Raw genomic sequence first — 72,089 nt, forward strand, 5'->3', positions numbered from 1 at the left:
TGTTCCGATAGACCTGTTTATTGCCATGTGGAGGAATCAGGGTTACAAGGGTACCACCTATGGACCCCTCTACTTGTGGGATGTGTGCCAAACCATTGAATTCTGCCTTCACATTGGCAAAATCCTCACGTTTAGGAAAACTGACGAAGCTGTCCAGGTATTTAAACAATGCAGATACTACATGCTTCAAGGCAAGACTGAACATAGGCGGGGACATCCCAGCAGTTAGTGCCACTGTATGTTGGAAACAACCTGTAGCCAGGAAATGCAGCACAGACATGACCTGCACAATGGGTAGTATGGTATTTGGATGTCTGATGGCAGGCATTAGATCTGGATCAAACTGACGACAGAAATCCTTTATTGCCTATCCAGGCGGTAAGTTTGTATCACACGACGATTCATCATCGTCTGCAGATTAGCCAGTGGACGGTACAAAGGAGGTTGTCTGACTCTTCTTATTCCAAGAAAACTATGTGAGAGAAAATAAGAAGATATTTCTATCAATCATTGTGTAATTTGTGCGTGACAATACATGTCACATAAAAATGTTGAAAGGACAATTGAAACAGTGAAAACATGTCACATATGACATACTAATGACATCATACCACAACAGCAATATTTGAAACTTACATCAGACATTTGCTGTGGTCAATTTCCCAAAACATGTCTACCCATGACCGTGAGGGTGGTGACAGTAGCCGCCTCGATTTCTTTGAGATGAGTATGCCAACATAACAACATGACCTAGCTATCCATAAATACAAGGCCAACATAAATGTGAAGGATGTAGAACTGTCTAACACAATGTGACGCATCAAATATTCAATTTTCTTACCATGTGAAGGCATGAAAAATGGCAATAGCCTGACCTACTCCACTCAACAGTGGGAAACAACCACGACCACTGGCGGAAGTCGTCATGGTGGTAAGCAGCTGCTACCAAGGCAGACATAGCCACTGGATAACATTGCTGCCAATGGCGGTCCTGGGCCAATGAAAGTGCCTGCTGGTGGTGACAGTCATGTACGTGGCGGACGTGACCACCATCTCCCACTGAATCTCTCACTAAACTCCTGACACTGCTGCCAGCAAGACATCCATGACATGAGGTGCTGTGTATTGCCTCTGGGAGCAATCATGCCACATCCTACAGGTGAAAGGGCAGCTGCCTTCTCACAAAAAGAGCTGGAGGAGCTTTTGGAGAAGGTCCTTCCCCTGAATGGACAGCTCTATGGTGCAGCAGAGGAGCAGGTAAGAGCACCATGGGCAGATCTGTTTCTGTTCCTCACCTCCAACATGAATTAGTCCTGCCCCGGCATATGGGTTAAAAGTTAGATTGTGTCCTTTAGGCCCATATTTATACTTTTTTGTGCCACATTTGCATCATTTTTTTACGCAAAAGTGGCACAAACTTACAAAATACAATTATATTTTGTAAATTTGTGCCGCTTTTACATCAAAAAATTACGCAATGTGGAGCAAAAAAAAGTATAAATATGGACCTTAGTCTTTGTAGGTGCTATCTGTGTGCATACATTGCAGAGTGACTGTGCATGTAATTACATGATGTGACAGGTTGAGAGTCCAGAGACAGAATGTAGTGCTCAATGAGTGTTCTCTGACCCACCATGGAAATGATACACATGTGTAGCTAAGGTGTGTGATGGGCATCCTTATGGTGAGTGTGTGCAGTGATTTCCCACTCTCCAATGACTACTATGTGCCACAGGTGGACAGGATTTTCTGGACAGGTTCTCATTGACTTGTTGCCATTAGTTGAATATGGCACTGGCTGTTCTCGTGTGGGACTTGTGAACATGATTTCCTTTCTTACCTTCTGGATCCCTGCAGGTCAATGCCCATCAGAAGAAGTGGATTTAGCATGCCATCACCAGAAAGGTGCAGACCCTGGGTGTCCAAAGCCAGCAGAGCGCCCACTATCGGAACTAGTGGGAGGGCCCGAGACACTGGGCCCGGAGGATCGCAGAGGCCCAGCTGGGGCTGTCCTCCCTATGAGGATGGGGTGCCTGTTAGACCATGACCTGCCTAATGGCCTGCATTTTGGCAGTGGCCTACCCTCAGTTGGATGGATGGTTGAAGGAAGCACAGAAGCCACAAGGTGGTAAGTGCAGTCTTAACTCATGTTTGACCACTTACCAGGTAATTGAATGAGGGACTGAATGCTACATCTGAGTATGTGGAAAGTGTCAGGTGTCACAGTTGTTCTGTGCCCACATCGGTGCACTTGGGTCACTTATTGCCAAAATGTGACCACATCCATTTGGGATCTGGACCTGGTACATATCATGAATTCCCCTCAGTTCTATACTACAGGGTGGTTAACATTTGACATTGTATTGTCTTAATATGATCAGCTGTAACTCAACAGGTGAGTGGAGTGGAACGTCATACAAACAGGTAGATTGTCCCTAACATTACAGTAGGGAGGTGGGTAGGTTCTAGCACACAGTCCACTACTATGTATCATAGGATATGTCTATGTGAGTGTGTGATGCCTATGTACTTGAGCTGCTTTTCAACTGTGGCACTGTATTGTGTATGAGATGTAAGCATGTGACAGCCATGATGATGTCCTCATGCATCAGACTTCTGTCAATGGTGTGCTTCTGACACAATTAGTAGGAATGGTACCTAGGCAATGGATGTCCAATCACAGCATTGGACAAGACAGTCATGTGTCAACATCATGTGTCAACATCATGCATATACTGCCTTCAATGATCACACCTCACACCTCACTGATTGTATTTTGTAATAAGTCCCTGATATATCTATGAATGAACTAACACATGAGGAAGGGCTTTTTGGCCATGTTATGCTTGAATTTGGCATCATTGGGGCAGTTGTGCTGGTTCCAATACACCTGTGTATAGTTTGGGATGTGTCCACAGAGTGTGGCTTCCCTTCATGGATTGGGTTCCAACCATATTCATCTTACTGATGTAGCGAGTCTGTGTTAACCTGCCTGAAGGATGCCGTGCTTACTACGTCTGATTTGTGTGTACTAATGTTTTTCAATCTGCTGACATTATGGGGCTCATTCTGAGCCCGGCGGGCCGCCCGCCTGGAGGGAGCCGCCAAATGACCGCACCGCGATCAAAAGACCGCAGCGGCCATTCAGACATTTCCTCTGCTCCAAAAGAGCGCCCGCCGGCCCAGAGGAAATGCCCCTGCAACGAGGACGCCGGCTCAGAATTGAGCCGGCGTAGTTGCAGGGGTGCGACGGGTGCAGTTTGCACCCGTCGCGTATTTCAGTGTCTGCATTGCAGACACTGAAATACACAGTGGGGCCCTCTTACCGGGGCCCCTGCAGTGCCCATGCCATGGGCATGGGCACTGCAGGGGCCCCCAGGGGCCCCGCGGCACCCCCTACCGCCATCCTGTCCCGCCAGGAACAGGATGGCGGTAGGGGGTGTTAGAATCCCCATGGCGGCGGAGCGCGCTCCGCCGCCATGGAGGATTCCCCCGAGCAGCGGGAAGTCGGCGGGAGACCGCCGACTTTCCGCTTCTGACCGTGGCTGAACCGCCGCGGTCAGAATGCTCGTGGGAGCACCGCCAGCCTGTTGGCGGTGCTCCCGTGGTCGGTGGCCCTGGCGGCCACCGGCCGCCAGGGTCAGAATGACCCCCTAATTGTATTTCATCTAATGATAGCAGTCTCTGTCTGCCTCCTCCTGCACAATGCTGTTGACAATGTGATACAAAGACCAAGGATACTTTTCTCTTATTGCATTGGGTAGGTGTTACATGTTGATATGTCATTACATGGTATGTGTCGTCCATGGTGATTTTGATTATCCAAAGTCACTTGATGTAGGTATTGCTTGTTTATACCAAAGTTGCTTGCCTTTACATTGAAATCTACGTAATGGTTTGATTAATTATTTCAGGACAAGGTCTTAGTGAGGATGGCATTGGGTATGTGTCAATCTTCAGCTACCTTGGCAATAGCAATCCATTGCATGTCTATTGTTTCTTTTTTATTGCACTATATGACACACAATTATTAGTGGATAGGTCACCTTGGTATGGTTCATTTAGTGTGGTTGTTCTAGATAATTTGTGCTAATGTGATTTTCAAATAGATAGCTCTGATGCTCTGTTTCCCTAATGAATGTGATAAACACGCATTGTTCTGTGTTGTTACATGGTGTTGGCATTTTATGGGCACTTCCTATGGGGGGGGTCAGTTGTTCTTAGGATATGTTTTTTACATCTGCATTATGATGGAAGTGTTCTTGTGTGTATGTCCAGACCCTACTTTGTTGTCTGTTTTCAGCATCAGCATCGGCAGGAAAAGGAGATGGGGCACTGCTGAGTGGGGAACCTGAGTGGGTACAGGACCTCTGGTCAAGACACCACAGACAGCGAGGGACCCAGTGGCCCGGAGGGTGAGGGGAGTGCCACAGGGGAGACTGATCTTCTACTTCAACTTCGAAATCTTTCTCCGGTGGCCACTCTCTAGTGATGGCAGACCCCCCAGTATCTTCTCTGTCTGCCACTATCCGTTCTATCAGTACCCTCACTATAGGTCTCCACCCTCACCCAAGAGGATGGGGGTCTCCTTTGCCTCAGGCACTTCTGCCCCAGACCCTGTTAGCCCGCCAACCTCCTGAGGTCAATCTCTGTGGGTCAGTCCACCCACAGAATGCCATCCAGGGACTGGCAAGCCAGATCCAACAGAGCAATGCATTCCTGGAGGGCATTCACAGGGCAAGGGCTGGCCTACACAGATAATGTCAGGATCTGGCCTCCACAATGATGCCAGCTAGTCACCCCATGTCTCCCGTCCCTCCTCCACCTTCCTCATCCCAGACCAAATATCCCCTTCCCTGACCCAGCAAAAGCACACAGACAGATTTGAAATTGCCCCCATCAACAGTCAAGGGAAGAGCACACAAACATAATCACCACAACATCCACCTGCAGACACATCAATAGTCATAACCTTCTCTGACACTCCCTCTACCCCAAGCATCACAGACTCAACACCAGGCATACCTACAGACACCACACCACTGGTTACTGATCCAGCCACCATACCCATCCCACCCGCAGACACCACCCTAGCATACCCTCAGACATACAGCCAGTCACCACACCTGCAGACACCACAGACACTCCTACATGCAGCACATTCATCATACCTGCACTCACCAACCCAACAGACAGCTACCTACCCACCACAGCACCTCCCAGCACCTCTACCCCCCTCAGACCTAGACACATAAATACCCTTACTCACCCAACAGACCCACCACACACAAGCCCACCTCCCGCAAACATCCACGCCTTCACATCATACAACCAATCCTTCACCCTCCATACCCAAACTCCCTTCTAATGACCATCCAAGTGTGTCTAAGAAAGTCTTCCTATGTCATCTTGACTTTTTCCCTCATCCACCCTGTGACACCTACAAAAGATTGGGTACCCTCCCAAAGACCATTCTTTCTAACTCTAATGCCTCACCTACCCACCCTACCAGCACCCATGCCACTCCTCCCACTAAGAAGTCTACCATTCCCAAGAAGGTTCCCCCCTCCCAAACTCAAACCGAAAACACACTCCTCACAAGCCCAAGCACAAACCTCCTCTCCTACCACCCCAATGTCCTCTGAGGTACCTGGCTACCCCATTGATGCCCCTACCCGTGTGGAGTTTGCATGGCATTCAGGTGTCAAGTTGGGGCAACTCTTTATGCCTTTGGTGCTTATGGCACTATTGTGGACTGGCCAATGGCCATGGTATAATGCATTTATCATATCTATGACATTAAAGCCAACCAGTTCTTGGTTTGTTGGATACATCTTTGTCCTGCATTTGATTCCATAGGTGCATGTTGTACCTGGCTGACATCAGTTGAGTATAAGTATTTGTGTGTGTGTGCTGCTTGCAGATCCATGTGTGGTGGTTTGATGTATGTGGGTTTTTGTGCAGTGCGGTGGTCCCCCAAGTGAAGGGTGTGTGTAGTGTGTTAGGTTTGTATGTGTATCATAAATGTTGTTGTCATGGTATTTTCTTGTGTTTGTAGTGGTATGTGTTTGATGTGATTATGTGCAATGTGGACATGTATGATATATGCCTTGTACCCTGATGTGGCTATTGTGTTCTTGTAGTTTGCGCTGTAGAGTTTTGTTAGTGCAGACATGGAGTGTGTTGATGTGTGCTTTATTGCTTTGCTGTGCATGTGACTGTTTAGGTGTGTGTCCCTCAGGACTCTCTGGGCTGTCGAGAAGTTTGTATGGCATCTGAAGTGGTGTATGCATAGTATACTTCCCCTTCACCCATATGTATCCCTGTGCAGTACCTTTGTTATTGGTAATGCTGGTCTCTGACCTGTGAATGTGGCCAGTTCATGTAGATATGTTTCATGGGCCTTGTTGCAAATGACATGTGTCCTAGTACGGACTCCTTCCATGTGTGGTCTTACTTCTGTCATCGCTGCCATACCGGTCTTTTTGTGGTGTTCTGCTTTGTGTGCTTGGTATGATTATATGTGTGTGCATTGTGCATGGCCTAGTTGATCCTATGTGCTGTGTGTGTGTGTGATGTGTGTGTCAATTGCTGTGTGGTTTGATGGAGGTGTTTTGTGCCAATGATGGCACATCGATGTATATATGTGTGTTGTATGCGTGTCCTGTCCATGGCCAGTGTTGTGTGTGAGTGCATGAATTGTATTTGTATGTGTGGACTATTTGTGTTGTTGTTGTGACTTGGTAGGGGTTGTGGGGTTGTGTGATCCTGGGCCTGTGTTGTGTTGACATGCGTATATGTGTGGTATTGACATCTAACGTATGAGTGTTTGTGTCGGCTGACGGGTGCGTGTGGTGTATGTGTGGTATTCCTTGATGCTGTAGGTGAGTGTGTGTCAATGTTTTGTGGAATGTGCATACAGCCCCTCATAACCCCTCCCTATGTTATGGTTTGTTACATTACAATTTTTAACATTTCACACTTGACACATGTGAGTGTGTGTTTACTTATGGTTGTTGTCATCCTTGTGGGTGTGGATTCCTTTGTCTTTCTGCGAGCAGGAGCAGTGAGATGATGCCTAGGTGTAGATCCATGGCGGCTCAGGACATGTATGGTTTCCTGGAGGTGAGTGTTTCCCTTTGTACTATTGGTTTTCACCTCTTGATATGTGATGGTTGGACCGCAGCAGTCACATTGGCTGTGTGCTACCTTGTAATGGGTTTGGCAGAAACATGGTCTCTGCTTTCCTGTTCGTGGCTCTGACAGACCATGGCAGTCTGAGCTGGCTGGCCATGCTGGCTGGCTGCTGGCGGTCTTCTGGGTGCACCACTGCCAAACTCATAATATGGCGGTTCACTCTTCCAGCCTGTTTGTGGTTGGACCACCAAAATGGCAGTCATAGGGCCACCAAACTCTTAATGAGGCCCTATAACTAAACTATAGAACACCCACCAAGACCTCTGACTTGCAAAACCCTTACAAACGTGCTAAAAAAGAACATACCTGTTTTGAGTAATTGTAGTGCCTTACTGTGACCTGGGTCTGAGAAAAAAAAGACTAAAACTAATACAAATAGGTTACAAAATAGAAGGTAAGGGTAAAGAAAATGATAAATGAAACTGAAAAAAGACTATCTCTCCATGTAAGTGAAAGGGAAACATTGTAAAAATATTGAATAAATATATAAAAAATGTAAAAAAACATTAACCACTTAAAATGTCAAATAAATGCTGTGATAAAATGTAAAGACATTTGTAAAATGTAAATGAAATATTAGTATAAAATACATAAGATTATTCACCATATACTGAGAAAAATATGTTTAAAAAAAGGTGGAAAAATGTATATATGTACAACCTTGCTCTTCTCTTCCCCTGAATACTCTATAGGGCACATGAGTTGCTGCTCACTGGTCACGTGATGCCCTGCCACCGGAATCTGACCCCTACTCTACTGTCATTGACCCCAAGCTGTCCCTCTAGGCCAACTGCTGACGTTATCCATGACTCCTTGGCCATGCCCTCATTACACAATGTTGGCATTGACACCATGGCCTTAAGGCCAGACTGGCATTGGGCATTTCTCTGTGGTGAGGCTGGAAGGTTGGGGGCTGGTTTTGCAGTGGGGGGGGGTGGTTTGGTAAGTGGGGACTGGTTTTGCACCAGTGCTGCAATATCGGCCCAAGTAACAAAATCAGTAGAGCTTTGCACTTGCACCCCCCCAGTGGATCCAGGGGAAGGTTGACTAAATTGCCAATGCTGCTTTGGGTTCCCAATCCAGCCCTGGCCTCCCCCTTCACTCTCCAAGATCCTATTTGTAGTCATGAAATCCTCTCACAGACTGCAATTACCGCCACAAAGGGCAGGTTCTGAAATCTTGTGAGAATAAAAAAACAGAGATATTTGGTGGCCATCTTGGAAGTGGATCTATAAATACCACACCCATTTCTCTCAGCCTTGCTTGGCTTCCAGTTACTTCCTTGGATGGACCGAATCCACTGCTCCACTTACTTGGTTTAGGTTCCAGCTTCCTGATGCCCTCAGCATTGACCTCTTTCAGGTCCTTGTTGACCATAGCATTAGGCACATCTCCTCTTCTAGTCCTGTAAAGAAACAACAAAGAACAAATACATTAAGGTCAGTGTACTGACCCCCTTATTCCATAGTTCTTAGATACTCTGAGGTTTTTGTTTATGGATCTGTGCAACCAAGGAAAGAACTTGAATACTAGTGACTTGGTACATATCAAGAGTAAATGGAGTAATTATTGAACGCCTATTGCGCATAGCACTTTTTTATTACCAACATCTTCTGGACAACTTCCAAGTTGCCTATATTATTTTAACCACAGTGAATATTCTATGTGACTTAATAGAGGTGTTGCAGGTGTGTAATGGTGAGTTCCCTTAATATTGGAGTTCTTAGTCACAAGCCAAATTGTATTGTTTATATAAATAAGCATTTCATTGTACACATCAGACACAGAAAACCCACAAGCAGGACAGGTTGAGGCTCCAAATCACAGATCCATTTCTTGACCAAATCATGAGAGTTAATTGTTCCGGTGCTAAACACCAAGCTGAGAAAAGTCTTCTCCTATCCTTGACCACCTCCAACACCTTTTAACCCTTGGATTAGTTACAAACGCCTGTGGTTCTCCATGAACCTAAGGGGTTAGGTGGAATATCTTCACTCCCACAGATCCCTGGACTTCAGGTGAGTGGAGACGTGTAAGAAAGCCAAGACAATTACATTGTTCTCTGCCTGAGCAAAGATGGAGCAGGGAGACCAATTAAATCCTCACGATTTAATCCATGCATTGCCTGACATCCCTCCTGCTCCTTCATTGGAAACGTTAGCTATTTCTTTGACAACTATCCTGCTGAACTACTGGTCATAAAATATAGAATCAGAGTTTGAGGACTGAATTAGTGAGATTTAAACCCAGAACAGATCCCTGGGGACCTGCTTCTGATGCATTCCCAAAAAGACAAACACCACTTTTACACCCTGCAAAATTAACGTCCTCATTCAATAAGGGGGAAGCAACAGAACCACCACTAACCCACTTGTGAACATATCTGTTTTGACACCATGACCCATGCCCTTGGCAGCCCCAGAATGTTTTACTTGGGATATCGCTAAGTTCAGTGTTTTTATGGACCAATGGCGTCTCCATTTTATCTGTAGACCTATTGCATTAGCCAGACGATGCAGCTAAAGTTGTGTTGTGGCCCCCACTGAAGTCTTCTTCCCTCAGTGGATTCAGAAACCACAAGCACGCTGGTGAGACAACATCGCTATTCTCACCTTTAGGGGTTGACTAATCCTTTGGACTTGGTGACGGAGGTAGTAGTCAGAATTATACAATCACAAATCAATTACATGAAACAATTAACAATAATAAACCACAAACAACTTAGCACTAAATCAAAACTCCAAGTTGAATAAAGTTTCAAAATGTTGCTACAATCCCCAAATCAATGTCACATAAATGGTGCACAAAACTCACTTATAAACATACATGAAAACCATAGGCTGACCAAAGCGTCTGAATAGATGCTACCTTCTAACCATTTATACTGTTATTCACTCCAAAAGAATTATATAGATCAGCAATAATACAATGTGCACATTCTTACCAGAGTTTAAAGCAGATGATAGTGACATCAGTTCAGTAAATTATTAAAATACAATTTTAGCAATTAATGTCAGAGCTGGGCCATTCCCAACACTAACATGAATTTGGACTTGCATTAGTGGGAACAGGCTAACACGTGCGGGCAAAAGCCAAATAAAAGGAATACAAAAATAAATTTGGAAAAATCAACCTAGTAGTGTAACTAGCTCTAAAAATACGCTGCTGTAAGAAAATAAGCTAAAAAGGAAACAAGTAACCACATTAAGTTATACATCTCCTCATGGGACAGTATACAAGAGTAGTTTGTCAGGCAGGATGATCATCCTCTACTGGCATCATTTGATCACAGCATCAGGATGGTGCAGAACACAGGCTGCACATAGGACAAATCAGTAGTTCAGTATAAGTTGGGCATTTTAGTACTGAAACCGCATAGCAATTGGGGCAATTGAGACTATGATGAGAAAAACTCACCAGGGGACTTAAAGATTAGGAGGGTTACAGTTTTGAGGCAGGAGGGAATCAACTAACTCAAGACTCTGCAAAGAAGAACTTCTCAAGAGAAGGGAACTGAACTCGGTTTCCAAGTTCTTCATTAATAAGAATATGCACAGTTCATTCATTGGTCATTCAGGGGGGTGCATTTCAGACGTCATATTCAGCATCCAGTGGCAAGAGGTGGTGCTAACAGGTTTGGAACTTTTCAGAATCTTCTCAGCAAAAGTGCATTGTCATCTTTCTGACTTCATACATTTCTGTCAAATATTACATTTTCTAATCTTCTGCAACATTATGATTCCCTCTCACAGCACACAATAAACTACTAATATTCTTTCACATGATGACTACAAGATTCCTGTTTTGTTGGACAGCTAGAACAAATACTGCAACATTGTTAAACCTAAAATATGTTTCTTTCTTTCAGTATAATAGCACATTCAACATCACATTAACAACCTAGGGAACAAATTCAGGTCAGGGGGATAGCTTGCAAAATGAATCCTTCAGGACTAGTCAAGCTCAGAAAGTCAAAATACACATTAATACAATTAATTAATTAATTAACCCTATTGCACACCTTACAATTTATATATACAAACCAAATTATTTAATTGCAGACATTATTTATGTCTCGGTAAATCACATCAAATATGCATTCATTTCTCTGCAAATATGTAGCTTGTATTAATACAATTCATTTAATTCAACATAAATTTGGTTAATTCTTATTCATTTAATTCTCATAATATATTTTATTTCTGCTGTTTCTACTTAAAAATGATACTTTCATTTTAATATTTCCTTCATGTTAAACGTTGTGACAAAATACGAGTAACAGCCATAGGGCCAGATGTAGGAAGGTCCGAATTTGCGATTGGGAAATTGCGAGTCAGTGTGATTCGCAATTTCCGAATTGCAAATTCGGATGCAGAACGGTGTCTCAGACACCGTCTGCGACTCGCTATGGGGTCGCAAAGACCAACCTCATCAATATTAATGAGGTGGGTCGCATTTTGCGACTCCATAGCGAGTCCCTGCACTCACAGGGATGGTGGCCTGCTGAAGTCAGCAGACCTCCATGTCTGTGTCTACTTTTTCAATAAAGCAGTTTTTATTTTCATTTTGAAGCCCGTTTTCCTTAAAGGAAAACGAGTTGCAAAATGAAAAAAATTACGAGACCATTTGGTTTCATTTTTTCCAGTGTAGGCAGTGGTCAATTGGACCACTGCCTGCTCTGAAAAAACCTTTATGCCCACATTCACAAAGGGGAAGGGGTCCCCTGGGGACCCCTTCCCTTTTGCGAATGAGTTACCACCTGTGTGACACTGGTGGTAACTGCGAGTTGCTTTGCGACCGCACTTGCGGTCACAAAGCAATTCTGAATTGCGATGCGAGTCGCAAATAGGAAGGGAACCGCCCTTCCTATTTGCAAGTCGCATTCACAAATTGCGAGTCGGTACCGACTCGCAATTTGTGAATGAGCATCGCGTTAGGCTGTTTGCATGGCTCAAACTGCGATTTTCGCAGTTTGCACCATGCAAACGGCTTCCTACATCTGGCCCATATTGTCCACCATGTGCACATTTTCTTTTCCATGTTAGTTTCTCTGTTAGGCCTGTAAATGTAGATTAATTCATCACCATATGCTAACTTTTATGCTACTCATTTATTACTAAAACTTGATCTCGCTCACTTGTTTTCATGATCTCTTACCTCACTGGAAATGGAGCGACAGGGGCAGTTCTTTTGGTAGAGGCTGACGACCCAGTTTTTAAAATTTTTACTGCTGTTTAAGAGAAGATGCTTACTTTGTTTGCTAAGCATCCATTTATGCAGGCTTCCAACAGCAAGCTGCTGAATCGGCTTCAGGGGAACAATGACTTATTTATATAATGAATTTTAATTGTTTAGTCACTGAAACAAATTGGTCTGAGAATAAGAGAATGTTTTTATTCTATTGCGCTGAAGGACATTCTCTCTCAGATTGCAGCTCCTCTCAATGGATGCTCGGAATTCATGAATCATGTTGTCAAATTTGATTATTACCTAGGTGAATGAAAAGGTGAATAGATGTAAGGTGATGCAGCAGGAGTCTGGTTTATCTGAGGGGATAAAAGAGTCTCAACCAAAAAGAAAACAGTAGAAGGAGCTGATCCCATGCAAATGGGAGGGAACAAGAACCCCTCGACCAATGAGGAAAAGAAAAAAAATGCAATCTGAATTTTCTATGGTAAGGACAGATACTTCACTAGGAAGTGCCCAGTGAATAATTGTAGCTACAACCAAAGTTCTGGAATCTCGGTCAGAAAACTAAAACTCGAAAAGAGTGTTGAGATGAACTCTTCTAGTGTAATGATATGCAAGATCTCACAGTATTTGGGTAATACAGTGGAATGTCTTCATATGCATTTCACAATCTTAGTGAACTTAGTGATCTCTAATCAGGTCTGAAAGTGTCTTCCTGTTCTATTAGACCCTGGGCTACAGGTCATTTATTAGACTTGGCCAAGGCAAAAACAGTCCCCTGTACAGCTATTTGGTGTCTTACTGCTGTGGAATGCACCTTCCCCTGTAGGTCATTCCACCTCTTCCTGATGTCATCCCTTGTTCTGGTGTTCTGTCCCATGGCATTGACCCTGTCCAGGATCCTCCGCCATATCTCCATCTTCCTTGCAATGGACATCTGCGATCTGAATAGCTGTGGCTCTTCCTGGATGATTTCCTCCACCATGACCCTTAGCTCCTCCTCTGAGAACCTGGGGTGTCGTTGTGGTACCATGGGTGTAATGAGAGTGGCGTAGGTGAGAGTGTGTTGGGTGATGTGTTGGGGTGTGTGATGTAAGGTGCGTGGATGGTATGTAGGTGAATGTGGTGTGTGGCTGTGGTCTTGTCTGTGGTCTTGTTATCTCTCTTGTGGCAATTGTTTTTAGTTGTAAAGGTTTGTGGGTAATGTGTGTGTGTTTGATAGTGGTGTGGGTGTGGTGTGTGAATGTGTCTCAGGTGTGTGTAGTTTGAATTATCCAATGTGGTATTGTTTTGTTAGTGTGTGTGTATTTTGAGTGCAACGGTATGTGCCACCAATGGTTTAGTGCCATTGAATGTCCGCCGCAGTAATTTGTGGGTCATAATGTTGTAGGCGTAGTTCTGTTGGCATAACGGTGTGGGTTTGGATACCGCCAGTTTATCACCCACCTCTGGGCTAGAGGACTTGTGTGTGTGGCTGTATAGTGACGGATTGAAATGTGTGTGTCATAATATGCTTGGCGGTTATCTGCCGCCCCCGTAAGATGTTGGCAGCAGTCGGCATGGCAAGCAGTACTTACTGTCAATGTCATAATGAGGGCCTTAATGTATGAATTCTAAATTAATAACCTGAATATCTTTAAAATTATTAGCTTATTCATTTTAAAATAAACATTTTAAAAAAATCCCTTTATCCTTATCCCTTAAAACCCAATATCCTGCTACAAAAAAATTTGCTCAATAATTTACATACCTTAATACAACTAAAAAGAACAATTTTAACAAGTTTATAACTTCAATAATAATTTACTAAAACCACAAATAAATAAAAATAATAAACAAACAAATCAAACATGCTACAATAAATTATATACTAGTTAACAATTACAAATGTTAGTACATGCAACCTTGTTTTCTACATTGGTTATTTATCACAACAATATGAAAAGCAAAACTAAAAACAACATTTTTGCCTTTCATATTTCTGTTGACAATATTTTTTACACCCCAAATTCTTTTTTGTATCACTGTATTTGTTTCCTATATTTTGTCCAAATGCTCATAGACACTAGGAAATGTATAAACAAAAATGAAGTGGAGTAGCTCACTCTGAAATCTGTCCGTGCTCCAGTGACTCCCTTCTAGGGGTTCCAGAAAGGCAAACGTTTTTGGAAGAGGAAGCACCTGCTCATGCCTTGGGGCATCCACTCTCCCTTGTGTCATAAGAGTAGATCTCTGCTTGGGAATCACCCTCCTTAAGTGACCCCCAAACAGGGATCCATTAAGGATAAATGTCCATTTTCCAACTGTACCCCTTATTATTTTATTGGTGATCAGGGACTGAGAAATTCATTAAATTGAATCCAGCTGCCGCCCAATCAGGAGTACTGTTTTCACTTTCAGTCTTTGTGATGCCTGTATGCTGTGTGTTGATGTTTCACAGAATGAAAAATCATTACTTTTCAAATGCAATGAAAGCACCTTGAAATTATTTTTTAAGAGCAAAATCCTTCTTGTGCAAGTGAAAGAAATATTTTGGATCCCTATGTAGAGGATGCGATATTCACATTTACTGTCCCTAGGAAAGTACTACACAGGATGTGAACATCTCATACTCCACAGTAGAAAGGTTAATTACTTTGCCATCTGGCAATTCAAGACTCTCCTTGGTACAATGGGCTGTCTTAGGGGATTGGCCTTCTCCTGGCAAAGGAAGAAACAAGGTAAAAGTCTCCCTACAATAAATAAATGCCTTTCCCTGGCAGGAACTGGCATGCTATTCCTACAGGGGACAAAGGGAGGGCAGGAGGACTTCTTGCCCCATTCAGCACCAACAAGATTTTTTTAAGTGTTCGGGGTGCAGACCTGAGTGGGGGTAAACTGGCTAAGAAGAGTAGTGTGCTGTAAACTCTTAAAGAGACATCTTTAGTTTTTGTTGTGCAGTAGTGTAGGAGTGCAAAAATGTGTTCCACATAGACCTGCCAGTTAGCATAAAGAGGTGATATGCATTTTTGAACTATTAGGAATTCTATGTTCTAGAACACTTGACCTCCACATTTAAACACCTGAACATGGAAGTATATTTGAAAAGAGGAACAACAAAAGGAGGAACCCAGACAGTGATGAATCTGTTCCTAGAGTAAATGTTTGGAGTTGTAATTCATAAATGTTGATTTGACTCTATCTCTAAAGCTATAGCATTAGCCAACCACTTTTCTCTTGGGGCCAGTAGAGATTGGGCTTGCTTAGGAACCTGAAGGAAGGAGTCATGTTGGGCATATGTAGACTAGACACAATTTTAGATGCTTCAGAAGTGCATTTTACAGGCTCCTGCTGGGAACACAAAAGCACGCTTCAAATGGCTGGAGGTCTTGGGTGCTTGGGAAATGCATATAGGAAGAGTGGTATGTCTTGCGGATGGTGGTGCAAGAAGTCCTCAGCACAGGAGACAACCAAGGGCTGGAGAGTAGGGCAGATCTATTCTCTTCAAATAGATACTTAGTTAAATGCAGGAAGCAGCAGTGTCTGAAGCTGTGAAATAGTTAAGAAATTGCTACTGATATGTTAGGGACAGAAGACCCATAAGAACACTCCTGGATTCTGAAGTTCATTACCAGGAGCAAAACACACCAAATCTATCTTATTTGGCCCATTGTGGACTAGTATATTCACAAATGGGACATCCACTCCTGTAGCATGTCTGAATCCTACTGGATTCTGCAGCAGATGCCCAGAGGGTCATTGAGTGCTCTAAAGTTCAGTCATAAAATTCATTCCTAGGCAGCTCGTGTGTGTTGGGTCCTTGTGGGGATCGGGGCATCAGAGTATGTGAACAGTAATACCCCTGTAAAACAAGAGAGCTAGTGAATGTTCGGGAGGAGAGAGAGTACAAGCCCATGCAGATTGCCCAAAATGTGATCATCCCATTAGAGTTAGAGGCACAACAGAAGTAACCCTCTTCCTGGGATAGCCCCTACGAATGTTAGCAGTGGCACCAAAATGTGAGACACCTTGTGGGTGAAACACCATCACTCGCTTTCACCCTCGCCCTGGATCCACAATGAGAGAGTGCTTGACAGTCTGCTTCCTTGCCCATCAGTTCAGCATAGTGCTGGTCCAGTGGAATAAGTGATGAGACTGCTCCATCAGTTGGCTTTGAAGTGCATTTCAGAGTGGTTCGATGAGGGGTGAAATCAATGCCTCTGTAAATGGGGCTGAGAGACCTGAAGAGAGATGCTAGCCAAGCCGAGCAATAGGAAAAATGAGGCTGCATCAAAACTTTACTCACGGGGACAGAGCCCTCAAGGCAAAGCAGTGTCCCATAAGGCCTTACGGCAGTCTCAGAATTTGCATGTATGTTGTTATGGTTCCCATCCAGAGGGGCATGAGCACCACAAAGTGTTTTAATGGTTTGGGAGAAGTGCTAAGAGCAATACAGATCTCCCCACACGATTTTCACAAATTTGGCACACAAGGGCCCTCATTATGAGTTTGGTGGTTCGTGCACTGCCATGGCGGCATTGGCTGTCTGACCCCCATCGGCTTGGTGGTCGGACCACTGTATTACGAGTCATGCAGGCCTATGGAGCAAAGACCATCGTGGTCCCGCCATCACTGCCAGGTAGCACAGACTGCTGTGATCACGAGACAGCATAAATAGGCTGGCGTAGCTGCTCAAATAGGCTGCTGCTGTTTGTCATTGAAGGAGCACAAAATCAACACCACCGAGGACGCAACCAACCTTAAGTACACACACCTACTTGTGTGTGTCATTACATTGAACAACAGATGGTTGCGTCATCATCCTCATGATATGGGGTCACGCTATGGGCACAAAGTACACATGTCATTGTGCATACAGCCTGAGTCAATCACAAACAAGGACACATTTACAGCCACAAAATGACCCCTTTGGGCAGGTCACTCACACTTCACCCTAACACTACACAAAACCACATGTCTTACCATCTCAGGCACAGGGACAGTGCAGTATGAACAACATTTTGAGACTCAACACCAACAACACAGCAACATCACATCTACAAATACAACTGACACCTTCACATTCCTCACATACCATGGACTGCTGTCACATTCAACACACATATGCATGGATGTGTCATGGAACAAAACACCACTCCCATTAAACAGACATACAAAGGACACACATATCACCCACATTTCAACACAAAGGAGGACAATGGGATGTACAATTGACAGAGAGACAAATATACAAAGCTCACAATGCAAACAATACCTGCAAAAGTGTGATGGGGTATCAGGAGCACTCAGGGAAGGATGCTGCACTGGAACACATTACACTGTGCACATGCCCCTAAAACAACATTTGCACAGGCCCTGGCCCTTCAGATATCTCAGGGTCAAACAACACTAGAGCCAAGTGACATTCACACGATGTGTATGTGCAAACCAAGAAAACACATACACCTGCAAAAGCATTGGTCAGACATCTAGATGATGTATCTGCAAGGTACAAACATCAAAATGGACACATGCACACTCAAATGCTAAGGAAGATAGCACAATTGAACACCCTCCATGTCTGCACAAACAAAACTTGAGCTCCCACACAAGACAAATGTACAATCTGTATCAGGGGGACAAAGCCTACATACATGCTGAGATTGGACAAAACACGATAAAAAACTTACCATACCAAACAGAACACACTGCAATGACACCACAATTGCATTTACAGCCACATACCCATACAATGAGCAGCTACCTTTCTCGTGTGGTGAAATCAGCACTGCCCACAAAGTCAGATTTTGAAAACAACATCAAATGGATCAGCAAATCTGCTGAAACACATACAACTGTAGGCAGACAACACAAGTTACTCAGGAACAACAAGAAGGTAGAAAGGTTATGGCAGGACAAATGTGTATCCAAAATAAAAACTGCTTGTGTTTATTAGAAAGCAATGGCAAAATGTCCAAGGCCATTGGCCAGTCCAGTAGTCTTTTATTTCACAATACTGTGCCAGCACTTGACTCCTATTACTGTCAGGGAACCTCCACAGAAAGGGGCAAAAGTAGAAATCCAGGCATCTCAGGGATCATCATTGGGGGGTAGGTAGGCTTGAATGTGGTATGAGTGGGTGTTAGAAATGGGGTCTTTTGTTGGCAGAGGTATACACCCTTGTCCAAGTTGGGACCACAATCCTAGTCAGGGTAAGTCACACACAATCCAAATTATCCTGTTCCCACCCTCTGGTAGCTTGCCACTGAGCAAGTCAGGCTTAACTTAGAAGGCAATGTGTAAAGTATTTGTGCAATACATCATCCAATAACACAGTGAAAACACCACAAAACTACACCACACAGGTTTAGAAAAATATAAGATATTTATCTGAATGAATTAAGGTCAAAACCATCAAGATTTGGTAAGTGCAAGTTAGAATATCGCTTTTGCAATGATAAATAGAGTCTTATTTCTTTAAAAAGCAACAATTGTCTCTTGTGTGCACAAAGTACCTAGTATGCATCAAAATTATGTGCATCAAGACCGCAGAGGAGGAGATGCATGGAAAATGAAGGGTGTGTGTTGGATTTCCAGACGCAGACAGGCGATGATCAATTCTTTTCCACGTGGCACAACTTTGCATCGAATTCCGGCGTGCAGACTTGAATCCTATTTGCAATGCGGGGTCTTTTGACACCCATGGACAATGCTTGGAAATCCTGGGCGTGCTGGACAAATTCACAGGTGCTGCTTTGATCCAGTGGGAGATGCAGAGGAGTTTCTGTCGCACAGCAGGCGCTGCACTAATTCCTGATGCAGGAAGTCGGGCTGCGTTGTTCCTGCTCGGTGATGCGTCAATCCAGTGGGCTGTGCATCACAGTTACGATCACAACGCTGTCGCTGTGTCGATCTCCAGCCGGGCTGCTTCGTTCCGGAGCAGTGATGCAGTGAATCGCTAGGCAGGCTGTGCATTGATTCTGGCAGATTGTGCGTCAATTTTCACCGCACAAGGAGTTCCTAGGAAGAGAAGAAGTCTTTTTGGCCCTGAGACTTCGGGAAACAGGTGGCAAGCTCAATCCAAGACCTTGGAGAGCACTTCTCAGCAGAGCCAGAGGCCAGCAAGGCAGCAGGGCAAGAGAAAGGCAGCAGTCCTTCACAGCAGAACATTCCAGGTCAGTCCTTTGGGCAGCCAGGCAGCTCCTCTCAGATGGTTGCAGGTCTGGTTCAGAGTATCTGTCCCAGTAATTGTCTGAGTTGGAGGGGTCAGGGACTCAGTTTATTTACCCAAAAGTGCCTTTAAAGTAGGAGAGACTTCAAAGAGTGGATTTAAAGTGGCCAAGGTCCCCTTTCAGTACAGGTCTGTCTGCCAGGGTCCCAGTAGGGGGTCTGACAGTCCTTTGTGTGGGGGGGCAGGTCACTAGCCTTTAAAATGTAAGTATCAAGCCCCTCCACCCTTCCAGCCCAGGAAGACCCATTCAGTATGCAGATGTGTGCAAGGGTGACTAAGCATCCTGTGTTTGTGGTTGTCTGGGTGAAATGCACAAGGAAGCTGTTAAACAGCCCAGCCCAGACATGGATTCAAAACAGGCTGTAATGCACAGAAAGATTTTAAGTGCAGAGAAATGCTCACTTTCTAAAAGTGACATTTCTAAAATAGTAATATAAAATACAACCTCACCAGTCAATAGGATGTTGTATTGCCATTCTGACGATACAAAATATGACCTCTCTACTCCTTTCTGATCAGAATCTACAACTGAAACAGTTTATGAGGGTAGCCCTAATGTTAGCCTATGAAAGGAGCAGGCCCCACAGCAGTAGAAAACAAATTCCCCCTATGCAAAGCTCCACTTTTGGAGGGAGCAAAGGAGGGAACCCACACAAAGTTTAGTAGGAGTGGCCTCACCGAGCATGCACCACCCCTAGGGGATTGCAAGCAAAGTGGACCCTTCATTTCATTTTCCTCCAAGTTAGATGGCAGGAAAATAGCCAATATGGTTTAGGGAAGTAACCCTTCCCACAGGAAGTGGTCACTGTAGTGGGTGAAGCCAACCAAGGCTAAGTGTCCCATTGCACACCACCAGGTTCCCCCTAAAATGCCCACTAAATTCAGTATTTAGTGGGCTCCCTTAGACCAAGAAATCAGACTGGAAAAGATAAAGAAGGTCGGCATTAAAAAGAAGACCACAGCAAAAGAACTGAGGACCTGCTGCATAAGAAAAGGTGCTTAACCCTGTCTGCTGCACCCAGGACCTGAGAATCGCCGCTGCAGAGGAGGTGGACACTGGACCGACCCGAAGAAACCGATGAGACCTCCAGGCTTCAAGAATCACCCCAGATCTCCCTTCTGAGTGGAGGCACCACTCAAAAACCAAGCAAGAATCAACAAACTGGTGAGGTTCACTTCACTGAATGGCCGATATCTCCATGATTGGAAGACATAGCCAGACTTGATGTCACACCAACAACTGCCCAGACATGACCTACAAGTGTGCCAAGTTGGGTGGTACTGCGCCCTCCAGTGGCTGAGTTGCACTAATACCTTGGATACTGGTCAGCTGACATCGGACAACCAGAAAACCAGCTCCCCCAGAGCTGAAAAAGGATCAGGTGGAAGCCCCTGCATAGAGACTTCAGGAACACCCTGGACCTTTGTAAGTAGCCCTCAAAGAGATTCACTTCCAGCTCCAAAGGACTCTGTTGCACTCAGCTCCTGGATCTCCAACTCGCCTTGCACCAAGCCGCCTTGGGCCTTGCATCGTGGGATCTTCTGTGTGCCCCAGGTCCCCAACCCCTTGTGACCTCAACAGCACAAGGACACCTCTAGGCACCATTTTTAAACCTGCAGACCAGCTCCTTTTTTAAGTGGCCCCTCCAGGTGGCCTTGTGCCTGTGCCAAGAAGTTTTCCAACGTTGCCCCCGCCGGAACTAGGAGTCACCCAAGACTCTCCAGCTGTCATAAGGTGCCCACTGTCTCCTGCGACCATCCTGCAAAAGAAGAGACTGGTAACTCAACTGTACAATTTTTAATGAATTTTTAAAGTGACTGTGCATTGATTCCAATGGTGCGTAATTACGCACAGAAAGACTAACTTTAGCAACAGTTTTAAAAGCTCCAACTTGAAAAGTACTTAACATATTCTAAAGATCTTGGTCTTAAAATTTATATAAAAGTCTGAAGTATTTTTTTTTATAAAATCTGGTCTTGAGGTATTCATTGAGTGTGTTTGGTGCATGATTCGATTTGTGAATACTAAAAATACTTAGCACATCTCCTGTATTAGCCTAACTGCTCAACTAGATACCTTAAGAATTGGAGAATTAGGTGGTTTAATTTTTACCTCTGGAAACCAATGTGTGCTTCCCCAGATCCTCTGCATAGTGTATGTGATTTTGTACACTACATAGAGGGTCAGCCTCCAACAGTGTGGACACATGGTGTACCAAATGCAGACCCATGCCACTTCAGGAGGTGGGTTCTCGGATTTGTACCTGTACCACAGAGCACTCCTTTGGACATATGTGACTATCCCACTGAAATGGCTTCCAGCATACAAAGGTATGCATTGTACAGTTTCTGCAATGTGACCAGCCTCCTGAGTCACATTTCATGGCCTCCTATGTATCAACACACTGTCTGCATTGTGGGACTGTCATAACTGCATTAAACCTGTAATGAGTCAAGGGCATACATTGACTCTGATGCAAAATGTACATATGGACTAGTTCATGGATTTACCTCAGTACCCATTCCTAATATAATCAATGGACTGAGGCATTCAGGGCAAGAGTTGCCACTAGTGTATGATATTTCCCACATAACAGGATCTATTAGTGTACAGGGAGTGGGCACAGTGCTACATTTGCATTGTAACAATGACTCTGCCATAGCCTATAATATGTCACATACTGAGAAACACATTTGACAGGGCCCGTCTCTGCAGGCCATGTATACACAACCTACATTTCACTTCATTTGCATCACTTCCATGCATGACAGTACATCATGTGGAAATCAGCAATTTGGCATCTGGCGTGGCAACCTGAAGGGCAGAGTAAGTCATGATATGCCTTCCAGACTACAGTTTTTCAAGGGCAGATGTGGGGTGAAAGATTTGTGGAACTATACACATTGCTTACAAGATCCTCAAATGACTCGCCCAAAATGCATGCTCAGCTCATGCTGCAAAGCACATATATGTTGTCTAACATTTACAAATATTGTAACTTAAAAAATGGCAGTGGATGCCAATAAAGTCTCCTTACCTAATTATGTACATCCCACACAAGGAGGATCTATGACTACAAAACCCTCACACAACACAATGGGACTGAACTTAACATTTTTTTACTGCCCACCAATACCAGGGAAAGGATGGTGTTGAACAGTAACAATTGTGCCTATGAGATCCTTACCTGCTCCTCTGGTGAGCAATAGACCTGTCCAGAAAGGGGTAGGATCTCATCAATTCGCCTCTGCAGCTCCTCTGGTGGATGTGGCATGATTGTTCCCAGAGGCGGCACACAGCAGCTCAGGTCATGGAGGTGTTGCTGGCAGGAGTGTCAGGAGTCCAGTTAATGAATCTGCACAACATGGTGGTCACTTCTGCCACAATCGCAGCCACTGGACACAGCTATTGGCCCACGACCACCACAGGCAACAACTTTAGCCTATGGCTGTGTCCGCTGCAATAGCAACTGCCTACCACCATGACGACTTCCAACGGCAGTCGCAGGTGTTTCCTAATGTCCATGAATAGGACAGGCATCCACCATTTTGGTGGGCTGAAATGCCATATGTGCATTTATAAACTTTGTCAAATATAATATATGTTTAATTTCAGCACATACATTATTATTCTGTCTTGTCATGTAGGTCCTTCTACTCAATCACTACTGTAGTTTGTTGCTGGGCACAGATAACATTTAAACACCTCTGACGGTCTTTTTGGCAGTCAGAATATACAGTCACGTTTTGAGGGACAATTGTGTAGCACATCTTTGAGTTTCATCCAAATCCATGCCGTGGACACATTGTTGGAAAACCATGGGCGTCACATTTATCCCTTGTGTAGTTGCCAGCTGGGATGTGTACTAGGTGTCATGTTTATCCAGTCAGAAATGCTTTGTCACATGATATTTTTGCTGGTATGTCTCAACCTATGATTAGACTGGTACTGAAGGATCACCTTGTAGCAGTGGTGAAATACATTGTTAGCTACATCAGGCTCCCCCGACGTGAGGGTTTAGCCAATCTGAAGTCTGGCTTCTATGGATTTGCCCATCTCCTTCATGTGGTGGGTGCCATTGATGGCACACATGTTGGCTTAGTGCCACCGCAGGCTACAAAACAAGTCTATCGCAACAGAAAGAACTTTCATTCCATTAACATGCAAGTTGTCTGTTTGGTGGATCTTTAAATATCACATGTCTGTGCTCCTTATCCAGGTCCATGATTCCTTCATAATGCAGAACACCACCATACCCCAACTGATGTTACATTGCACTCTGAGAGGGCCTGGCTGGTTGGTAAGTCACATCTGTCCTGATTATTTGTGTATGTGTGTGCAATGTTAGATGCTATAATCATGAAGTGAGGGACTTATTGTTGCACTTATGTCCCATTCCTTGACAGGAGAGTCAGCATATCCAAACCATCCTTGGTTGTTGACGCCACTGATGAATCCAACTACGCCAGGGGAAGTCCACTTCAATGAGGCCCATGGAAGAACACAGCGGGCAGTGGAGCAGGCTTTAGGGTTCCTGAAGGCCAGAATCCGCTGTCAGGTACGGACTGGTGAGACCTCTTCTACTCACCCGGGAAAACATGTCACATCACTGTGGCATGTTGCATGCTCCAGTACATTGCCCTGCAGAGGAATATCCCATAAATCCCAGAGGAGGGGAGCCTGCAGTGCCACCAGACGAGACTCCTAAAATGCCAATGAGGATGACACTGGTGAACAGGAAGCAGCTGACTTGCGGAAGATCTCGCCAACAGCTATTTTTGTTGAGTGTAAGTATGCCATGTGATGTGATGACTGTGACTGTACGATGAACTGTAGTTGTGAGAATGTGTGGAGTTGAGTGTTTTAGAAACAGCTACGGAGCTGATGTTCTGCAATATTCAGCCAAAGGCTGCTTGATAAGATAGCTCTTCATACATCTCCACCATGATGATGTTGCTTTGTTTGTGTCAGTTTCCTTGCAATGTGCTCTATTTTCCATTTGCTTGCAATGTGACTTGTGTCATAGGTATGTTTTCATGCCTGTGCTCCTTCTTATGTTCTTTGTACCGGCACCTTTACCATGGCATTACCATGTGGGCATTTCAGAGTTGTGACATTGACAGGTATCTGATGTTGTTGTGACATACAAAGTGGGAATGGATTGTTCCAGGTAATGTAGGTTGCAGCCTTTGGAAGTATGAGACCAGTACCCAGAGAGCTGGGACAGTGTTTGGGTGGAGGTACTGAACTGGCCATTGCACTTGTTTTATGTCATGTGGTGGGCCTGTTGCATCATTTGTGTCATCATACGATCTGAAAATAAGTAGTCCTAGCTTTTGATCAAGTCATTTTTCCTTCACATTGGCTAAACACTCTTTTTGTGTGACCTGTATCTAGCTGTAGATGTGTTTCACCATTGCAGGCCACAGTGCTTAAGTCACAACACTGACATATATATGTGTCATACCACCAGATGCATGAAAATTGGATTATGATGGTCCTGTGATCAGGGACTGTTGTACTGCTATCCGTTATCTCTTGGATTATGTGATGTTGGATTACTGTGGTGTGCTATGTGCTACCACTCAAGCTGGTGACATCAACCACTTTAACGTTTGTCTATTCTGCAGGACAATGTCTGACAAATCCCTTCCTACCGTGGTCTGGGGCTCTATACCATGAAATATGTATTTTGACTTAGTGTGAGTCACACATTCTTGTTCCTAAGCGTCCAGACATATTGACAGATTATGTGCTAAAGACGGGAATATTATTTTTAATCTGAGCAGACACTTGTACTAATGTGTTGGTGTGTATTTTATGTAATTGTGAGCCGGACACTGTGTACCTATAACATATTCCTGCTAGCACAAGTAGCTTGTGTCTTCATCACATGATTCTCATTGTCTTACATCTCTACATAGTGAAATGTCAAAATTAAGCTAGCAGACAATGAGTTTGTGATGGGTGAATGTATTAGAAAGCAAGTTCTGAAAATTAAATTTTGACAGAAAGAAACAAAAGATATAAAAGGAAGGGGTCAGTCATGGTAAATTAAATAATTGGAGTAGATGTCACACCATTGGTAGTCCAAAATCCAGATTACTCCTCTCATTGAAATGGATAGGTGGTTGAAAATCAGTCAACACAGTGAACGTGTAGTACACAAAGGAGGTCCTTTAGGAAGAGGTCACTTGCTGGCAGTGGTGGATGTCTTGCAGTCTGCAGCTTCTGGAATCTTTACTGGACATCCCTGCTTGCGTGGAGGGGGGTGGATCTGATGCTACAAAAGCAGGGGTGTCTGGCTACTCCTCTAGAAGGGCCTCCCTTCTAGTGGCTGGCACCAATGTTGATATGCTTGGTGTTGATGAGCCAAAGGAAGGGGTAGACTGTTGTTGAAAAGCCCTGCTCAGGGTGGTGTGAATGTCCCCCAGCACCGCTGTTGGGGGATATGTTGGTATTTTGGGCCTCCAACTGTTCCACCATGTCTCTGTGCATGTCGCTCTATAGCTGCTTGATTTCCTGGAGTTCAGGCAGGGCCAGGTCAATCATACTTTGGGACTCCTGACAGACCCCCCCAGGACATGGGTAATTGTGTACTGGCAAAAATCAGTCCAAGTGGCCTCACCCTGCTAGCCCACAGCAATACTCCCAGACTACACCCACCCCCAGCCCCATGGGCCTGTGCCTTTGCCACAGGCTGCTCTCTCCAACTTGGTCCTGGACCCTCATTGTTGGAAGTGTTGTGTTGCAACTAAGGATCCAGAACTGGGGGGTACTAGATAGTAGGCACTGTGCACTGGACACGGGTTAGAGGTGAATGGCTGCCTGTGATGTTGAGGCAACCAGACTGAGAGGTGATATAGTGGCCACAGTGAGACTCATTGTTGACATCAAACCAAGTTGCCCAGATTGCCCATAACCGTCCTCCATGTCCAGACATCCAGGATTGTCATTGTCACTGGGGGCTTTGTCATGTGAGGTATTGGCAGTCTTTTCTGTGGCCTCTGTGTACCCAGAAGCAGCTTCATCTGTTGACGTAACATGTACAATGTTACTGGTTGTATTGTGGCATGTACCTACAGTGGTTTAGCATTACAGGAAACAGAGACCTTGTGTAAGTTGCAGTTAACCCTTGTAGTAAGTAACCATGGCATTGTGTGTATTGACATGCCATGTGTGAATCATGCCAATTAATTTTGACTACAGCTGCTGCTGAAATGTACAGAACATTACCACTAGGGAGGATGGCCTGAAAATTCCCTCTTGCCACCAGTGCAGGAAAAACATTGGTTAGGCAAGAGATGGATTTGCCCATTAGGAGGCCTAGATGAGTGTGATGCAGGCAGACCCAGGACTTTGTTGTATATGTGACTTGAGTCATCATGTGCCTAGTGCAATGTTAATGTGTCTGCTGCCAATACCAATCTGGTGATACATCTTGAGGCCTTATGAATATTTGTCGTACACCGTATTTAAGGTGTCATTCCTGTCCTCCAATATTTCATCTTCGGTTAGCAGTTCAAGATGGAGCTATGTTGACAGTTACGTGTGTGATTTGGGCATGATCTGTGCTGGATCAGTCTCAGGCGAGTATACTTTCTTCAAGAGTTCACAAACAAGGGTATTTGTACAAGTGGCCGCTGTGCTAGTGTTTAGAATTAGGGTTAGAAGGCCTATTGGGCCATGTCACTTCCTCTACTTCACAAATGGTATGCTCCCAGGTGAGTACACTTAAATTGAGACTTGCCAAACAGGGGTATGTGGACAAGTGAACATTGGACTGGTGTTTGGAGTCAAAAAACAGAACCTCCCAGGAGCTGCAGTCATGTTATTCCCTGGTATCCTCCCAGGTGAGTACACTTCATTTCTGGGTTACAAAACAATGGCATTTGGACAGGAGAACACTGGGCTGATGAGCAGAGTAACAGAGCCTCCTGGCCTCAGCAGTCATGTAACACCATGTACTACACACACTATACAAATGTTATCTCCCCAGGTGAGTACAATTCATTTGTGGTTTACCAAACAATGGTATTTGGACAAGAGAACACTGGGCTGGTGAGTGGAGTAGCAGTAACAGAGCCTCCTGGTCTCAGCAGTCTTATCACTCCCTCTACTTCCCACACTTAACAAATGTTATCCTCACAGGTGAGTGAAGTTATTTTGTGATTTGCCAAACAGGGGTATGTGGACAAGTGACCACTGGGCTGGTGTTTGGAGTTACAGAAACTGTGCCTTCTGAGAGTTACAGTCAGGTCACTCTCTATACTACACATCCTATACAAATGGTATCCCCCCCAGGTGAGGGAACGTCAATTGAGAGTTAAGAAACAAGGGTAACTGGGCAAGTGCACACTGTGCTGGTGGTTGCAGTTACAGAAACAGTGCCTCCTGAGAGTTGCAGTCTGACCGCTCTCTCTAGTACACACACCATATAAATGTTGTGTGTTTCATATCTGTATACAAACTGCATTTCGGTTTTGGCATACATTTATCTGTTGAGACATGCCATGAGTCCTGGGATTATTTTTGTATTTTGAAAGACTTGTAGGCCCCATTTGGACCAAAGGCAAATGATGGACTTTAGTAGCTGTGCTGTTGGGTCCAACAATACAGACTGATAGTGTTTACATTCAGATACTTTGGTATTGAATGTTGGTTGGGTACATATACAAGACAGAGGATAAAGGTGAGCTGTGAGCATGCCTGGCATGACATTTTGGTGACATATTTTTGAGTTGTAACTTACCAGACTCCACTCCCCCAGATATTCCTGTCAAACCCTCAGGACGGAGGATAGCCAATACCTTCACCTCCCAGGGAAAGAAATGTAATGGTGCACTGGGAGGGCCACCACCAGTCGTCTTGGCCTGCAGCTGGTGCCTGGAGACCAAGGAATGGACTTTGCCTTGTTGTTCAACCTCTTTCTGATGTCCTACTTTGTGCACAGGGTGGGGCCTTCAACATTGACTCTGTTGACTATTCTGGTCCACATTTCCATTTTCCTACTGCGAGTGCTGGACTTGTGCTCCAATTGTGGCTCTGCTCTTATGATTTCATCCACCATGTCTCTTAACTCAGCTTCAGAAAAATGGGACTTACTATACAGGGGGAGCACAAAATGGAGTGAATGGGCAAAAGTGTGTGCAGGGTGTTCTATAGGATGGTGAAATACAGGAGCGCCTAATCTATGTAGTGTTTTGGAAATAAGGTGATCGGGCTTGTGTGTTTTACTTTGGAAATGCACAGGATTGTGGTCTGTGAATGAGGTGTGTTTTATAGTGTCCTTTCCAGGTGTGTCCACTGTGACAATGTGTGTCAGCTGCGTTGTTTGCAAATTAATCCAATGTGCAGTTACCTATTACTTTGTAGACCGTGAACCGCTCCTGTCCGGTCCGACATTTTCTGATCACAATGAGGGTCCACCACAGTGAATATGTGCTTGTAATGTGCTCAATAGTTGGTTGTGGGGCTGACGGCTCTGGAGGTCAGACCACCTTTTTCCAGGCCACCGCACCACTGGTAGTCTGCCATTTTTGTTTGGAGGTTAGCGGTCCTGCCTGTGTTACTCGTAATAGCGTGGTCTCAAAGACTGCCAGCATGGCAGTCTTTTTTGGACTGCCAAAGTGGTGGTCTGGCAGTCCAAATTCCAAAATTGTTTTAGGCCCAATGTCTGCTAGAGTAGTTAAGTAGTGATTGCAGGAGATGTTAGGCTGTTTTTGAGTGAACTTATGTTTGATATTTTGGTCTCCCAACAGGATTTCATGTTACCCATAGAGTTTTCTGTACTAATATACAATCTGGTTTAATAGTAGAAATATGTTTTTATTCAAAAGTTAATTGTTTTTCCATTTCACTGTCATACATGTGTGAAGTCCGATAAGTATGATTTTTTTAATAACAAAAAGCAGAATATGCTCAAACGTGATGGGGGTAACATCTTAAAATGTCTATTAATGTTAAAGTGTGTATATTACATTGTATATCATATGGTGAATATTCCAGTGGCAAAGCCAGTAGTTCTGACCAATCAGAGCTGCATTATCAGATAATTTGCTTTAGATACATATGGGGGTCTGTTAGAAATTGAGAATCTGGTTGGCAGAGGTATGCACCACAATCCTAGTCAGGATAAGTCACAACACAACCTAAATTATCCTGTGCTCACCCTCCATTAGCTTGGCACAGAAAAGTCAGGGTTAACTTAGAAGGCAACATGTAAAGTATATGTGCAAGAACGCATACCGTAACACTGTGAAAACATCACTGAAAATACTCCATAACAATTTAGAAAAATAGATAATATTGGTCTGAATAAAATAAGACCAAAATAACAAGAATCCAATATGCACAAGTCAAAATATTAATTTTTAGGGATTTAAGTCTTTGTCCACAGTAATCAATGAATGTATCTTTTATGCACAAAGTACCTTGGGTGCTACAAAAATAATAATGTAGAGGTCCAAAGAGGAGGTGATGCATCGGAAAGCAAAGTGAGGCATTGATTTTTCCAGCGTTTTTTCCAGAATTGTGTCAATTCTTTCCTAGCGGGCAAGGTGATGCGTCTATTTCCAGGTGCGCGGCCTTGGCTCCTTACTGTGATGCAGGGATATTTTGACACCCAGGAACGATGTGTGGAAAATTCAAAATGTGTTGCAAGAATGAAACAGGCACTGCGTAGATCTGATAGGAGCTGTGACGATTTTTCAAGCAGACCAGATGAGTCCTTTGGGCAGCACACCAGTTCCTCTGACAGAGTTCAGTTGTAGGTGCAGAAGTGTCTGATTTTGGGGTGTCACAGACCCAGTGTATATACCCAAATGTGCCTTTGAAATGGAGGAGTCTTCAAAGAGTGGTTTTGAAGTGCACAAGTTCCCCTTTCAAACAGTTCTCTCTGCCAGTTGATCTGTGGGGGTTATCAGTCCTTTGTCTGAGGATAGGCACCTAGCCTTTTGAAGTGTAAGTGAGAGGTCCTCCACCCTTCCTGCCCAGGTAGACCCAACAGTATACAGATGAATGCAAATGCAGCTGAGTGTCCTGTGTTTATGACTGTCAGGGTGGAATACACAAGGCGATCTGTCAACCAGCACAGACCAAATGTGGATTGGAGACAAATTCTAAGGCAGAGAGAACAGTAAGTTCAGAGAATTGCCTTCTTTATAAAAGTGGCAATTCTAAAATGGTAATGTTAAATCCAACTTCACCAGTAAGCAAGATTTCTCACTACCATTACGCCTGTTCCAAACATGACAATGCTACTCCTTTCAGATCAGAAATTACCACTTAAAAGTATATAAGTGAATTTCCTCTTCTGGGCTAGAAGAGGAGGGGGCTTTACAATCGTGAAAAACGACTTTCGGTGTTTTTGACTACCAGGAAATGTAAAACTTACAAGTGTATGTTCTACCTTTTACTTACATAGAACTCTGACCTATGGGCTATCTATTCCCTACCTTAGGAATGATTTATATGTAATACTTGTAGTGCACCTGTTAGACCTGACAGCCTTAGGGAGGTCACCCCTAATGTTTGCCTGCCTCCCTCCACTTTTTGGACACTGTTTTTGCTGGTTTTAAGACTCTGCACACTTTACCACTGCTAACCAGTGCTAAACTGCATATGCTCTCTGCTTTTAAACATGGTAACACTGGATCATACCCAATTGGACTATTTAATTTACTTGTAAGTCCCTAGAAGAGTGCACTATGTGTGCCCAGGGCCTGTAGATTAAATGCTACTAGTGGGCCTGCAGCACTGATTGTGCCACCCACTTAAGTAGCCCCTTAACCTTGTCTCAGCTTGTCACTGCAAGGACTGTGTGTGCAGTTTCACTGCCAATTCGACTTGGCATTTAAAGGTACTTGTTGAGCCAAAAACTCCACTTTTTCTACATATAAGACACCCCTAAGGTATGCCCTAGGTAACCCATAGAGCAGGGTGCTGTGTAGGCCAAAGGCAGGACATGTACCTGTGTGGTTTATATGTCCTAGTAGTGTAAAACTCCTAAATTCATTTTGACACTGCTGTGAGGCCTGCTCCCTTCATAGATTAACATTGGATCAGCCCTCATAGATTGTTTGAGTGGTAGCTGTTGATCTGAAAGGAGTAGGAAGGTCATATTTAGTATGGCCAGAAACGTGACTTTAAATCCTGCTGACTGGTGAAGTTGGATTTAATATTACAATTTTAGAAATGCCACTTTTAGAAAGTGAGCATTTCTCTGCACTTAAATCTTTATATGCCTTACAATCCACGTCTGGCTGGGTTTAGTTGACAGCTCCTCGTGCATTCACTCAGACACACTCCAAACACAGGATACTCAGCCTCACTTGCATACATCTGCATTTTGAATGGGTCTTCCTGGGCTGGGAGTGTCGAGGGCCTGCTCTCACACAAAGGACTGCCACACACCCTACTGGGACCCTCGTAGATAGGATTGAACTGAAAGGGGACCTGGTGCACTTCTAAGCCACTCTTTGAAGTCTGCCCCACTTCAAAGGCACATTTGGGTATATAAACAAGGCCTCTGACCCTTCCAACTCAGACACTTCCTGGAGAAAAATCGTGTAACCAGAACTTGCATCCTGCTAAGAAGAACTGCCTGGCTGCCCAAAGCACTCACCTGACTGCTTTCTGTGATGCACTGCAGTGAAGATGTCACGCATGCCAGAACGACGCAGCCCGGCTTCCAGAGAGGAATCGATGCAGCAGCTGCTACGCAGTGAAAAATTAAACACAACGCTCACCGGATTGATGCGGCTCCTGTGACTTCGTCCTGCCAGTGCAGGAAATCCATGCACCACCTCCGGGGTGTCTGAAAATCCCACAACCTGAAGAGGATCCATGACCGAGCGCTGGAAATCGAGGCAGAGCCGTCCCTGCATGGAAACTAAACAACGCATCGCGTGTGCGGCCCGCGAAATTGACACACACTCCTTTGTTTACACGCTTCTATTCCTCTGCAGCCCTTTGAGGAGATTTTTCACCCAAACCAGGTACTTTGTGCTTGAAAGAGACTTTGTTTGCTTTTACAAAGAGTTAAGACATTTTGGGGGTCATTCCAACTTCGGCGGGCGGCGGAGGCCGCCCGCCAAAGTTCCCCCGCCAGAAGACCGCACCGCGGTCAAATGACCACCGCGGTCATTCTGACTTTCCCGCTGGGCGGGCGGGCGACCGCCAAAAGGCCGCCAGCCCACCCAGCGGGAAAGACCCAGCAACGATGAAGCCGGCTCCGAATGGAGCCGGCGGAGTTGCTGGTGTGCGACGGGTGCAGTTGCACCCGTCGCGATTTTCAGTGTCTGCTTTGCAGACACTGAAAATCTTAATGGGGCCCTGTTAGGGGGCCCCACGACACCCGTTCCCGCCATCCTGTTTCTGGCGGTGAAAACCACCAGAAACAGGATGGCGGGAAGGGGGTCGGAATCCCCATGGCGGCGCTGCTTGCAGCGCCGCCGTGGAGGATTACCTGGGGCAGGCTTGCAGGCTTTACCGCCGCGGTCAGAATGGCCCCTGAAGCACCGCCAGCCTGTTGGCGGCGCTTCCGCGGCACTCTGCCCTTGCGATTTTCAACCGCCAGGGTCTGAATGACCGCCTTTATATTACTTTTCAGTGACATCTCTTCATTTACTTATTGCACCGTTGATCGTTTTGACCTGCAGTTATCCAGATAAATATTATATATGCTTCTAAACACTGTGTTGTGGATTTTTGTGCATCATATTGTGGTATTGTATGATTTATTCCACAAATACTTTACACATTGCCTTCTAAGTTAAGCCTGACTGCACAGTGCCATGCTACCAGAGGGTGGGCACAGGATAATTTGGATTGTGTGTGACTTAACCTGACTAGAATGAGGGTCCTTGCTTGGACAGGGGGTAACCTAACTGCCAACCAAAGACCCCATTTCTAACAGCACCTTACTAGGGCATATAAGAAAATTAAATATGCCAACTGGGTATGTGCCAATGTTACCATATTTTAGAGAAAGTGCACATTTACTTTAGCACTGGTTAGCAGTGGTAAAGTGCCCAGAGTCCTAAGACCAGCAAAAATGAAGTCAGAAAAAGAGGAGGAGGAAGGCAAAATGTTTGGGGTGACCCTTCAGAGAGGGCCATTTTCCAAAAGCGTCATTTTGTTTTACTAGTTATGGTCTACAGTTACAGAACCGTTATGGAAGCCTCTGACCTAGTAGGTCCATTTCATTTTTTATGTAGGGATTCGTTGAGTTCTATGACTTTTCACTAGTGCACAAGGCTATTTTGAGTGTGTTCTCAAATCTCTTTGCCATATCCTTTTATTAATGTATGCAACACAGTGTGTCTGAGGCATGCCAGTGCAAAACGATAGGTTTGGTTGAAAAGTCACATTTACTAAATTAGCTTGATCTGCCTCTTTTCCAAACAATAAAGCCAAGTAAAACGTATTGTAAGCAAGGGATAAAGCAATATCCATATTTATTGTGAATGCCTTAGCCTATAGCATACATTTTAAATGTTTGACACTTATAATGGAGTGTGTAACTCCAGTGTAAATCGTCAGATAGAAATTAGGGTGTAAGGATGAGTGTCACAGAGAACAGCCATAGTTAGTATAAGTACCACTCAAAATGTCATTTGCAGGCAACTCTTACCAAATATATAACCATATTCTTGGACCTTGTGACACAGGGCAGCACAGCAAATGTCATTCTTGTGCTGCCCTGTGTCACAGGAAAAGGGAAGGAATGTGCAGTATTTAAAAGAATAACACATATTCCTTTCCTTTGCCCTAAGCTCGTACCCCTATGCAGCATAGTGCCAATGCAGGCACCCTTGCACTGCGGTTTAAGGGTGCCTTCTTGCATGCAGGATTGTTTTAGTGCAGGAAGGGTCACCTTCCTGCACAAAAACTATCCTGAGAGGCTTGTTCATTTCTATGTGTGCTGCAGAAAGCATTAATGTCACTTAAGATTTGCATAGATCTTCCACCACGTTTGTGGTAGAAAAGCAGCGTAAACCAGCTCATAACTATGGCTCATGGAGCCAGATGTAGGTAGGAAAAAAATAGCGAGTCGGAAATTGCGAGTCTTTGTGACTAACAATTTCCGACTCGCAAACAGGTATCCAGCAAGAAGAAGCGACTTCATTTTGCGACTCGCAAATGAAGTCGCACCGCAGATTGCGAGTCCGCTGTTTGCGAGGTCGCTTTTTGCGGGTATCGCAAATTGCGATTGTGCCGCAAATTGCATGCAAGGGAAGCAGAACAGTCTGGAAAACACTTCCTGGCTCTTGATGATGACATCACAGCCAGGAAGTTTACTAATACACCTGGGAGGAGTGAATACCACACCCATTTCCAACTGCTGAACAGCCAACAGGAGAAACAGCAGCAACAATGGAGGAATCAGCCAGAAAGAGGAAGATCACATTTTCTGAAAAAGAACTGGAGGTGCTGACGGATGAATGCTGCCAGCACCATGATCAACTCTTTGGAAGAGCAGCCCTCAGTGTGCCTGAGCTGGAGAAAAGGAGGATTTGGATGGAAATCCAGGAGAAGGTGAATTCAATGGGGGTGAGCCACAGGAGCATTGATGAACTTAAAAAAAGATGGTATGACCTGCGCTCCTGGACCAAGGAGAGGGTGGCAGAGCACCTCCGGGAGATGAGGGGCACTGGAGGAGGCCCATCTACCGTACCACCACCCACACCTTTGGAGGAAAGAGTGCAAGAGACCCTGGAGCCAGAGGCAGTGTCTGGAATAGGAGAGCTGGACACATCAGCGCCAGGACCATCAACCAGTGAGTACCATTAAACATGCATGTACATCCATATCTGCCATACCCCCACCCACCTAGTAAACAGCAGCATGCACAACCAAAATAGCTCCATTTCAGAGTAGCAACCACCAGAATGGTGGATTATGGGCAATGTAGTCCAGTAGGCAGCTGATAGGCAACAGTTTATTAGGAAGCATACAACAGATGGTAGATACTGACAGTGTGTTCCCTATGTCCCACAGGTCTCCCACAAGACACCACCACCAGACACACCGTCCAGTGGTCAGAGGTCAGCCACCAGGCAGTACAGGACCCAGGAGCAGCCACCACAGGGACCTGCACCACCCGACCACAGTCCCCTCTAGATGCACCAGTGGCCATAGTGGAGATAGACCCAGCACCCTGTCCCAGCCACAGTGCCAGCCAACAGGACACAGATGCACCACCGCGTCGCAGGCGACGTGTCCTTGTCCCTGCAGTGTTACTGGGAGATGTAGGGGATGCCTCCATGTCTGCCGCCGAGGCTGCACTCATCGAAGGTCAGCGCCTGCAGGCAAGGCAAATGAGACTGATTTCAGGGGCCATGCGGCGGATGGAGAGGAATCAGACAACAGGGCTGGCACAGGTCCACACAGAGCTACAACACCTGAACAGTAATGTAGGTGACCTTGCTCTCTCCATCAGACAACTAGTGGCTGAACTTGTCACGGAGAGAGAGGGTGCAAGGCGCCATGACCGGCAACTAATCCACCGGCTAGACCCATGGCTGCCTCCATCGTCCGCCTGGCTGTAAATACCACATGGCTGTCACGCCGCACAGTCAGCCTACAGGTCGACATGGGCCACTTTGCCAGCGATGTGGCTCGCGGCCTGGGGCACATAAGCCACGCTGTGGACATCATGGAGGCACGACAGGTGGCTAGGGGCGCGGCAGACACACCGCAAGACAGTGAGGAGGGCTCTACTATAAGTAGTGCATCTGCCACAGACACCAGGGTCTTGCATAGTGGAAGTGAACGGCAGGGATCTGCAGACGTTCCAGGCACAGCCATGCTGGGCGTCCAAGGCGTAGGATGTGAGCTACGCACTAACAAACAATGGAGGCACATGAGGTTAATGTGTCCTCATAGCAGGTGGACTTTTACAGCCCCTGATCAATAGTTCATTTCAGTAGTTTTCTGGTTCACTACGTTAAAGTTCTTGTTTGTTCCACTTTACACCTGGGCTCTTTGTGTGTGACATTCGTTTGTGGGGTGACAGTTACCACGTACCTTCCAAAGTATTGGTTTGCAATGTGGTCCCGTCTCTGTCTGCCTTGATTTGCAATGCTTCCATCCCCAGGCTGGCGATGTGGTAGCTCTTGCTCGTCATCCTCCGAATCTGGGTCTTCAGGGGTGATATGTAGCCCACGTCTGGTGGCAATGTTGTGCAGTACAGCGCATGCACCAACGATCTTGAATGCTGTTATTGGGGCATACTGGAAGGCACCTCCACTTCTGTGGAGGAATCTGAATCTTGCCTTTAACAGCCCAAAGGTCCTCTCTATAATATTTCGTGTCCTCCTATGTGCACTGTTGTATCGCCTCTCTGTCTCTTTGCTGGGTGTTAAGTACGGGGTAAGTATCCATGGTCGTAGTGCATATGCACTGTCACCTGTTTGGCAAAAATGAACAATGTTAGCTGGGCATGGATGGGTTCCACATTGACCTGTGTGTATGTCTGCAAGGTGTATTCAGCTATACCTAGGAGATATCCGTCTCCAAACTCCTCACGTTCTAGGCGTTGGTGTATCCCACTGTGCCTGAAAATGTTGGAGTCATGTGTACTCCATGGAAATTTGGCTGCCATGTCAGTTATAACATGATGGGTGTCACATACTACCTGGATGTTCAGTGAGAGGGTACACTTCCCGTTGCGGAACAGATATTCCAGATTTGCAGGAGGGCATATTTTTAGATGTGTCCCGTCTACACACCCTATTACATGAGGAAAGTTGGCAATCCTGTAGAATTCCAACTTGGTGCTGTTGATTTCTGCCTCATTCCTGGGTAGGTATATGTATCTGGACATGTGTGTGTGAGTATGGCATCTAGGAATGCTCTGAAGAACTGTGAGAGAGCACTTTGAGATACCCCACCTGCCACTGCAATGTCCCCCTGATAGCTACCCGAGGCCAAGAGGTGCAGTGAGTATAGCACTTGCACATGTGTGGGGATGGCGCTGCCGCGCACAGTCTGGCATTGAAGCTGCGGATTGAGTAGATCTATTAATTCTAATATTGCTGCACTGCTGAGTCTGTATTTATCATATATCTCCTCCTCAGTTTGTTGGAAAAGTGTCTGTCTGGTTCTGTAAATCGTCTCCTGTCTCTGGCTCCTCCTCCTCATCTGCTGTGCGTCGTGGGCTCTCCTCCTCCTTGCTATCACATATATCTCTGCCATCTTGAGTAACCCAGATGCCTTCTGGGTCTCCTTTTATACTTTGGTTCTGGTTACCACCTGCTCTGAGTTAGTGGTAAATTGGAAGTGCAAAATGGGCTTTTTGCGACTAGTCACAATTTGCGAGTGGCTATTTCATATGGTTTGCGACTTGCAAATTGCGACCTTCCTATTTGCGGGTCGCAAAATGGGGTCGCAATTTTTGCGAGTCGGTAATGTCTCGCACCACAATTTGTGATTCAGAAATGGTGTTTTTGCATCCCATCTCCGATTTGGCAGGGTCGCAAATTGTGATTCGGGCCATTTGCAACTCGCAAAATTTTGCTACATCTGGCCCCTAGTGCTGTGCTGTTGTCTGTCCTTCAGACAACAAAGTGCTGCAAACTTTCCCAAAGGGTTCCTTTGAATTAAAGAGAGTAAATCTTGTCCAAGAAGTAAAAGATCAAAGTTGCCTGAATTGGGGCCCAGTATCTTATGATTGCCATAGCAGCCTGTGACATAGGTTTCTCACAATGTCCTTCCGTAATTATATTTGGGTGGTGGTAATTTAGTGTTGTAATCATGCACTCCTAATTTGTGCTCCCATCTGACAGTATTTAGTGGGTGTCGCACTATTACAAGCATGTGGTTTAATAATGGAGTTAAATACGCTATTTGGACATTTTCCCTGTGCTTAGGTGCACAAACCAAGGATATGCACAATTTAGCAAAACAATTTTATTCATGTTTTTCCCAGAGAAAACCATGTGGTTAGAAACCATTTGGTTGTGCAATCCAGATTTGGTACAAACACCAGATTTGCCTTGTGTAGGATTAGTTCATGAATTAGAATGAGGGCCAAGGATGGTTGCACGTCCTAATTACAGTGATGGCGGTCAGAGATAGTATCTATGATCCTTGTGAGGATGACATTTGGTTGTTGATCTTCAATGCAAATATGAAAATCCATGGGGACAGCCAGTTATACTTCATGTAGATTGATATATATGCTAGCATAAGATATTAGAAATCTAAGAACTCAGCTCTCGGAGGAGTGCTTCCTTTTTGAGACTTTCAAGATAAAATCACACTAGGTGGGTGGTGATCTCTTCTGTCACCATTCATAGAAGATTGCCCCAGACACTGATCTTCCTTAACTCTGTGTCTTCTCTAGTAGACTGAGTATGTCACCTGGGATTTAACACTGATGTATTGATGACAGCATATCATCTCTAAAGGAAAATGAGAAATACTTCTTCTGAAGGCCTGGAATTTCTATAAGGCAATAAATATTGTGAGCGCAGAGCAGCTGAAATCACAGTATTGTGCTGTCAAGCATTGTTAACACCAACCTAAGCAAGATGTCACAGAAGGACACAGCTTGTTACAGTTCTTTACTTTGCCAATATATATGGTGCATAATTGTCCGAAGGGCATTCAGACCTGCCAACTTGAAAATAAATTTTGCTACGTGAGAAAAGTGCATGCCCTTCAGTGGGGTGCAGGACTTTATGTGGAAGTCCGTCTGGCCCAGTGCCCTGTCCCCATCTACTTCCTTTCCTCTCAAACAAAACAAAAAACAAAGGTTACTGGGGCTGGAGCCAATGTCCTGGGCTGTTTTGACATCTCTTAACAGGGGTGTCACAAGGACCACCACATGGCCCACAGTGCGGAAGGGCCCCTGGGCTTAAGGGACCCCTGAACTCCAGAGAACCCCTTCAGTACAGCACCTTGCCGGAATGAGTCCAGGGGGGGGGCTCGATGTTCTGTTCAATGGAACCTCTTCCAGGTTTGTTACACCACTGCCTCTTTGTGGACTTTGCTGCTTACAGACTCCAAAGAGGAGCTGGAAATCCACACTGTTCAGTGGGTTCTAGCTCCTCTTGCCTGCCACCGTGTGATTTTGGGTCCTCACCGGGTGACCATGTGAAGAGAGCCAAACTCGTGTGACACACGGTGGCATCCTGTGAGTGGTCTGAGAACTAGAGCTCTTTACACAAATATCACATTTTATTACAAGACATAATATATGAGGTCTCCTTTCTGCTGTCTTTTTGAATTGCACCTTTAAAGTACACCACATTGTCCACAGGCCTGCTCTTCTGGGCAGGGAATACCTGCTTAGAGAAAATACAGCAACACTCTATAAATTGTGGCTGCATACCAAACATCTTTTCTTCAGCTTGAGCTAAATACGGCTTCTACGCACTTCATTCCCTGAAATTTCGGCGCGATGAGGTTTTGTCATTAAGATTGTGTTTAAACTGTGCTGGGGGGGCGAGTTAAACGTGTTGTGATTGCCGTTATATGCCTGGGATAATGGTTAATGTTTGGAGTCGGTGTAGCACTTAAGGCAGGCTAATTTACTTTGTTTAGAGGTTCTGCGCCTTTGGAATCATTGTTGCTTCTAGGCATGTCCTGCGCAGTGTAAAGAGCTTGTTTATTTGTTAATTCACATTTCTAGCATTGGAAAAGAGCAGTGGCTGCTTAGAAGTCTAGTCAGTTTCAAACACTGAAGAGTTACATTGTATATCTATTCAAGCGTTGAATGGAAGCCTGCTTCTGTATAAGTAGGGTGTGTGTTTACGTTTCTGCTGTTAACATTATCGTTAAGATTTCAGACTCTTACTTTGAAAGCCAGAGATTCAGTGGCTGGTAAATTATACAGATTTAATGTTGAAGAAATATAGCTACATTTGATGTTAAAAAGTGTTTTGCATGATCTGAGAGAAACTTTAATACTGTGCTATGAAAAAGTTGCAGTGCACCTATATTTTTTGTTCTATTCCCTATTCCCTAATTTGTGGAACATTTCATTCTGAATGAAAGTGATAATGAGAGTAATATTAAAGATTCAAAGAAGGTGTCCTTTTTCAAAAATATGGCTTCTGATATTGGTAAATCAGGGGCAGCAGTTATATCACCTAGCTTGTCTCTGCCTAACGGGGGCACAAGATGAGTGAAAACTAAAAGGATGCTGATGAAGGACAATTTTAAGGGGGTTGAACATAATACGGATAGTCGAAGTTCAGTTCCACTGTGTTAAAAAGTCTCAGGGGGTCATTACAATTTTGGCGGGCGGCAGTAACCGCCGGGCGGCTGCCAATGCAGCCGCACTCCCGCGGTGCCCATTTGGACATCCCCGCTGGGCCGGCGGACAGAAACCAAGTTTCCATCTGCCGGCCCAGCGGGGATGTGGGCCGCAACATGGGAGCCGGCTCCAAATGGAGCCGGCGGTGTTGCGGCCATGCGACGGGTGCAGTTGCACCCGTCGCGCTTTTCACTGTCTGCATAGCAGACAGTTAAAAGCCGCATGGGGCCCTGTCAGGGGTCCCTGCACTGCCCATGCCAGTGGCATGGGCAGTGCAGGGCCCTCCAGGGGCCCCACGACTCTCCGTACCGGCAGCCTTTTCCTGGCAGTTCATACCGCCAGAAAAATGCTGGCAGTCAGGGACTTGTAATTCCCTGCAGCGCTGCCTATGTGGATTATCACCGCCGGGGAAAAAGTGGCGGAATACCGCTGGCCCCAGCGGTACGACCGCAGCGCTTCCGCCACGGTCGTAACAGGCCAGGAAGCACCGCCAGCCTGTTGGCGGTGCTTCTGTCATTTTAGCCCTTACTGTCCCTACGACAGAACCCAAATATGGGTGCATTGGGTAGAAAATACATTGACCATATGATTAATTGAATGGTCAGTTGTCTGATGACGTGCATTACAATGATGCATATAATACTGTAATGATGCTACTAGTTCTCCTCAAAAATTAAAAGTGTCTGATAAAGCACACACAGTTGCTTTGAATGCAAAAGGTCACAACATGTTTGATCCTGTATTTTTTATAATCAATCAATCAGTGAATTTATAAAGCACACTACTCACCCGTTAGGGTCTCAAGGCGCTGGGGGGAGGGGGAAGCTACTGATTGAAGAGCCATGTTTTGAGGCATTTTCTGAATGTCAGGAGGCCCTGGGTCTGGTGAAGGTGGAGTGGTAGGGAGTTCCAGATTTTGGCGGCGAGATGAGAGAAGGATCTTTCTCCGGCGGTGGTGTGGTGGATGCGGGGGACGGAGGCGAGGGAGAGGCTGGTAGACTGAAGATGGCGGGTGGGGGCGTGGAATGCAAGTCTGTTGTTGAGGTAGGCTGGGCCTGTGTTGTGGAGGGCCGTGTGTGTGTGGGTGAGGAGGTTGAAGGTGATCCTCTTTGAGACGGGTAGCCAGTGCAGGTTTCTGAGGTGGGGGGAGATGTGATTGTGGCGTGGGACGTCCAGGATGAGGCGGGCGGATGCGTTATGGATTCGTTGCAGCTTCGTTTGTAGTTTGGCCGTAGTTCCTGTCCATAGGGCATTTCCGTAGTCCTGTCAGCTTCTGACCAGGGTGTGGGTGACAGTTTTCCTGGTTTCGACGGGAATCCACTTGAAGATCTTGCAGAGCATGCAGAGAGTGTTGAAGCAGGAAGAGGAGATTGCGTTGACCTGCTGAGTCATGCTGAGTGTAGAGTCCAAGATGAATCCTGGGTTGCGTGCTTGGGTAAAACTGTAAACTGTAAACTTTGGACTTGTATAGCACACTACTCACCTGTTAGGGTCTCAAGGCGCTGTACTCATACCACTATGGAACCCCTCCTGGCTTTTCCCTGTGAGGTGCCCACTCCTGGGCACCCCCAGGATGAAGCTAGGCATCCAAGCACTGTTGGGGCCGTTGGGGAGATTAAGCAAGGTATTGCCCAGAGTTGCAGAGTGGGACTCATTAATTAGATTCAGCACTGAGGCGAGAATTATCTGGTCCAAGGGAATTGAGCCCAAGACCTGCCGAAGCAGGACTTGAACCCTGGTCTTGAGCCAGATCTCTGCTTCAGGGTCTGCCGCTCTAACCATTGTGCCACACTTCTCCACTGGAGTGGTGGGCCAGGGTGCGATTCCTAGGGCGGTGGGCCACCAGGAGTCATTCCATGCTGAGGGGTTGGTGCCAAAGATGAGGATTTCTGTCTTGTCCATGTTTAACTTGAGGCGGCTTGATTCCATCCAGCCGGCGATGGCGTGAAGTTTGGTGTGGAGGTTGTTCTTTGCAGCTGTAGGGTTTTTTGTGAGAGAGAGGATCAGCTGTGTGTCTTCTGCGTAGGATACTATGTTGATGTGGTGGGTACGTGCGATGTTGGCGAGTGGGGCCATGTAAATGTTGAAAACCGTTGGGCTGAGAGAGGAGCCCTGGGGGACACCAATGATGATCTTGGAGGCTTCTGAGAGGAATGGCGGAAGACGGACTCTTTGGGTTCTGCCGGCGAGAAATTACGAGACCCAGTCGAGAGCCTTGTTGTGGATTCCGGCGTTGTGGAGGCATGTGCGGAGGGTGTGATGACATACCGTGTTGAAGGCCGCGGAGAGGTCCAAGAGGATAAGTGCTACGGTTTGGCCTTCGCCGAGTATGGTCCTGATATCGTCCGTGGCAGTGATGAGTGCGGTTTCGGTGCTGTGGTTTTTGTGGAATCCAGATTGGGAGGTGTCGAGCGCCATGCTGTCTTCCAGGAACCAGGATAGTTGGCTGTTCACGATTTTTTCGATGACCTTGACTAGGAAGGGGAGGGGGGAGATTGGTCGGTAATTCTTGGGGTCATCTGGATCCGCCTTGGGTTTCTTCAGCAGGGCGTTGACTTCTGCGTGTTTCCAGCTTTCCGGAAAGGTGGCTGACTCGAAGGAGCTGTGTGAGCGATGGTGTTGCTAGCTTTATTAAAGATATGGTGTGAGCAGGGGACCGATGGTGATCCGGAGTGGATGGAGGCCATGGTGTTGGCGGTGTCTTCTTTGTTGACGAGGGTCGAGGTGTGGAGGAGGTTGGTGTTGCTCGGGGTATTGGGTTCGTGGGTGTATGTGGTCTGCTGGTGGGTCTGGAGTTTGAAGCTGTTGTGGACTTCTTCTATCTTTCAGCGGAAATAGGTGGCGAGGGAGTTGCAGAACTCCTGCTATGGCCGGGGTTCCTTGGAGCAGGTCCTGGGGTTGGAGAGCTCTTTGATGATGTCGAAGATCTCTTTACTGTTGTGTGCGCTGGTATCTATGCAGCTTTTGAAGTGGGTCCTTTTGGTGGTGCGGATCAGCTAGTGATGATTGCAGTTGGCATCCTTGAGTGCGGTGCGGTTGGATTTGGTAGGTACAAGGTGCCAGATTTGTTTGGATTCCTGTAGGTCTGGGGTGAACCAGGTGGCCTTGGTGCTGTGGAGGGTGTTAGTGGGCTTTTTGAGCGGCGCTAGGGTGGTGGCGCAGTCTTCAATCCAATGATGCAGGTTGGTGGCGGCTGTGCCAGGATCCGGGGTTCTAGGGAGTGGGGCCTGGGCGAGGGTGGAGATCAGTTGTTCTGTTGAGATTTTGCTCCAGTTGCGTCGGGGGGTTGTGTGCAGGGGTGGTGGGTGACTGGTTTCTGGTAGGAGAAGTGGATGCAGCGGTGGTCTGTCCAGCTGAGTTCGGTGGTGTGGCTGAAGGAAACGTGGCTGCTGGCTGAGAAGATGAGGTCGAGTGTGTGGCCTGCGGTGTGGGTGGGCGATGTGATGAGTTGTTTGAGGCCGAGGTTGGTGAGGTTGTCCAACAGGTTGGTGGTGTTGATGTCGTTGTTGTTTTCTAGGTGGAAGTTCAGATCGCTGAGGAGGATGTAGTCTCTTGAGGGGAGGGCCTGGGCACTGAGGATGTAGGCGATGGCGTCGCAGAATAGGGATCGAGGGCCCGGGGGTCTGTAGATCAGTGTTCCTTTGAGGGTGGTGTTGGCGTTGACATGGATGTTGAAGTGGAGGTGCTTGGTGAGGTTTAGGGTGTTGGGGTGCTGCTCGAGACTTTGATGGCGCTTTTGTGGACTATGGCGATTCTTCCTCCTGGTTTGTTGGAGCGGTCTCTTCTGGTGATTTTGTAGCCTTCAGGGATGGCAATGGCTATGTCGGGTTTCGAGGCCGAGTTCGTCCAGGTTTCGGTGAGGAAGGCGATTTCCGGTGAAGTTGAGGTCAGTAGGTCCCAGAGTTCAATTGCGTGTTTCTGGACGGAGCGGGTGTTAAGTAGAATGCAGCTGAGGTGGTTGTCGGCAGGTCTGTTGTGGTGCTTCAGGGTGCAGGTGAAGTGGCAGGCTTGGCAGGAGAAGGGCCCCTTAGTGTACTTCGGGGTGGCCTGGAAGCAGGTGGAGCAGCGCCCTGGATTGAGGGTGTGGAGGTCGCTGGCAGTGTAACGGCGTCTGGTGGTATGGGAGTCCGCGGGCCAGGGGGACTGCGGCTGGGTGCGGTCCCGGAGCGGACGGGCACAGATGAGCTGGCCTCTGGCACGCCAGAGGCACGCCCGCTGCGCACGGTTGCACAGCGACCGCCATTAAGAAGGGGCGGTGGGAAGGAGGAGCAGCTGGGAGGCGGGAGGGGAAGGCGAATGGGGGCTCGAGGGGGGCAGGCTGGAGGGACGCAGCGGCGAAGGCAGAGGGAAGGCAGAGGATCGGCTCAAGGAGAGCCGGCAAAGGGGAGCACAAGGGGCATAAAGGCACAGAAAACGCTAAAAGCAGTGAAACCAAGGCACAATAAGAACAATAAAAACAGGCACAATAAAACAATAGGCACAAGTCTAGGAAGGCTTACCAGCAGCCCACTAGACACCAGGGATGAGGTGCAGGTGGGTGCCTGCGGGTGGTGGAGGGCCTCAAACACGCGACAGCAGTGTGGGCGGGGGTCAGGGACACAGCACAGCTAGGTGGTACTGCGCGCGTGGGGGAGCGAGCTCTGGACCGAGAAACAGGTCAGAGGTCACTCACCTGCGGCGCTCAGCAACCACCATTAAGAAGGGGAGTTGGGAGGGAGGAGCAGCTGGGAGGTGGGAGGGGAAGGTGAAAGGGGGCTCAAGAGGGGTGGGGCTGCAGGGACGTGGCGACGAAGGCAGAAGGAAAGGCAGAGGATCGGCTCAAGGAGAGCCGGCAAAGGAGCGCAGAAGGGGCAAAAAGGCACAGAAAACACTAAAAGCAGTGAAAACAAGGCACAATAAGAACAATATAAACAGGCACAATAAAACAATAGGCACAAGTCTAGGAATGCTTACCAGCAGCCCACTAGACACCAGAGATGAGGCGCAGGTGGGTGGTGGAGGGCCTCGAACACACGACAGCAGCGTGGGCGGGGGTCAGGGACACGGCACAGCTAGGTGGTGCTGTGCGTGTGGGGGAGCGAGCTCCGGGCCGAGAAACAGGTCAGAGGTCACACCTAAGTTCTGTTGAATTGTACAGAATCAGAATTCATAAAGACAAGGCTGCGAGGTCCAAAATGAGGGCAAAATGTATTATATCAGTCATTACAAACAAGGTTGCTGTGACCCCAGTGCAGGGCGGCGCTAAAATCGTCACTTACTTAAATAGAGGTGGTAGAGGACACAGAACGGCTGTGGACAGAGCCTAGTCATAGAGTGGTCTTCTTGAAACTTTTTGCATGCCTCTCTCCATTTTTCTGACCTTGTTTTTGTTGGCTTAAGGATTTCAGACACTTTACCACTGCTAACCAGTGCTAAAGTGCATTCTCTCTAAAACATGGTAATAGTGGCTCATACCCAATTTGAACGTTTAATTTACTTGTAGGTCCCTAGTAAAGTGCACCACATGTGCTCAATACCTGTAAATTAAATGCTGCTAGTGGGACTGCAGCACTGATTGTGCCACCCACATAAGTAGCCCCTTAACCGTAACTCAGGCCTGCCATTGCAAGGCCCGTGTGTGGAGCTTCACTGCCACTTTGATTTGGCATTTAATACTAATTGTCACACATTAAACCTCCCTTTTATGATATATATATATGTATGTCACCTCTAAGGTAGGTCTTAGGTAGCCCGTAGGGCAGGGTGCTATGTAAATAAATGCTAGGACATTTTTCACTATCACAAAGCCTGCTTCTTTCATAGGCCAGCATTGGGAATTCGCTTATATACTTTTAAGTGATAATTTCTGATCTGAAAGGATTGTCATGGTATGGTTGGAATGGTAGTGACAAATGCTGATTACTGGTGAAATTCGGATATAACATTACTATTTTAGGAATGCCACTTTTAAAAAGTAGGCACTTCTCTGCATCTACTGCTCTCTGTGCCTTACAGCCTATCTCCAATCCACGTCTGGTATGTGCTGGTTGTTAGCTCCCCTTGTGCATTCCACCTAGACAGCCATAAACACAGGGAACTCAGCTGCATCTGCATTTATCTGCATACTGATGGATCTTCCTAGGCAGGATCGGTGTAGGGGCTCTCACTTACATTTCAAAGGCTAGTGGCCTGACCCTACACAAAGTACTGAGTGATAACCCCCCCCCCCCCAAAGATCTGCTGGAAGACAGGGCTGGATTGAAAGGAGAAATGGTACAATGCAAAACCACTCTTTGAATTCTTCTCCACATCAAAGACACATTTGGGTATATATACCGGGTGTATGACCACCTAAGGATAAGAAACTTCTGCACCTACAACTGGATTATGTCAGAATGACTCCCATGTTACCCAAAGGAATCAACTGGACTGCTTTTCTGGAAGGATTGCTCTTCGGCTTGCTGCCCTGCTGCCTGCTGCTCCTTTACTCTGCTGGAAGGACTTTGCCTTCCCACCACAAGTGATCTCCATAGGCATGTCAGCTTGCCTCCTGTTAAGAAGTCCCAGAGCCATCAAATACTTCACCTACAAGAGAAAATCCATGCCTCAACATGCCACATTGGAAAAATCCATGCAGCACCTCTCCTGCAGCTGAGAAATTGGTACGTCTTCAGAATCGACACAGCACCTGACTCGTGGTTGAAAAATCGACACAGCACCTGCAGAATTGATGCAGTGCTTGTTTCACCATGGTTCCATCATCACAATGCATCTGGATTATCCACTCATGGTCCCGGAGCATCAATTTGTCATCAACCTCACATCACAGTAAGGAACCAAGGCTGTGTGTCCTGAAATTGATGCATCACCTTTCTTTCAAGGTAGGAACTGATGCATCACCTCTCCTGCCATTTAGGAATCCACGCATTGTTTCACCTACAAGGAAAGAACAATGATTTGCTTTACCATTCTGATGCTTCATCTACCCTGCGGCCTGCATCATCTTTTTTTAATTTATTTTTATTAAATCCAGGTACTTTGTGCTAAAGAGATACATACATTGATTCCAATAGATTAAGACTTACTTAAACTTCTAAAAAGTGATATCTTGACCTGTATATATCAGACCTTTGTGTTGGCCTTGTTTTATTCAGATAAATACTATCTATTTTTATAAACTGGTGTGGAGTAATTTTGTGTGGTGTTTTCACTGTGTTACTGTATGAGTTATTTTACAAATACTGTGCACATTGCATTTTAAGTTAAGCATGCCTGCTCTGTGCCAAGCTACTGAAGGGTGAGCATAGGATTATTTAGATTGCATTGTGACTTACTCTGACTTGGATTGTTGTCCTTACTTGGACAGGGTGCATATCTCTGTCAACTAGAAACCCAATTTCTAACAATGTTGGACTCCTTGAGTCCACTAAGATTTTGTGCCTCACTAAACAAGCTAAAAGTATATCAACCAGATGTTCCCTATTGACATTTTCAAAATGAAGATGAAGTAAGTCTCAGAGATATTATCTTCCTCTTAGACTAGATGATACACCTGGATTTGAAAGGCGCTTTTTTGAAAGTGCAATTTTGTCACAGTCACAAGAAGTGTCTCCTATCCCATTGGAAAGTGCAGCATACAGTCACAAGTCTGTACCTTCATGTTGCTCTATCAAGCTGCTAAAACAGTTGTGGGAGCCCTCAAATCAGGGACTGAGGAATGGGTTTATATTTGTATGACACAATATTCCAGGATCACTGGAACGATCTCTTGCTAAAGCAGGTGTAAATGGCAGTTGTATTGATTCAGTCACTAAGTATATTTATTGTTGAATTAGAATCCTCAAAAAGGATACAATTTTTTGAGTTCTTAGAAGGTTCAGACAGGGAGGTCCTTTTGCTCCCAAATGTGAAACTGAAGAAATCAAGAACGCGTTGATGTGGATAATGGCACTACTGCCAGTTTCTCCCTAGCAATTGGCAAGACTAGTGGGCCTTCTGCCACCCTTGGTTCAGGATATCTTTTTTCAGAGCTCTCCAATGATTAAAGGTAAAGCACTTTCAGAGGGGTCGAGTACTAACAGATTCTTCCTTTAAACATAGTGGCAAAGGAGGTTATAGGCTGGTGTTTATGCCAACTAGGCATGTTGATTGAAAGGGACATTTTCCAGCTTCTTCAGATCTACTATTAGAATCAGATTGAAGTCTCTAGGGTTGGGGCATCACGTATGGTACCTTATCAATTGGAGAACGATGGTCCAGGAGGGATCTGTTAATACATATACATTGTTTAGAGCTTCTTGCAGTCTCCTTTCCAGTTCAGTGCTTGCTCCTATGAATGAACAAACTCTTGAGGGGAATAAGGTCAAGAACTCTAGCAGAATTGGCCAAGTCACTGTGGGAGTTTCAAGGGATATCGCTGAAGGCAGATTATCTTCCAGGGCCATGCAATTAGGTGGAGAACTGGTGCTCAGTGAACCTCTATGATGCCAGTGACTGACATTTTTATGTTCAGGGTTTCAAGGCAATGAATGCATTTTCATTTAATATAAACCTCTTTGTCTCCCACTAACAGCTCAGTTAAATAGGCAATTTAGCTGGAAATCAGAACTAGACACACTTTTCACTGGAACAGGTCCAATGGAAACCACTATGCTTTTCCACCCTTCACCATGTTTTCAAAGTGTGTTGCACAAGCATAGGCAGTTGCCAAAGATGGTCCTGATAGTTGTCAGGAATCCCCAAGGTGCCTCCTGCGTTATCTGTCAGCATCCCTCAGGGATTAGGGTTAAATCATATCTCTGTTCTTGGTTAAACCTTCATGTTTCTAAGTAAACATAATGTGCTGTGTTACATACTAGGTTTTAAATGTTTGTTTTACCAATGCTTGTTTGCTAATGTGAGCAGGTGTAGACATGTGCTTCTAATTAGGTGTGGTGACTCATCCACATGTGGAAACTCAACTGCTTCCCTGATAGCAGAGTGAAGCATGCCTCCCTGCTTGGCTTTGGTTTGCTTCCTGATGTCAGCATCCGATTTGGCAGTCCAGCCCCTGCTGTCATCCTCGTATTCAGGACTTTTGAGGCAATTATTTTCTTCATTCCTGTACCAACTGACACCAGGCATTCCTCCAGCACTCGGGAAAAGACTACAGCTAAGTGACTAGTATTCTCCAGGGAGTTTGTTCTTTGAGTGCTGCGCTTTCCTAGAACAGCTGGTGTATTTCAGACCTCATATTTTGGCAGAGTGCTTACCTTGAAGAGACAAATGCATTTCTTTACATTGTTATTGTAGTTACTTGCCTAAATGTGCTTCAGGAAATCTGCTTGAGCTCAACACGACATAAAGTGACAGTGCAATTTTAAAAGAGCATTTACATGACTTTCCTTTCTCTGATAGCATAACTCTTGGATTTAAATTGTGTCATTCATGCCTTTCTTTTAGGTTTGAGGAATTTGCTTTTGAAGGGTTTTCCACACACACAGTGAAACCAAACCAAACTGTGCCACCCTAACTGTTTAAGCCCAGAGTGCCCGTGCCCATATCAGAAAGAGAGATTCAGTTTCAAGGAAGTTGAGTGCACTATCACTCTGTCAACAACGACCTGCCTCCCAAAGATACAGGGTGCCTGGATGGACTGGCAAGGCATGGCAGTGTTTTGTCTCTTTCTCTTCCACTCTCCCTTTCCTTTCGGAACACCTGCCGTGGTTTCTGTGTCCACCAGGAAGTGTCAAGAGGTGTTGCAGGAGGTCAGGGGGCATACCATCGCCCTACAGACATCCTGCTTTTCAGGTGAGTGGCCCCATCTCGACAATAGTAACATTTTGGATGACACAGTCTTGGTATTCTCGCCTCCCCACGTGGAACTTCCAGCAGATTGTCCAATTTGTCTGCCGGTCACCCCACAATAATTTAGGGGCCCTTCAAGGCCCATATCACTCGCTTGTTCAAGAGGGCAACCTGACGTTGGTAGCACGGAGCATCTAAAGCAGCTTTTAGCTATACCAGGGCTTTCGGAGTCTGATTCAAGGTACATCAGAGTCTCACAGGAATGAGGCAGAATTAAAGCAGATAACTGGACCTGGGAGGTTTGGAATAGCTAGGGTATAAAATGGGGTATGGATCCTGTTTTATCTGCTGTCACAGGAATTTTGAATTTCTTTGCCTCTTTGGGGCTGAGTCAATATTCCTATAGGACTAATAATGGGTCCAAGTCAGCAATATCTTCAGGGCATCACAAGATAGATGGTAAACTAGTTGGGGAGCACCCAAAAGCTTGCAAATTGACAAACAAGGTTAAATATGCGTGTCAATTTAACCCAGATACTTTGCTTTAAGGCATGTGAACTTGGTGTCACAAATGTTCCAATCATGGGAATAAAATGACAAGATTTTTTCAGTTCATGTTCTCCAAGCTGACTATGTTGTTGTGCTTGATATCATTTAAAAGGGTAACAGATATCTGATCCTGGGATATTTCGACAATGCATTTTTTGTCGGAACCAGGCTATTTTACCATTCCGAGGCATACCAAGAATGCTAGTACCTCCAAGGAGTTCCATTCATTCCCTTTGCATCCTAAATTGAGTATAGAGAGTTGCCCTAAGCATTAAGTCTAGGTGACAGAGGCTATGAGAACATATTCCCCCTAGTTATTGATTTCCTTACACAATTCAATAACTGCTGGAATGGTAACTACACTAAGCAGGTGGATTAAAAGGGTAATGGCCATTGTGAGGGTGAACATAGGGCATTTTGGGATTTGTTCGGCGTGGGGAGCCATGACATGAAAGGTATTCTTGGCAGAAGCTAGATTAAAAGATATTCTTAAAGTCTGCATATTGGTCGAGGGTGTCAACTTTTAGACCTTTAATTGTAAACTAAGTCATCATGCAGCATTGATAGTTGTTCATATGCTTTAAACATGTGCAATATGAGCCTGCAGACTCTCCTGGTCAGTAAGTGAAGGACAGCTAATTTTATTAAAGAAAAGGAGGCGTAAATATCCCAACACTAATTCGTATACCTGCCCTTGCAATGGTGGTAACACATTTATTTTTGTGGTTGTTCCTTTCAGCATATACAACTAACCACGCCTTTTGGCTGGAGGACACATTTTTTATGGAATTTCTTCATGGAAAAGAAAAAATTGTTTGGTTGCTTCTGGGATCTGTTATTTATTGCAATGTTTCAGTCTTCCATTGACTCTAAACTACAATCATCAAAAAAGAGGACGTTTGATGGACTGCTCTTATTTATAGTGTTTTGATGTATTTTCTGTATGTTGTTACTTCCTACCCAGCGGATTATGGAGAATGTAGTGAACCTTAAAGGTGACATTCAAAATAGCAGGAAAAGAGACTGCATATTATTTCCCTTCATTTGTTTTTTATAAAATCAGGACTCTGCTTCACCAACTGGATAGGAGAAACTGCAATTACATTACACAGTAATTTTTTTTTTGCATGGGCAGATTAAGTAGTCGGCAAGCCGGGACTATCCATCTTCTTCTGGTCTTCACATTTACAGGGCAAAAAACATAAAATGCTCTATAGATTCAGAGCAGAGACTACAGGCTGTGCAAGTTGAAGATACAGTAGACTGCTTCCATATAATCTTACTAACATTCAGAGGCAAATTCCCAAACCTAAATTGCAAATAAAATGCTTGTACAAACTGTGGTTCTATATGGTCCCTAAATAACTAAAAGAATAAAGTGCATTCAATATCCAAGAGCTGCCAAGTTAAAGTGGCAAGTGCCAAAGAGCTACACAAGGTACCCTGAATGAAGTCCTGGAATCTCACCTTTGCAAAGATACCAAGTCTCTGGTCACTTGACTCTGGATCCTTCCACAGTTCCCTTAGATTCAATTAATACAGCCAATATTTGATCTACTTAAACCAAGGAATGTGCCCTGCCATCTTGTCTAATGCCTTTACCTCTGCAACAGCATCTTTGACAGGAATCTGTGTCTTGCCAGTCCAAAGTCTTACACAAAACAGTAATGCCTTTAATACAGCAATATGGGAAATGCTTCTAAATCCAAGATCAAGACTTACCCAGACCAGCAGTGTGCTTAATGATGATTTTACTATAGATCTTATAAATGTATTCTTGATCAGCTCTTATTCCTTCATCTGTGCCAATCTCCACAATTCGACCCCATATAGAGATGCACCCAGCCCAGTCCCTTGATAGATTTCAAGGAGGGGAGCGATGGGGCGGAAAACAGACTGTTTTAATTTTTTAACAATCGCCGCCTCTTTGTGTTTTAATGACATTTTGCTTTTTTGCACCAGGCCAGACCATGAGAGACTGCTGGACAATCTAACCCCTGGGTAATCATACACCTTGACCTACTCCAGAATCGTTGATCCTAACCACCACTTCCCTTTAAATGATCTATGAGTCCGAAAAGTCATAAATTTAGTCTTGAAGCAGTTGATCTCCAGGCCAAAATTATCACATACATTTGCAAACATATTTAGTATATTCTGCATGCCCTTCAATGGTTTTAAGATCAACAACAGATCATTGGTAAAGACATGAGCTGGTATTGGGTGACCCCCTAATTTAGGTGGGTCACCTCCACAGTCATAAAGTGTATTAACTATCCCATTCATATATGAGATAAGAGAGATAATAACAAGTTTATTAGTTAATTAAAACCATAAAACTTTTCCTTCCACGTAAACAATAACAGAACAATTTTAGTTCAAAAAGACAATTACATTTCTTTGGCTTAGGGTGAAATGGTAAGTAAAATTTCCTTCCACATAATTTTTTTTAGAAAAAACATACTAGTGCTATAAGGTATTGATAATAGGGGACCAGAACAATCTAATTGACGGTAAGAAAAAATAAAGCGCAAAATAAAATCTTGTGATTAAAATGAAATGATATATGAAGTTTTCCTTCCACAAAGAAATATAAACAGTAACCCAATGAGGTATTGGTAAAAATAGTGCAAAGTGGAAAGAGACCTTCTATCGATTTTATTTACCCCTACTTAAGTCTGGTTGTTGGTACCAGACTTTATTATGACATAAGCTAAACAACCCAATGGACTACCTAGGAGCCTTCCCTTCTTTAAGATGTTCAATGCGGGTTATAGGGATTTCGCTATCATTTCAGCCCTCCCTCTGAGTTGGTTATTTCGAGAGGCTGTGGTTTTTAGAGTGAAAATTTCAAAAAATTGAACCAGCCTAATGTTCAATATTGTATTTCGAGGGTTAAAGGCTGCAATTAATGCTTGTCTGCAAGATCTAATTTTTAAACCGTTAAATTCTTTTTTTAGTAAGAGTCTCCTTTCAGCCGCCAGGGCTGGGGAAATGCAGACCACATGCATCAAGTTTTCATCTGCTAGATGACAGAGACGGCACTCCAGGGAGCCTACTTGCTGCTCCTTCTTCCATTTTGGCGTGAGGTCTAAAGTAGGGACTTCACCCAGCCTAAGTCTGAGAAATGATTGCTTGATTTTTCTTGAGTGGTGGCCAGTCATAAGTGGTGATTCTTTAAATGTTTTGTAGGAGTTAAGAATCAACCAACTATGCTCCCTTTTGGCCATTGAGATCTCATCTTCTATCAAGCTCTGTAATTTACTTGCTTTATTCACTGCTTTATTGAAAACGGGGATGGGTAGAGACCGGTTCCATACATCATCTAAGTTCAAAAGATTCTTACTTTTTTCTAGATACCTTATGTAGTTGGGGTTCCCTCTTTCTAGGATAATTTCCTGCCAGACTAGATTGGCTAAAGACCCTTTTGAAGCGCGACTCAGTTTGTAGCAGCATTTAATGTATGCTGCCGGTCGGGCTAACGACTGTTTGAAAAGCATAAATTCCAATCTGACCTGGGCTGGCGATGCACGTCCGGGCAGCCGAAAAACGCGCGTATAGGTTTTTATCAGAAGTTTATCCAGAAGACCTACTTCCATCCCCCTCATTATTTCGGTCCCATAGGTAATAGATGCAGGCCTCTTCCCTAGGGTAGGTCGCTCCCCCTGCCGCTGCAGCTCCTCCAGCTCCTCCAGGTTCCTGAGTTCCTGAGACCCACCTCACAGTAAGTACCCCCCACCTCCCAGCCCCTCGCCCTGTCCCGCGCTACTCACCCTCTCTCCTGCTCCTGCTTCTTTTCTTCTTTTCTTCTTCTCTGTTCTTCCTCCTCGCTCCTCGTCTGTAATCTTCTTCTGTACTCTTCTTCACCCCATCTTCTCTCTTCTTCTGTGTGCTTCTCTGCCTCTCCTGTCGCCTCTCTTCTTCTTCATCTTCTTCTGAGGTCTTCTGCCTGTCTTCTGCCTTCTGTTCCTCGTCTTCCGTATCTTCATCTGTGATCTCCTGCTCTTCTGTGATCTTCTGCTCTTCTGTGATCTTCTGGTCTCCTGTTCTTCTGTTCTTCTGGTCTCCTGCTCTTCTGTTCTTCCGGTCCTCTGTTCTTCTGTCTTCTGTCTTCTATCTTCTGCCTTCGACTCTTCTGCCTCCTCCGTCTTCTTCTCCCCGCGCCTGCCCTCCTGCTCATGCCTCATCCCCCTCCCTCACTCGCCTCCCCCTCTCTATCACCCCTATCTAACCCGTTCGCTATCTACCTCCCTCACTCTTCCTATCTACCTATCTCTCTATCTCTCTATCTCTCTATCTAACTCCCTCACTCTCCACCTCCTCCTATCTACCTATCTCTCTATCTATTTCTCTATCTATCGATTTCTCTATCTATCTATTTTCTCTATCTATTTCTCTATCTCTCCCCCCCTTCCCGCCACCCCCTCTATTACCTATCTTTCTATCCTCTCACTCTACCTCTCACCCTCACCCACCTCTAAAACCCCCCCTCCCCTATCTTCACAACCCAACTCCTATCTCTCTCCCTAATCTCCTAAACCTTCTAACACTCACCCCCTCCACCCTTAAACCCCCCTCCCCAGCTCTTCTCACTCTACCTGTCCCCCCTCCCTTGCGCTTTCCCGCCGCGACCTCCTGCACGCCCCCGCCCCCAGCTCCCATTCGCCCCCAGCTGACACCTCCACCCCTCCTACCTCATATGGCGGCCGCTGCGCGACAGTGGTAGCGACCCTTGACCCAAGGGTAGGTCGCTCCCCCTGCCGCTGCAGCTCCTCCAGCTCCTCCAGGTTCCTGAGTTCCTGAGACCCACCTCACAGTAAGTACCCCCCACCTCCCAGCCCCTCGCCCTGCCCCGCACTACTCACCCTCTCTCCTGCTTCTTTTCTTCTTTTCTTCTTCTCTGTTCTTCCTCCTCGCCTGTAATCTTCTTCTGTACTCTTCTTCTCCCCGTCTTCTCTCTTCTTCTGTGTGCTTCTCTGCCTCTCCTGTCGCCTCTCTTCTTCTTCATCTTCTTCTGAGGTCTTCTGCCTGTCTTCTGCCTTCTGTTCCTCGTCTTCCGTATCTTCATCTGTGATCTTCTGCTCTTCTGTGATCTTCTGCTCTTCTGTGATCTTCTGGTCTCCTGATCTTCTGTTCTTCTGGTCTCCTGCTCTTCTGTTCTTCCGGTCCTCTGTTCTTCTGTCTTCTGTCTTCTATCTTCTGCCTTCGACTCTTCTGCCTCCTCCGTCTTCTTCTCCCCGCGCCTGCACTCCTGCTCCTGCCTCATCCCCCTCCCTCACTCGCCTCCCTCTCTCTATCACCCCTATCTAACCAGTTCGCTATCTACCTCCCTTACTCCTCCTATCTACCTATCTCTCCATCTCTCTATCTCTCTATCTCACTATCTAACTCCCTCACTCTCCACCTCCTCCTATCTACCTATCTCTCTATCTATCTATTTCTCTATCTATCGATTTCTCTATCTATCTATTTTCTCTATTTCTCTATCTCTCCCCCCCTTCCCGCCACCCCCTCTATTACCTATCTTCCTATCCTCTCACTCTACCTCTCACCCTCACCCACATCTACAACCCCCCTCCCCTATCTTCACAACCCTACTCCTATCTCTCTCCCTAATCTCCTAAACCTCCTAACACTCACCCCCCTCCACCTTTAAACCCCCCTCCCCAGCTCTTCTCACTCTACCTGTCCCCCCCTCCCTCGTGCTTTCCCGCCACAACCTCCTGCACGCCCCGCCCCCCAGCTCCCATTCGCCCCCAGCTGACCCCTCCCCCTCTACTACCTCATATGGCGGCCGCTGCGCGACAGTGGTAGCGACCCTTGACCCAAGGGTAGGTCACTCCCCCTGCCGCTGCAGCTCCTCCATCTCCTCCAGGTTCCTGAGCTCCTGAGACCCACCTCACAGTAAGTACCCCCCACCTCCCAGCCCCTCGCCCTGCCCCGCGCTACTCACCCTCTCTCCTGCTCCTGCTTCTTTTCTTCTTTTCTTCTTCTCTGTTCTTCCTCCTCGCTCCTCGTCTGTAATCTTCTTCTGTACTCTTCTTCTCCCCGTCTTCTCTCTTCTTCTGTGTGCTTCTCTGCCTCTCCTGTCGCCTCTCTTCTTCTTCATCTTCTTCTGAGGTCTTCTGCCTGTCTTCTGCCTTCTGTTCCTCGTCTTCCGTATCTTCATCTGTGATCTTCTGCTCTTCTGTGATCTTCTGCTCTTCTGTGATCTTCTGGTCTCCAGCTCTTCTGTTCTTCTGGTCTCCTGCTCTTCTGTTCTTCCGGTCCTCTGTTCTTCTGTCTTCTGTCTTCTATCTTCTGCCTTCGGCTCTTCTGCCTCCTCCGTCTTCTTCTCCCCGCGCCTGCCCTCCTGCTCCTGCCTCATCCCCCTCCCTCACTCGCCTCCCCCTCTCTATCACCCCTATCTATCCCGTTTGCTATCTACCTCCCTCACTCCTCCTATCTACCTATCTCTCTATCTCTCTATCTCACTATCTAACTCCCTCACTCTCCACCTCCTCCTATCTACCTATCTCTCTATCTATCTATTTCTCTATCTATCTATTTTCTCTATCTATTTCTCTATCTCTCCCCCCCTTCCCGCCACCCCCTCTATTACCTATCTTCCTATCCTCTCACTCTACCTCTCACCCTCACCCACCTCTACAACCCCCCTCCCCTATCTTCACAACCCTACTCCTATCTCTCTACCTAATCTCCTAAACCTCCTAATACTCACCCTCCTCCACCCTTTAACCCCCCTCCCCAGCTCTTCTCACTCTACCTGTCCCCCCTCGCGCTTCCCGCCGTGACCTCCTGCACGCCCCCGCCCCCCAGCTCCCATTCGCCCCCAGCTGACCCCTCCCCCTCTCCTACCTCATATGGCGGCCGCTGCGCGGCTGCGCAGGGGGCGCGCCGCTGGTGCGCCGGAGGCAAGCCCGTCTGCGTCCGTCTGCGCCTGGCCCGCGCCCAGCGCCACGACCCCTGGTCCCCAGCTCTCCCAAGCCCCGCTGATCTGCTACGACCCCACCACCCTCCACGCCCTCAACCCAGGGCGCTCCAACACCTGCTTCCAAGCTCACCCCAAACGCACCCATGGACCCTTCGCCTGAAACTCCTGCAAACACATCTTCCACCACGCAACTACCACGACCACAAGCCCACGCGCCATCAACCACCTCAAGTGCATCCTGGTCAACGCTCGCTCCGTCCACAAGCACGCCGTTGAACTCTGGGACCTCCTGGACTCCACAGCACCGGACGTCGCCTTCATCACGGAGACCTGGATGAATGCCTCCTCTGCTCCAGACATCGCCACCTCCATCCCCGAAGGCTACAAAGATCTCCAGAAAAGACCGCACCAACCAAGTAGGAGGAGGTATCCCCATCGTCTTCAAAGACTCCATCAGCGTCACCACCTCCACCGAAGACACCCCTCTCGCCGCTGAACACCTGCATTTTCAGATTCGCACCGACCCGGGGACCACCCTCAGAGGATCCCTCGTCTACCGTCCTCCCGGACCGCGCGCCCCTTTCAGCGACGCCATCGCCGACTTCATTTCCCCACACGCCCTCGCCTCACTGGACTACATCCTCCTAGGCGACCTCAACTTCCATCTGGAACAAAACAACGACCCCAACACCACCACCCTGCTCAACAACCTCGCCAACCTCGGCCTCAAACAACTGGTGAACACCGCCACCCACATCGCCGGACACACGCTCGACCCTATCTACTCCGCCAGCAAACACATCTTCTTCAGCCACACCTCCGCTCTACACTGGACCGACCACAGCTGTGTCCGCTTCACATTCCGACGCGAGACCCGCCACCTCCGCACTCAACCCATCCCTCGTCGACAGTGGAACAAGATCCCCGAAGAGCAACTCTTCTCGGCACTCGCCGCCAACCAACCCACCCTCACCACCGACCCCAATGTCGCAGCCCTCAGCCTCACAAACTGGATCTCCAACTGCGCAGACAACCCTGCTCCCCTCAAACGCACGCATCAACAGAGCAACACCAAAAAACCTCTCTGGTTCTCTGACACCCTCAAAGAATCAAAGAAAACTTGTCGCGCCCTCGAAAAGGCCTGGCGCAAGGACCACACCGCTGGCAACATGACCGCCCTCAAGAACGCTACCCGCGAACACCACCACCTGATCCGCGCTGCTAAAAGGAACTTTTTCACTGACAGACTGGACAAAAACAGCCACAACAGCAGAGAACTCTTCAGCATCATCAAGGAGTTCTCCAACCCCAACACCAACGCCGTCACACCATCACAGGATTTGTGCGAATCCCTCGCCACCTTCTTCCATCGCAAGATCAGCGACCTCCACGACAGCTTCGGACACCAGACCCAACCAAACACCACCGAACCCTCACCCCCGTCCATCACCCTCAACAACTGGACCCACATCAACACTGAAGAAACCAAATCCACCATGAACTTGATCCACTCCGGCGCCCCTCCGGACCCCTGCCCTCACTTCATCTTTAACAAAGCCGACTACATCATCGCCCCGCACCTCCAGGCCGTCATCAACTCTTCTTTTTCTTCTGCTACCTTCCCCGAATGCTGGAAACACGCCGAAGTCAACGCCCTACTAAAGAAACCTACGGCTGACCCGAGCGACCTGAAAAACTTCCGCCCCATCTCTCTCCTGCCTTTCCCAGCCAAGGTAATAGAGAAGACCGTCAACAAACAGCTGACCACCTTCCTGGAAAACAACAACCTGCTCGACCCTTCACAAACCGGATTCCGAACAAACCACAGCACGGAAACCGCCCTCATCTCAGTCACAGACGACATCAGAACCCTGATGGACAACGGTGAAACAGTCGCCCTCATTCTCCTCGACCTCTCGGCTGCCTTCGACACCGTCTGTCACCGCACCCTAATCACCCGCCTCCGCTCCACCGGGATCCAAGGCCAGGCCCTGGACTGGATCGCCTCCTTCCTCTCAAACTGTTCCCAAAGAGTTTACCTCCCTCCGTTTCGCTCAGAACCCACCGAGATCATCTGCGGCGTACCTCAAGGCTCATCACTCAGCCCGACACTCTTCAATGTCTACATGAGCCCCCTCGCCAACATCAAACGCAAGCACGACATCATCATCACCTCCTACGCCGACGACACCCAACTTATACTCTCCCTCACCAAGGACCCTGCCAGCGCCAAGACCAACCTACAAGAGGGTATGAAGGACGTCGCAGATTGGATGAGGCTCAGCCGCCTAAAGCTGAACTCTGAAAAAATGGAAGTCCTCATCCTCGGCAACACCCCATCCGCCTGGGACGACTCCTGGTGGCCCATGGCCCTCGGCACCGCAGCGACCCCCACAGATCACGCCCGCAACCTCGGCTTCATCTTGGACCCTCTTCTCACCATGACCAAGCAAGTCAACGCCGTGTCCTTCGCCTGCTTCCTCACCCTCCGCATGCTCCGCAAGATCTTCCGCTGGATCCCCGCCGACACTAGAAAAACCGTGACCCACGCCCTCGTCACGAGACGCCTGGACTACGGCAACACCCTTTACGCTGGGACCACAGCCAAACTCCAAAATCGCCTGCAACGCATTCAAAACGCCTCGGCCCGCCTCATCCTCAACGTACCCCGCAACAGCCACATCTCCGCACACCTGAGACACCTGCATTGGCTCCCAGTCAGCAAAAGGATCACCTTTCGACTTCTCACCCACGCACACAAAGCCCTCCACAACAAGGGACCGGAATACCTCAACCGACGCCTCAGCTTCTACGTCCCCACCCGCCTCCTCCGTTTCTCTGGCCTCGCACTCGCTGCCGTCCCTCGCATCCGCCGCTCCACGGAGGGTGGGAGATCTTTCTCCTTCCTGGCGGCCAAGACCTGGAATTCCTTCCCCACCAGCCTCAGGACCACCCAGGACCACTCCGCTTTCCGGAGACTCCTAAAAACCTGGCTTTTCGAGCAGCAGTAACCCCCTCTTTCCCCTAGCGCCTTGAGACCCACACGGGTGAGTAGAACGCTTTATAAATGTTAATGATTTGATTTGATTTGATGGAAGTAGCTTCGCTCTCATTACTGCTGTTAGTGGGTTCAGAGCATGACCACAGATTGAGATTGCTAGCTTGCAAAAGGCGTAAGTAAGGGCCTGCGTCTTGTGTTTTATAGCCTCTTTTTGTGGCGTGTAATTACCTCCAGCATCTACCACCAATCCTAGGTATCTGTATGATGTTACTTCCTCTAGGGTTTTCCCATTCATATGCCATTTGCCTTGCGTGGTTGGCCTGCGGTTTAAGGTAATCATTTTAGATATTTTATGATTAATTTCTAAATCATTAGAACCTGAGTATTCTTCTAATGCCTTTCACAATTTCTGCATGCCCATTCTGGTATTACTGATTAGTAGTAGGTCATCTGCATATAGTAGGTTGGATACTTGTTGACCGCCCAGTGATGGAGAGTGGGATGAGTGACCATTTAACTTTGCTGGGAGATCTGCTATGTACAGGTTGAAGAGTGTTGGAGCCAATACACAGCCTTGCTTCACCCCCACTGTTGTTTTGACTGGCCTGGATAGGTGAGAGCCTTCCCCCAATTTAACCTTTACCCAAGTATCAGAGTATAACATTTTGAAGGCATTTAAAATAAGGTGTGGCAGCCCCCACTGTAGTAATTTGGCCCACATTTTGCCATGGGGAACACAGTCAAAAGCAGCTTTAAAGTCAACAAAACATAAATAAGTTGGAGTCCCCTTTGCTTTTGCTCTGTTTATGATCAAACCTAGCCCCATAAGATTTGTTAATGTTCCTTGGTGCTTCGTAAACCCGGTTTGATTAAAGGGTAGAATATTGTTCTCTGTAATCCAGGCTTCTAGATGTTTAAGCACACAGCAGGAAAAGTACTTGAGGGCAACGTCTAAAAGAGCGATTAGTCTGTAGTTGCTTGGGGAGAACGCGCTTCCACCCTTATATATGGGGTGGATTATTGAGCCTTTCCAGGATGCCGGGACAATGCCTGTTGTGATCACCTCATTAAACATTGCTGCCAGGAAATTGGCCCATCTTTCCGTGTCTTTTTTAAATAGTGCTTGCGGTAGGCCATTGGGGCCAGGGACACAGTCCATTTGTGACTTTCCAATGATTTTTAATAGTTCTGGTGCCGTAAATTTCAAAGGTTCAGGGGTGTTGGGATCCCCACCAATCATATATGACTGCATTTGGGGGCCTTCTTCGATGGTCGATTCTTTTAGATGTGACCTTAAATGGGATACCCATACTTCCTCTGTTATGTTCGCGTTATTGCTTGCTTTTGCACCATTGTCTATTGTATTGATGATTTTCCAAAATCTTTTGGAGTCAGATGTTTTGGTCGCAAAATGTAGTTTGGCCCACAGGGCCTCCTGTTGGCCTTTTTTAAAGGTCCATAGAACCCTTTTATACAATTTCCTTTGCTCTCTAAAGGCGGTCAATATTGATCTGAACTGAAGATCCGGTAAGGCTTTTATGATTCTTAAGATCGAAGAGCGATTAAGAACATCTGTGGGGGACCTGGAGGTGAATTCTGGAATCCAGAGTAACTGGAGGGTATTCATGTCTGTTATACGTGACTGATTTTGCTCTATGCGCGGGTCTTGCTCCATATAGCTATCTTCCCTCTGACTAATGGCAGACTTCATGCCCATATTGACCAGTGTTAGTTGGGGAGGCAGCGCAGGTGTAATGGGTTTTAGTTTTGTGCTCTGCTGGACCCTTGTGGGGCTTGGTCTTTGGTTCGTTATAGTGCCAATCGTTTCGGGAGGTCTCAGGGGGGACCTTGTTAAGTGGGTGACGTCTGCTGTGGCTGGGAGTGTTGTCACATCTATTATTGTTTTAGAGCTTGTACTTGTGTGGGTAGTAATGTTTCTACTATACCCTCCATTTGACGTCGCCTGGTCTTTAGATGGGTCCTTTGATGAGTTGAATTGATGGGGTTGGGCGGACTTCCTTCCCTTCCTGGCTCGCTTTCGTTCTCTTTTTGAGAGGGTCCGAGTTATGGGAAACTCAGGGTTCCCAGGCTTATTGTTGGGCTTTAGCGGAGGATGATTCACCATGGGTTCCCAGTGGACACTTGCTAGTTGGCGGCTGTCAGCCAATATTCTCTCCTCACTTAAAAATGATGAGACGGGCGCAAGGGAGGAAAGGGGCTGCTGCTCTTTTTGTTTCTGCTCCCTCGGAGTAGATTTTAGCATGGTGGCGAGTGGTTTAGGCCATGTATGTTCATCCTTCCGGGTGGAGAGGATTTCTTGAAATATTCCCTCTAAGATTTGCGGCAGTTGAGATATCTTTTCTACTACCTCTTTACAGGAACAAATTGTATAGTCATTAGAGTGAGTGACTTGCGCCCTTGTTATTAGTGTGTTTAATTTTTCCAACTTACTGTCAATCCCGGAAACAAATACTGCCAGGGTGTTTAGCAAGTCAACTTGAATGTCCATTTTGTTTGAATGAAATTGCAGCGCCATGACCGTTGCTTGCATTGAATTTAGGATTGCAGCCCACATTTCTTCTGACCTGAATGCCACGGGGGCTTGTGACTTTAAGTCGGGCGCTTGGTTACCACTTGATAGAACTTTGTTTATTGTTGTTTTATGGGGGACTTTCTGTGCAGCTGTCACTATTTCTGTTTTTACTGGCCCATTTGTGATGACCTGTTCTATACCCCAGAGGTCCTGTTCTTCTTTTTCACAGTTATACATTGGGAATGAGTGAAGTTTTGGACTTTGACAGAATGGGCCACCTTCCTGAGATTCTTGTTCTAAATGTTCTGCGATTGCTACCAGTTCTGAGTCCAGGATGGGTAGTTTCGCTGGACTAGATGTCCATTGGTATTTAGTGGCGTCTAGGGGTTTATTACATAGAGTTAAGTCTTGCCTAGGATTGTATAGGGATCCTGGTGAAGGGGTAGCTGGCATCGCATTGTCCTGAACTATACTTGATGCGTCTACTTTCGTGGGGTGATTTTTCCTGATCACTACTGTTGGCGATGTGGGGGGGGAGGAGGAGAATTCATTCTGAGTTTCTTTTCGCTGCTTCCTTGCTGTTGCCAGTCTTGGCTGAGTGGGGTTATTTCCCCAAAACTTGTTTGGGTTGGAGCCAGGGAGTCGAACCTTTTTCTGGTGGCAATGGTACCAGCAGTAGGGAAATAGTCGGTTATCTTGTGATGCTTGGGAGCGGCTAAGGTCTCTGGAACCCCCTCCGGCGGAGTCGCCAGTTTCCAAAAGCCGGGCTCCCCCCAGATCCTTTCTTCCATGCTTGAAATTTGGTCGCCTCCCCCGCGTGTGCCCTTTGTTAGGTTTTGCCTCCTGCCTGGGAGGGGTTGGGGGAGATCCTGCTCGCTGCTTCCTCTCCTTTTTGGGGTTGCTTCATCCAGAGCCAGGTCTCTCTTCCTTTTTCTCTTTCCTTGTTTTGCTGGACGGTTGGTAATACTGCCTCGTGCTTTGCCTGATCTCATGATCGGTATGTTTTGCTGCCTTGGAGCAGGATGATTTTGGGCGGGCTGTTGGAGTGAGGGAGAAGGGCCTTGTTGGGCCTTGTTGTGCCTTTTGTTGTTTTGGGGCAGTTAGGAGTGCCGTCCTCCAAAAAGAGGCTCTAACGGATGTTGATATCTGAGTGTGCAATCGCCCTCAGGGGATTTTGGAGTTTTTGAGGGCCAGAGTCCGGAGATGCTGGACCATGCCAGTCCTTGTTGTGTCGTGTCGGTCTCTCCCGCACCTGGCACTTGCTGCCCTGGGCAAGGGCAGTTGGAGGAGCATGGCAAAGGGGGGGGGTGAGACCACGGACTGCCTGGTGGATCTACCAGGGTGGGTCGGGTGGGGGGTGCTGCGCACCCTTGCAGTGGGACCAATACCAGAGCCTGGACCAGCTTCCCTCCGCCCTGTTGCCCTCCTTGCCCTCCTTGCCCCCCTTGCCCCTTTCCCCTTTGCCCTCCGCCCTCACTTCCCTTCGCCCTCTGTTGCTCACTTGCCTCTTGCCTCTTGCTGGGTGGTCCTGGAGCACCTGGAGCACCTGGAGGAGAGGGCCGATAGCGAGTGTCCTGAGCCTGATGCTGATGCTTGATGCCTGATGTGCCGTCTTTGAGGGGTCCTTTCTTCTTCTTGGCACCCAAAGATTTACAGGCAAAGGACCCCCTATGACCCCCCGCAAGCCGCACGCGCGATCGGGCCGCTTCCTCGGTGGTCCGCAGAGGGGGGAGGGGATGGGGGAGGCTGACCTCCTCTGCTCGCTGTCACGGCGCTGGGGGCACCGGTGGCAGGCTCGGTTGAGAGTCAAGCTATGGGTAGGGCACTCCCGGTTGGTCCCGTGATCTGTGGCCCGTGATCCGGAGGCTGGGAGGCTCACCGGTGCGGGCGAGCTGTGTGCGGCGCTCGGCGCTCTGCTTCCGCGCTCCGGCGCTCTGGCGCTCCGGCGCTCCGGCGCGCTGACCCGAAACCCGGAACCGGAAACGCCTCTCGTCGGAACCGGAAATGCCTCTCACTGAAAGGATAACTCGGTTGGTTAGCTTATCACTTCAAATGTCTGTGGCTGTAACTGGATGGTCACAGATTTGAATCCTGGTCAGTGCTCGAAGTCAAAGACATATTGTAGAGGTACACTTACGCTAAACCGCGAGACCTTTACACCCGCAGATTCTGTAATACCAACTGGAGAAATCCAATAGCAAATCCTTTTCTCCCTCCAACAACCGGTCCAGTACGTTGAGCAGGCTGTAAACATAAAGGAAAGACAATGTATGAGATAAACAATAATGGGGCTAAGATGCGACCTTGGGGAACTCCTCTGGAGACATTAATTTTATTGGTGAGCTCACCACCCTTACCCCACCAAACTTGTGCATGGTTACCTTCATGATGGCAAGGTGTACATTGCAACAGACCCAGGGGCATCCCAGAATCCCTCAGAGCAACCCACAGTTTGTTTCACAGAATTTAATCAAAAGCATATTTAAGGTCCATGAACACAACGTAAAGGTGGCCCTTCCAAATTACAACCGTGGTGCAAACTATCAGTAAGAATCCGAACACTTGATGTAGGGTGCTAGTATTTTCCCTAAAGCCAGCTTGCAGATGTGATAGTACCTTGTTATCATTGATCAACAATTGCATCTGTGTCAGAATTTGTTTGTAGAAAACTTTCTGCAAAACATCTATCAGGCTGATTGGTCTATAATTTGGAGGAACCCCTTTATCCTCTTTCTTATAAATTGGGATTATTTCGGCACCTTACATGTGCCTTGTATTTATCCACCCTGAGCGATGGTATTAAAAACTAAGTATGTAACCCCAAATAATTACCTCTGAACAATAGAGGTCTCCTGGGATTCTATCAAGACTGGTGTTTTACCCCTTTTCATAATACCAATAGCAGTTATCATTTCCGCCACTGTAAAGCTAACAATTTCCTCTCCCTCTAATTCTAGAGGTTTATACTTTACTTCACTCTCGGAGTCTACTCCCATTTGCCCTTCCACCCCAGAATATAGTGTGGAGAAATGCTGTTCCCATGCATGAGGTTTTATAAAAAAGTACTCTTACTTAACTGTGTACAATACCCCTTTAGACAACAAATTACAGAATAGCTGGTTCTCTTCCATATTTGACCCACTAGCTAGTTCATGACAGTTTTCCTCCTCCCAACATATCCTGGCCTGAGACTGTGTTCCATTATAAGCCATGTGCTATGGCTGGGCTATTACCACTCTTAGGTCACCAAAAGCACACAAAAAAAAAAAAAACAAAGGCAAAAAAACTGATAATGGATAGAATGTTGAACAATGCAATACTTCACCCCCAGTCACAAAGATCTGTGTTTAATCCTTTGTTTTTTTGCCCGCCACGCCACCCCAGATTGGACCCAGCCATATGCAAATCAGCCTTGACCCTATTCTCCATTTCTCCATGAGAACAGTCCAGCCCGAACTGCCAGGCCAGGTCCTCGCTGGATTGGAATCAAGGAACCTGGGACCAGTTTTGGGGTATCACTCCTCATCAGTCAGGCTAGCTTGAATTCTCTGGCACAGAGAGCATGTGTCATGACCACACAAACTTGCCAAGTCAAATCAAAGAAGTGCATGAGAAAAGCAAAGAGATATCCTCAGTGGAGACAGCAAAGCCCAAACTGGAAAAAGGTTTGCAGAGTAATCTTGCGCTTATTTCAAAGGAAGAATCAAGAAGAGAAGATCCAAGATGGCCGCTGTGAGTCCTGAAGGTTAGTTACAGTTCTAGTCTTGCAATCGGTTGGTTGCTAGGTTACGAGCTCTCCAGCTGGAAGCCTTGCACTTCAACTGAGGTCTGACAGGAATCAGCTGTGTGGAGAGAGAGCGCGCTTCAGAAAAGAAACTCCTGTGAGGTAAAATTACATTTGAAGATTATATTACAGAAAACGGATAAATATTGTCAAGGTTTATTCGAAGAGTTTGATAGTAGACCGTTCCTGTGGAAGTCGGCAAGGCTACAGAGTTAATGTTTGAATTAATCTTATGTTTACAAGGTTCTTGTTTAAGATATTAAAGTCAAAGAAAAAACGAACTTTAAAAGAGCAAGTATCTACAAATGTCAAGGTTATAAACGAAGGCCAAGTTTAAAGGAGAAACGAACTGTTAACAAATAAGCATTTACAAATTCAATGGTAATAAACCAAAATAGAGTTTAATAGAGAAACAAACTTAAATAAACAAGCATTTACAACTACAAGTTATCGACAGATGTTGAAGTAAGGAAGGAGACACTAACTGTAATAAACAAGCATTTACAAATACAAGTTATCAACAAATGTCGAAGTAAGAAAGGAGAAACAAACTTTAATAAACAAGCATTTACAAATACAAGTATTGACAGAAGTCACAATAAGACAGGAGAAAATAAATAACATCAGCTGATTTGAAGAACACATTATCACCAAATATATATATAGCAACATAAAACCAATCTCTAACAAAGGTTGAGAAGTTCTTCCAGAATCAGTAATAAGCATTTTTTTAAGAAGAGCTATCATTCATAGAGAGAAGCAAGGCTACAGAGAACTCAGGGTGAGTGAAGAAATAATAGAATTAAAGAGAATTAAGTGTTGAGAGTAGAAAGTGAAAAACTGATGTTGTATGTCCCTAGTAATTGCGACTGTGACTCTTGCAGGTGCTGTATCCAATCTTAGATGTAAAGAGGCAGACTGAGTACTGACGTTCATCATCTCTGTGGCAGTCTCTCTACCATCCCATTCCCCTTTCCCCCTCCAGGGTACTCAGCACGAAGGATTAATATTAGTTGTGAGTAGCTCAGGTCGGGACTGAGGAGTTATCTTCTGCTTCTGAGGAAATCGAATTGAAGTATCCTGACAGCATGGGACCCATGTCTGGGCATACCGTGGCCACTTGAGTCGAACATAGCAACACAACAAGATGATGGATGTAGTGCTGAAACTTTTCAAACACTCACCCCCAGACAAGGATTTGGGTTTAATCACCATTCTTTTTCTTACCATGCCACCGCAGTTTGGACCCAGCCATGTGCAAATCAGTCTTGACCCTGCTCCCCATGGGAATATCCAGCTAAAATAAGGTAATGCTCTCTATCCATATTTTCTAAGAAATTAGCCTGTCAGAAGTGGAGCAGAGACCTGATTCAAACTATTAAAAACAATTATAAATATTCACCAGCCTGACTGAAAACTTCCCTTCCAGTGATTCAACATCAAGCCCCAGGATAACAGCAGAGTCATTGTTTAACCTATGTATTTTGCAGACCAAGCTTATCTTTACCTAAATTAGTAAGCCTCCTACTGGGCGACCTGCTGGTGACGGTCTATCCTGGACATTAAATTTTGTAAACCCAACCGAAAGATTGGCTGAGCTGCCCAGGTTTCTTGGAATAAACAAATATGACATCTGTCTATAAACTAGCCCCATTCTGGATCATTCAGTTTTGATCTCAATCCAGCAACATTCCATAAGATCACTTTAAAGAATTGATCATCTGCCTTAATCAGTTGGACATCTCTAGCCTGGTGGACTATACCATTCATTAAGGGTCTCTCTGCAGCCGTATTCCCAACTAATCTACAACTACCCTCTGGGCATAATAGGGGCTGGGACTGGTTCTCTAACAGAATAACTGCACCATCATTTAAATATATGCCCCTGTCATAAATACATGGGGAAGATTCAACCTGGGCCTGTACATGACAATTATTAAGAACCATCTGGCGTCAATCTCAACTGTCAAGGTCTGTGAGTGGCTGGAACCTATTATAAGTTAAAATTGTGGGTTTTAGTGATTCCATAAACCTCGTCTGGGCATGAAAACTTCCAGCTACAACTATCAGGTGAGGGGGGATAAGATGCTTACAAAAATATCCCAAAGGTACAATGCCTAAGCCAAATCCCACAACCGCCCAATTAAATTCAGAATCACAGTTAATCGGTCATTCAGCAAGTTTAGCATATCTACAGTTCACCACAATGTAGTTGCCATTAATGTGTTTGGGAGATGGGACAACCCACCCAACTTGTCTAACAAACAATATCCTGAAAATCAGGATTCCTAAAATCAGTATTCCTTGATCACCAATGGCAGACTTTGTTCTTCAGTTGGCCTGTCGACTCCTCAGTATTATGACTCAATCGGGGAACATCAGTTAGAATAGCCACGTAGAGGCAGCATTCGGGGGAGACCCAAAGTAACCTGATGAGGGTAGGGGTGCAGGCCTGTAGAATTTTTGGTTGCTTCACTATACACAGAGCGAAAACCACTTGTAGAGCTTTTATGCTGACACCGCTCTTCCAGACCAACAGCTCCCTTTTAATATCGTTAACAAGATGACAAGAAGAGCACCCTTGTTCTGAGGCTCTCTTGTTCCAGCATTAAGACCCCTATTATGTGTGGGAGGGGAAGTTGTGTTACAAGGATGGGAAGGTAAATGGCCAGCCTGAAAGCCACCCCCTTCAATGCCATCGTTCCCACTAAATCCTGATTTTTAGCTCCCCAAACCTACAGTCTGCCAAGTGATCTCATTTTCAATGACCCTAACAGCTCGCTCCAAAAAGAATTCCAGAGTGGTGCCAAGCGGCTTCCTAGGAGAGGCTTCCTTGTTCCCTAGTAGCTTCTGTTTCACCATTCCCAGTGGATTAGTTTTACCGAGCCCGGTTAGATCCCAAGCAGCAGGCACTCATCAGATACTAGTGATACAGAAGAACAAACCAAGGGGGGTGGCCCAGTCCAGAATCATTCGGCCATTGATGGGTGCAGATGGGTCTGCTCTTGGCCCAGTCTTCGCCCGGGCACGCACCTGGGCGTACCCCATACCGCAGTGGTGAAGAGTGCTTTTCAAGCGATTTGAAGCACTTCCTCCTTGTTGGCATGCAAAGCAGCATGACCTGCTAGGGGACAAAGTCCTACCCCCGCAGGCTAGAGGAAGTGTCCAGAGTCATCCCACAGTGGTAAAAATCCTTTGGAGCCCCTCCTCTTTGTAGGCAAGTAAAACAGCAGGGCCTGTCGGGGAAGAAGTCCCACCCCAGCAGTTAACAGAATGTGTCCAGAGGTGTCTTGCACCGTGATTGTGAAAAGCGCTTTTCACGCGCTCTGAAGCCCCTCCTCCTTGTTGGCAAGCAAAAGAGCATGGCCTGCTGGTGGACGAAGTCCCAACCGAGCAAGTTACAGGAAGTGTCCAGAGGCGTCCCCTTAAGTTAATTTGTACTCAATTTTAGGATGTTCAGCCAGATTGGACCTCTAATTTTCAAAATCGGGTGCTACGGTCACACCCCATTGGCTTAGGATATGACAATTTGCTACAAAACACACTGCCAAAACTCTGTGACCTGAAGTGTGGTTAGGTGTGCAGACAGTAACCCATCGACATTCCTACGGCACGTTTTCTGAATATTATTTTTCCTACAGCCTTCATAAATAACTTAAGGATTGACAAACTAACCATTAATTTAGAGCAGGAAGTTTAATTTATCGCCTTAGAACGGCAGCTACTGTCTGTACAGCATTTCTTATAATAGCCAGTGGGAAGTCCAGTTTTAATAAGTATCAAACAGATCCACAAACGTAAAAGTTTCCCCAGCACACTAATAACCGATATACTTCATTGTGTTTGTACTGCCAGAGACTGCACAGTCGTGTTGCCATTAGAAAAAAAAATCCAATCTATTACTTTCATTAAGGTAGAAACCATCCTATCAAATCGCACACATAATAGTGTTTTCTGATAAAATGTCACGGACGATCGCTGAAGAAGCACACGAAAAATAATGTAATGTGTGATTTCAATTATAAATTCCCAAGTATTGTACAGTCACAACTCCGAATATCTGCTTAGACTTGCCTGGTAATATATTGGTCTACAGTGTTCTATCATACAGATACCAACAACATAAAAATGATGACGATAAAATATACTGGCTAAGAGTTCCGTGACTTTGAACAGTGACTGCTGGGCCACCAAGGCGCGCTTAACAATGTATTTCTTGGGGTTTGAGAAAACACAGAGTTCTGAACCCTAGGCAATGCAATGTGTTTCCCTGACAACTTTATAAACAAGGGTCCTATAGCGATAAAATATAAATGTGCCAATCTGGAGTAAAAAGCCCATTAAAGCACAAAATGAAACTTTTTTTGATGAAAGCATTTCGACGGGCACTCATTTAAAAAAGAATGGACACGGGCGTCTAGATTGATTGCAGACAAAGATGCACATAGGTTCACCTTTTAGCATGGTACCTGTAATGTGCTTTTACTCTCTTCAGCTGTAACTTGAGATAAATGTACAGACATGTCCAACAATTTAACTAATTCTATTTCCATACTGGCGTTTTTCCAGTTTGCCCATCAATATTTTATACTAGCAACAACCTTCTAATAGGCCCATTAGCATCAATCACAATAATTTATTTTCACTTAAATGAGTC

Source organism: Pleurodeles waltl, chromosome 4_2 (genome assembly GCF_031143425.1).
Source record: "Pleurodeles waltl isolate 20211129_DDA chromosome 4_2, aPleWal1.hap1.20221129, whole genome shotgun sequence".
Lineage (NCBI taxonomy): Eukaryota > Metazoa > Chordata > Amphibia > Caudata > Salamandridae > Pleurodeles > Pleurodeles waltl.